General features: G+C 37.1%; 1 protein-coding gene across 1 annotated transcript; it reads right to left on the bottom strand.

Moving 5' to 3' along the window:
* Positions 1–3,535: 3,535 nt before the first annotated feature.
* Positions 3,536–31,225, bottom strand: LOC128220490 (bone morphogenetic protein 3-like). Its single transcript, XM_052928914.1, has 5 exons — positions 29,910–31,225; positions 17,600–17,748; positions 8,289–8,448; positions 7,330–7,494; positions 3,536–5,229 (listed from the first exon to the last, which is right to left on the bottom strand). Exons 1-5 carry the CDS (start codon positions 30,253–30,255, stop codon positions 4,619–4,621), a joined length of 1,431 nt encoding a protein of 476 aa, XP_052784874.1. The 5' UTR covers positions 30,256–31,225; the 3' UTR covers positions 3,536–4,618.
* Between the last annotated feature and the right edge of the window lie 26,197 nt (positions 31,226–57,422).

Below are 57,422 nucleotides of genomic sequence, written 5' to 3'. Positions count from 1 at the left end.
CCGTAGATTTTCATATTTCCGTTCGAAAATTAATGTTTTATGGGTTAAACCGTTACTAACGGTTTAAGAAAAACACATAAAACATCAATTTTTGAACTTAAATATAAAAATCTGCGATCTAATTTTTGTCAGCAGTCTTATATAACTGGTTTCAGTGGATTTTTGCAAAAATTGACTCGTTTCAAGACAAAAAAATTAAAAAAAGTTGTCAAAACGTTTAATCTGTGAGAGTGCAGCTTTTAAAAGAAAAAATCTCGTGAACACATTAGAATGCGTAACACATTGTTTAAATAGCATAGTGTTTTTCCCTCTGAAAATAGCTCTACAATGACTGCTTATATGTGGGTATAAAAGCAACAATTTCCATGTTGTAATAAAATTTTGACACTAACGCAAAGTATTCGTATATAGCCAATCGTTCACTATCAAAAATCTATCCGGAACAATCGGAACTCCTCGGCCATTTTCCAACTTCTTACGATTGGGTGGTTTAGTCATGTTAACATTCAAAACACTAGAAAAAGCACAAGTACCAAATACATCAAATATAGAAATCGTTGATCTTATAAACTTAACGACAAGTGGGCAATGTATAGACACATATGTCTTATTTCATTAAAACTCTATTTGGAAACAACATTCAGTTCCTACCACGGTGTTTTTATCCGTACCAAGGTGGCTAACTAAATATGTGTTTGTTCAGTGGCTTAAAAATAATGTTTGCTTCCACTAACCCGACCGACCCAATTTTTGCTTCCCGACCCTGAGTTATTTTGCGGAAGTGTGGATTTTTTTCGTAATTTCCTTAAAGATGTGCATTTATTTGGGAAAAAAACTGTTTAAAATTTTACCATTTTATACTCATTAATTTTCTTTAAAAATGATAAACCACATTGGTCAGTTTGGTACAGAATCCCAGTTCTCAAAAAAGAGACGTTATGCCTACCAAGGTGTATCTCTGTTTCCACTGACCGTGCCAATGTGGCTATCTGCCTATGTGTTTGTTTTATGAGTCATCGTATGTCTCTTGTTTCGTGTTTATTTGGGTCCTTGATATTTGTGCCTTAACATTTTCGAACGCAATTGGGTTTGTTTCTTTAATTCCAATTGTTTGATTCTTCAGACGAACCGTCATTTTCTTCAATGTGCCTTGACAGCTATTTATGGTCTGCAATAGGGCTATTTTTTGACAGACTGGCAACTACTCAAAAAGCAACTATGTTTCAGTAATCGTGTCATATTGTTCTTGATAAGATTATGACCATTATCCACACGTAATGCATTGTCTTACCGTCATTAAGTGACTTAGTCGTTAGATAAGATATGCTTTTGTATGAGAGGTTTGATGGCGTGGCCTTGGAACTTAGCAGTCTAGCATTCCTGGTAGTGTGATATTTTGGCATCGTGGATACAGCAGATTGCGTGAAAGAGCGGAATAGCATTCTGACAGCGTTAAGTAAGCGGAATAATAGACTGGCAGCGTGTAGTTAGCAGAATGCGTGAAGCTAGCGGGATAGCAATATGGTAGCGTTTAGTTTGCATAATGCGCGAAAATAGCGGAAAAGCAGTGTAGCAGCGTAAAGTTAGAGAAATAGCAGTCTCAAAGCGTGAAAGTAGCAGACTAGCAGTCTAGGTGCGTGAAGATAGGAGCCGTCTGGCCTTTAGGGGAATAGTAGTCTAGCAGCGATAATAGCGTTAGTGAAATCGTTGTCTGGCAGCTATAAGTCTGTGGATAAATAATGTATCGGCAGCTTAGTTAACGAAATAGCACCTGGCAGCGTTAAATAAGCAAAAGAATAGCTAGATATTGGAAACGCATTCAGCGCAGGATATATAAACGTATTCGAAAGTTATCACTGATTGTTTACTAAAACAGGGTGCCTTTGTATAGAGACAGATCATGACACGTTCGATTCGTGCTTATGCTTCAATGCATGCTTACGTGTGGAATCATGAAGTTACTCAATGTCCAATGGAGGAGAAGAAAATGTTTGTCTTCGTATAACATTGGTAAACTTTAAATATGGGTCATGGAAGGCAAGAAACAAGGCTTCCAGGTCAATTCATAGTGGAAACTTGTCACATCAATGAAAGGTAAAATGTCCATCTGAACATCATGGGATTTGTTTCGATAAATTGTCTCAATACAATCTATATCAAGATTGAAAATGTAATCTATCGGGTGAATAACTAGGTTACAAGTTTAAAACAAAGAAAACTTTTTAGAACACAAAAATAAGTTCAATATTTATCTTCAACCTTTTCAAACTTTTTCGCTCTATATGTATACACACATATATATACAGCCATTTCCATAATTTAAGTGATGAAAAGCATGCCTAAATCATATATGTTTGCTATGTTCTGCCAGTGTCATGTTTTCTATGAAGCCAAATGAGTTAGACAGAAGACAAATATTAAAACTAAGTGTAACCTATATTTTGAACCTTTAAGACTAAACAAACCAGTCTACTTCAAATGTGTTTGAAATGTATAAACGGGAACATAAATCACTTTGACATTGTAACACTGGCGTCTTTTCTTTATTCACATAATAACAGAATCTGTGTCATTGTTTTTTTCTCCACCTACTAACAACAATAATGCCATTGTGGTTTTATTCACCTAATAACCGTGAATATTAGTGCCATTGTGGTTTTATTCACCTAATAACAATATTAGTGTCATTGTTTCTTTATTCACCTAATAACAACATTAGTGTCATTGTTTCTTTATTCACCTAATTACAACATCTGTGTCAATTGTTCTTTGTTCACCTAATTACAATATCTGTGCCATTGTTTTCTTTATTCACCTAATAACACTATTAGTGTCATCGTGGGTTTTTTTCACCTAATAACAACATTAGTGTCAATGTTTCTTTATTCACCTCAAAACAACATATGTGCCATTGTTTTTATTCACCTAATAACAACATTTGTGTCAATTGTTCTTTATTCACCTTATAACAACATCTGTGCCAATTGTTCTTTGTTCACCTAATTACAACATCTGTGCCATTGTTTTCTTTATTCACCTTAAAACAATATTAGTGTCATCGTGTGTTTTTTTTCACCTAATAACAACATTTGTGTCAATTGTTCTTTATTTACCTAATAACAACATCTGTGTCAATTGTTCTTTGGTCACCTAAATTCAACATCTATGCTATTGTTTCTTTATTCACATAATAACAAAATCTGTGTCAATGGATCTTTATTTACCTAAAAACAACATCTGTGTCATTGTTTTTTATTCACCTTATAACAACATTAGTGTCAATGTTTCTTTATTCATCTTATAACAGAATCTGTGACATTGGTTTGTTTCGCACCTAATTACAAAATATGTGCTATTTATTCTTTAATCACCTAAAAACAGCATTAGTGTCACTGTTTCTTTATTCTCCTAATAGCAACATTTGTCTTCTAATAACAACATGTGTGTCAATGTTTCTGTATTGACCTGATAACAACATGTGCCACCTATTAACAACATAAGTGTTATTGTTTCTTTATTCTCCTAATAACAACATCTGTCACGTAATAACAACATGTTTGTCAATGTTTTCTTATTCTCCTAATAACAACATCTGTCACGTAATAACAACATGTTTGTCAATGTTTACTTATTCTCCTTATAATAACATCTGTCACGTAATAACAACATTTCTGTCATTGTTTCTTTATTCAGTTAATAACAACATCTGCACAGAACAAATAGCAATTTTCAAATGTCAAAACAAAACATAAATATGGCAAAGCAATGAAAACCTGTTTGGTTTACACATTCAAGTTTGGCCAATAAGTACTTGTCAAAAGTTACATAATATGGTCATATGACGGAAATGAATATATACAACAAGATGTGTCAAGTCACCTACTCGTACATAGATTTTGGTCTGATGAAAGCCTTACTATACTTTAACTAAATCTAGACGCGTTTTTCTATTGGGGAACTTTATTATTTGTATTTCAACTTATCAATAAAGCTTTATTAGACTACATGTATTACTAAATCTAGGCACATTTGTCTGTTGGCCAACTGTATTGTTGTGTCCTTTTATGCACACGTTATCTTTAAAAAACCCAAAATGCATTGTCATACTAAACAACACTACAATAACACTTCACTTAGTTTTCGTCATACCAGTAATTGACTTCAATATAGTCAACTTCACGGTCTTGTTCTTCATTTAAACCTTAAAACCCGTTTTTCTTGTTGGTCGTGAATACGGCATTGGACAGCCCTATGTAGCTACGTCCTTTACCATTGATGACAGTTTGCCTATGCTACGTCTCTGCTGCGGGCATATTTACGGCCACGAGTCGGTTTAAGTCATATGTAGAAGCGCCTCCGTTTAGGGCCATACTTTGATCAACTAAAATTTAGCATCACAAACTTTCAGATATAATTTGAACTGCCTCAAAATTATTTATGATGAATTTATCGACGCAAAACAAAAAAGCTGTCTTTCGGAAACAGCACAGCGCAACAATAACATTGCGCATCACATCACGAGTCCTGCGCATTCGCAATATGGCCCCTTTCGGTCACCATAAATACTGGCTTTATACAAACACTTTAACTTCATCTTCTTGACTCCCTTTGACAAATATCAGTGACACCCACAACTTGCCGCAACCATGTCATCATATTGTTTTAAAATCACATTTTCAGCATCATCAAAATATAATAAACTAATGGAATAAAGCTTATTGGGAACGCAACAAGGTGTTGTTACGCCTTTCCCAACGCGCAACGCGTGGACTATACTTTGAACTGTAGCATGATTTGTTGGTCTTTGACTCTGTCCTAACGGAAACTCACATGGCCCTTTACAATGATAAGCATTGTATCCTTTTGGGGATATTATCCAACCCGCCCATCCGATTTCGTCAAAATCGACGTACATTTGACGTCGATTACACGAACGTCGACGCCGACTATATCTGTTCGCGTCCCTTTTGTCTTTTTGATCTGACTTTCGATCGCGCTTTGGACGCTTTTTATTGGTTGAATTAGAAACACTCCTCTTATTTCTAGAATTATTCTCAGCATTTTCTGAGTCAGATTTAGGAGCAAAGAATGGATGACCGTACTCCTCGCGTTCCTTTTCGTTCAAGAATTTGATGGCATTCCGTAATCCTGCATTGTCATAATTGTATCCCATTTTGCGTTGGTATTTTTTCTCCAGTCGGCGAATGTCTCTTGTTATCTCTTTGTATTCTGAAATTAATCAAGAACCGCATTATGAACAACTCAATGGGCTGTAAACTTAAATTTAACTTAAATTTAGGAGTAGAATCTGAGTGTTTTGACTGGCCTGTAAAAACAAACTGGCCAATAAAATGACTGGAATCACTGAGGCATGACTATAAAGGATAAGGTTACAAATTATATTGAATTTTACCACATATAAGTATGTAAGACAATTTCAAGCCAAAATCGTTGGAGAGTTGGTAGTTTTGAATAATATTATTGTTTATGCTAAACAAATGTCTAGGAACAGTTCAGGTCTAAACACGTTCCCTCGAACCTTATAGTTTCGGCATGCGCACTTGGTTAGCCCTTTTGTGGAGAATTAGGACATTTTAATACATATACTTAGTAAGATCTTTTTACAACATTGAAACATCATCACCAGCTCAAAAGACAATTAACACATATTAGATTTATTCAATGTTGATGGTGTAAATTAAATCCGGGCTTACGGTAGTTAACTGTTCCCGAATATTCATTTGATTTGAAGATCAATTTAACAAGAGCTGAAGAAATAGTTTGTTTTATAACTGAAATTTATTACGCGAAAATAAGGAATGGATTTGTTTAAGTGCGTTTTGCGGTTGTTGTTTTTGAAAAAGAGCGTGTGTCTATAAACTATTCCTTTGATTTTCGAATACAATTGAAAATCGCGGATTGGTTGCATATGTTTTAGTGGTTTCTGCCGTCGTTGCTTTTGAAAAACAGCACGTGTCTATAAAACGGTTCTTTTTATTTCGAATTAATTTCATTTGCTTAAGTTATCTCCGACATGGTAATACTAGAAATGAGCCGAAAAGATTTACATTAGTTACCCTGTCTACGATTATCAAATAAGAACAGAAGTGCAGCGGTCTCCTACCACTGTATCAAATGGCGCATGAATGAATCGTTCAATTAACCATGAGACACGAGTCTTGGAAAAAACAAAGCATTTTCAAAACGATTGATTTATATATTATTTTGTTTATAATTTATACTGCATAATCCAGTCGGAATTATTTTCGAATTATTTCCTTCCACAAATGAACTTAAGACGCTGTTATCTTGAGTACGGTTCAAGCGCCAGTATTCCATTAAAATACGTTTCCACCGCTAAGAACAATTACTCAAATCCTTTTAATTTTATGCTATTAAGACATGAGAGAATATTGGTGGCACCCTACTAAGGGATACAATCAGTCGTAGATATAACATGAGCTTTACCAAATTCAAGCTAATAAGTTTTGAAGACCCACAAATCGTCCCGACTAGACCCCACCGTGGTGAAGACGCCATAACGTGAGATAATAGTGAATTATTTGTCTCCACAAAACGCATTATTCTTTCCGCACAACTGTGAAAGCAGGTTCCTGTACGAAACGCAATTCTTTCGGCACCGTCTCATCTAAGTTTTTTCTAAACAATAACGTCTTGTAATAATCCCACTGGAAATAATTTCTGACAAAAACAAGGGAATTTCAGAAAAACGCGTTTCGTCTCGCGATTGTTAATAGTCTGTAAATATTCTGCCAATACAGTTGTGTGTCTGAAGATATAATGATTAGTTTTATATCAGTTTTACGAGATGGAGGCAGAAGCCGAGATTATCCGATGATTTTGCTATCAGAGAAGAGACAGGCGCTGAAATGTTACCTCCTGAAAGTGAAATGCTGTCTGATAATGCTTTCAAGACTACCTGTTGGTTTTCATTACATGGAATAAGAAGAAATAAGTCGAGCATTATTACGCAGAGGTCATGATTTTGCCGATGAAACGCGAACATCGAAACTGACCCATCCTCTCCAATTCTCTAATTAAATTTTATCCGACTGCCGATATTATTTTTTTTGGAGAGACCGACATGATGCGTGCCAGTTGACTGTTGGCGACCGGTTACTTTTGAAAACTGATAAATATATTCTGGACGAAAGACACTCTGGATTATAAACAGCAATGAAGCAAAAAAAAATATTAATCAGTTATCATATGAACAACAGTGTCACAACGCCCCTAGCACCAACTGAAGTGGTATTCTGTTGTTGTTTTTAAATAACTAAGTCATATTGGACCCCCTCCCCAACCCACCTTGGTCCTGTGGCGAAATGTAGTGCGGCGTCCTTTGCCTCCCGTCGTCCGTGTATATAACCAGGATTGGCTGTTTTGTGTCATGGTGTGCTTTTCTTTGGGCAAACCGAACGTCCGCCTCACCCAGATCTTGTCCGTAAAGCGCCTTCGAGATCACAAGAAACCCTGAAAAATTAGTTGTTACAGTCCATAAAATCATTTGAATTCTTCATTAGAAATATTTTATGTAAAAACAAAAGATGAATCATTAGTTCAATGATGATCTCACTTATTTAGACAAAAAAACAAATTATTTATTTGTGCAACACTGGCGCTGAAGTACGTTCGAAAAAAAACGGCTTTTAAACTTTGAGAGATTCACACTTTGGAACAACTCAAATATCAAAGCCTTAACATTATTGTAACACGATGTTAAGACTTTTTTGCTGCCATTCTAATTCATATTCAATAACAATCATAACATATTCTAGTGATGCAACAAGACTGTTATAATATTTCTTTTTACAAATAGTTAGAATCAACAAGCACCTGTTTGCCCATGAAACACATCAAACTACCAAATATGTTTGAAAGAGAAATTCGAGACGCTACCAAATATACTGGTGTATATAAATGCAATTCTTTGATTGACAGACATGCTTCCTCTGCGTGTGGCAACATTTAGTGGTCCGCATGGATGCTAGTTTTGTCTGAGACTGACACTAAGGAAGGCAAGGTTTTTGTCAGATATTTTATTCATGATGAGTCAGTTTCTATAAACGGTTTAGCATAATAACAGTCCAGGGACCGTTTAAAATAAACGTAAACTGTCTGGACCTGTCATATACGTGTGATCAAGAAAGGTTACAAAAACGAAGTGGTGCCGTTATTTCGCTCAACCTTGGCGTTTAATGCATTTACATCTAAATCATTGGGTAAAGCCTATATAAGGAAACTTTAACAGAAACGTAAACAATTACCATGGTTAGGAGCCTTTTGAAACGCCCAGTCTCGCACTGCACGGGTCACGTTGAAGATAAACCAACCCCGCGCATGCGCACTGACCCGTTTCTGGTCGACCAAAGTGCGCCCGATATCCGAGTACATATTCTTTGGATCCAAGACTTGATATACTTTTACCTGAAAATTATAACGATGAAATACAATTAAATGTATTATAATGATAACGTTTTTTCATAGAAACTATGTCATGATTCACAGGGCCAGCAGTCTAAATTGACCATTACTTTCATTAATCAAAAGCAAGTCGAGGGGTGAAAGCGAAAAGGTTCCATCTGCTTCTTTATTTAATGTCATTTAGAACCTTTTCGCATTCAGCCCTCGAAGTGTAAACGTAAAATAAAAAGGCGTAATGTTACATTCAAAATATAATGTAGCCACCAAACGAACGTGTTCTTAAATCTAAATAGGGTCAAGCTTAGTCTCCAAAACGTGCATGCTCTAACTCTAACATGGTCATGCTTTCCTTACCGTCGTAATATGTAGTCTAAACACGCGCATTTTCATGCTATTGTCAAGTTTGCATGATGCAATGTAATCTATAAAAGCGTATGTTCTCAATGTGGTCCAGTTTGCCTGACGTTACGTAGCCTAAAAATCCGTATGTTCTTAATATGGTCTAGTGTGCTTGATGCAATTAGTCTAAAAATGCGTATGTTTTAAATATCGTCAGGTTTCCCTGATACACTTAGTCCATAAACGCACATGTTCTTAAAATGGTCTAGTTTGCTTAATGTGATGTAGTCTATGAACGCGTATGTTCTTAATATGTACAGGTTTGCTTGATGCGATGTAGTCTGTGATCGTGCATGTTCTTAATATGTACAGGTTTGCTTGATGCGATGTTGTCTATGAACGTGCATGTTCTTAATATGTACAGGTTTGCTTAATGCTATGTAGTCTATGAACGTGCATGTTCTTAATATGTACAGGTTTGCTTGATGCTATGTAGTCTATGAACGTGCATGTTCTTAATATGTACAGGTTTGCTTGATGCGATGTAGTCTATGAACATGCATGTTCTTAATATGTACAGGTTTGCTTAATGTGATGTAGTCTATGAACGTGCATGCTTTTAATATGGTCAAAATTTGCCTGATGCAAAGTAGTCTATGAACGTGCATGTTCTTAATATGTACAGGTTTGCTTGATGCGATGTAGTCTATGAACGTGCATGTTCTTAATATGGCCAAAGTTTGCCTGATGCAAAGTAGTCTATGAACGTGCATGTTCTTAATATGTACAGGTTTTCTTGATGCGATGTAGTCTATGAACGTGCATGTTCTTAATATGTACAGGTTTGCTTAATGCGATGTAGTCTATGAACGTGCATGTTCTTAATATGTACAGGTTTGCTTTATGTGATGTAGTCTATGAACGTGTATGTTCTTAATATGTACAGGTTTGCTTGAAGCGATGTAGTCTATGATCGTGCATGTTCTTTATATGTACAGGATTGGTTGATGCGATGTTGTCTATGATCGTGCATGTTCTTAATATGTACAGGTTTGCTTGATGCGATGTTGTCTATGATCGTGCATGTTCTTAATATGTACAGGTTTGCTTGATGCGATGTAGTCTATGAACGTGCATGTTCTTAATATGTACAGGTTTGCTTGATGCGATGTAGTCTATGAACATGCATGTTCTTAATATGTACAGATTTGCTTGATGCGATGTAGTCTTTGAACGGGCATGTTCTTAATATGGTCAAAATTTGCCTGATGCAAAGTAGTCTATGAACGTGCATGTTCTTAATATGTACAGGTTTGCTTGATGCGATGTAGTCTATGAACATGCATGTTCTTAATATGTACAGGTTTGCTTAATGTGATGTAGTCTATAAACGTGCATGCTCTTAATATGGTCAAAATTTGCCTGATGCAAAGTAGTCTATGAACGTGCATGTTCTTAATATGTACAGGTTTGCTTGATGCGATGTAGTCGATGAACGTGCATGTTCTTAATATGGTCAAAATTTGCCTGATGCAAAGTAGTCTATGAACGTGCATGTTCTTAATATGTACAGGTTTGCTTGATGCAAAGTAGTCTATGAACGTGCATGTTCTTAATATGTACAGGTTTGCTTGATGCGATGTAGTCTATGAACGTGTATGTTCTTAATATGTACAGGTTTGCTTGAAGCGATGTAGTCTATGATCGTGCATTTTCTTTATATGTACAGGTTTGCTTGATGCGATATAGTCTATGAACGTGCATGTTCTTAATATGTACAGGTTTGCTTGATGCGATGTTGTCTATGAATGTGCATGTTCTTAATATGTACAGGTTTGCTTGATGCGATATAGTCTATGAACGTGCATGTTCTTAATATGTACAGGTTTGCTTGATGCGATGTAGTCTATGAACGTGCATGTTCTTAATATGTACAGGTTTGCTTGATGCGATGTTGTCTATGAATGTGCATGTTCTTAATATGTACAGGTTTGCTTGATGCGATATAGTCTATGAACGTGCATGTTCTTAATATGTACAGGTTTGCTTGATGCGATGTAGTCTATGAACGTGCATGTTCTTAATATGTACAGGTTTGCTTGATGCGATGTAGTCTACGAACATGCATGTTCTTAATATGTACAGGTTTGCTTAATGTGATGTAGTCTATGAACGTGCATGCTCTTAATATGGTCAAAATTTGCCTGATGCAAAGTAGTCTATGAACGTGCATATCCTTAATATGTACAGGTTTGCTAGATGCGATGTAGTCTATGAACGTGCATGTTCTTAATATGGCCAAAGTTTGCCTGATGCAAAGTAGTCTATGAACGTGCATGTTCTTAATATGTACAGGTTTGCTTGATGCGATGCAGTCTATGAACGTGCATGTTCTTAATATGTACAGGTTTGCTTAATGCTATGTAGTCTATGAACGTGCATGTTCTTAATATGTACAGGTTTGCTTGATGCGATGTAGTCTATGAACATGCATGTTCTTAATATGTACAGGTTTGCTTAATGTGATGTAGTCTATGAACGTGCATGCTCTTAATATGGTCAAAATTTGCCTGATGCAAAGTAGTCTATGAACGTGCATGTTCTTAATATGTACAGGTTTGCTTGATGCGATGTAGTCTATGAACGTGCATGTTCTTAATATGGCCAAAGTTTGCCTGATGCAAAGTAGTCTATGAACGTGCATGTTCTTAATATGTACAGGTTTGCTTAATGCTATGTAGTCTATGAACGTGCATGTTCTTAATATGTACAGGTTTGCTTGATGCGATGTAGTCTACGAACATGCATGTTCTTAATATGTACAGGTTTGCTTAATGTGATGTAGTCTATGAACGTGCATGCTCTTAATATGGTCAAAATTTGCCTGATGCAAAGTAGTCTATGAACGTGCATGTTCTTAATATGTACAGGTTTGCTTGATGCGATGTAGTCTATGAACATGCATGTTCTTAATATGTACAGGTTTGCTTAATGTTATGTAGTCTATGAACGTGCATGCTCTTAATATGGTCAAAGTTTGCCTGATGCAAAGTAGTCTATGAACGTGCATGTTCTTAATATGTACAGGTTTGCTTGATGCGATGTAGTCTATGAACGTGTATGTTCTTAATATGGTCAAAGTTTGCTTGATGCAAAGTAGTCTATGAACGTGCATGTTATTAATATGTACAGGTTTGCTTGATGCGATGTAGTCTATGAACGTGTATATTCTTAATAAGTACAGGCTTGCTTAATGTGATGTAGTCTATGAACATGCATGTTCTTAATATGTACAGGTTTGCTTAATGCGATGTAGTCTATGAACGTGCATGTTCTTAATATGTACAGGTTTGCTTGATGCGATGTAGTCTATGAACGTGTATGTTCTTAATATGTACAGGTTTGCTTGATGCGATGTAGTCTATGAACATGCATGTTCTTAATATGTACATGTTTGCTTGATGCGATGTAGTCTATGAACGTGTATGTTCTTAATATGTACAGGTTTGCTTAATGCGATGTAGTCTATGAACGTGCATGCTCTTAATATGGTCAAAATTTGCCTGATGCAAAGTAGTGTATGAACGTGCATGTTCTTAATATGTACTGGTTTGCTTGATGCGATGTAGTCTATGAACGTGCATGTTTTCAATATGGCCAAAGTTTGCCTGATGCAAAGTAGTCTATGAACGTGCATGTTCTTAATATGTACAGGTTTGCTTAATGCTATGTAGTCTATGAACGTGCATGTTCTTAATATGTACAGGTTTGCTTGATGCGATGTAGTCTATGAACATGCATGTTCTTAATATGTACAGGTTTGCTTAATGTGATGTAGTCTATGAACGTGCATGCTCTTAATATGGTCAAAATTTGCCTGATGCAAAGTAGTCTATGAACGTGCATGTTCTTAATATGTACAGGTTTGCTTGATGCGATGTAGTCTATGAACATGCATGTTCTTAATATGTACAGGTTTGCTTAATGTGATGTAGTCTATGAACGTGCATGCTCTTAATATGGTCAAAGTTTGCCTGATGCAAAGTAGTCTATGAACGTGCATGTTCCTAATATGTACAGGTTTGCTTGATGCGATGTAGTCTATGAACGTGTATGTTCTTAATATGGTCAAAGTTTGCCTGATGCAAAGTAGTCTATGAACGTGCATGTTATTAATATGTACAGGTTTGCTTGATGCGATGTAGTCTATGAACGTGTATGTTCTAAATATGTACAGGTTTGCTTAATGCGATGTAGTCTATGAACGTGCATGTTCTTAATATGGTCAAAGTTTTCCTGATGCAAAGTAGTCTATGAACGTGCATGTTCTTAATATGTACAGGTTTGCTTAATGCTATGTAGTCTATGAACGTGCATGTTCTTAATATGTACAGGTTTGCTTTATGCGATGTAGTCTATGAACATGCATGTTCTTAATATGTACAGGTTTGCTTAATGTAATGTAGTCTATGAACGTGCATGCTCTTAATATGGTCAAAATTTGCCTGATGCAAAGTAGTCTATGAACGTGCATGTTCTTAATATGTACAGGTTTGCTTGATGCGATGTAGTCTATGAACATGCATGTTCTTAATATGTACAGGTTTGCTTAATGCGATGTAGTCTATGAACGTGCATGCTCTTAATATGGTCAAAATTTGCCTGATGCAAAGTAGTGTATGAACGTGCATGTTCTTAATATGTACTGGTTTGCTTGATGCGATGTAGTCTATGAACGTGCATGTTTTCAATATGGCCAAAGTTTGCCTGATGCAAAGTAGTCTATGAACGTGCATGTTCTTAATATGTACAGGTTTGCTTAATGCTATGTAGTCTATGAACGTGCATGTTCTTAATATGTACAGGTTTGCTTGATGCGATGTAGTCTATGAACATGCATGTTCTTAATATGTACAGGTTTGCTTAATGTGATGTAGTCTATGAACGTGCATGCTCTTAATATGGTCAAAATTTGCCTGATGCAAAGTAGTCTATGAACGTGCATGTTCTTAATATGTACAGGTTTGCTTGATGCGATGTAGTCTATGAACATGCATGTTCTTAATATGTACAGGTTTGCTTAATGTGATGTAGTCTATGAACGTGCATGCTCTTAATATGGTCAAAGTTTGCCTGATGCAAAGTAGTCTATGAACGTGCATGTTCCTAATATGTACAGGTTTGCTTGATGCGATGTAGTCTATGAACGTGTATGTTCTTAATATGGTCAAAGTTTGCCTGATGCAAAGTAGTCTATGAACGTGCATGTTATTAATATGTACAGGTTTGCTTGATGCGATGTAGTCTATGAACGTGTATGTTCTAAATATGTACAGGTTTGCTTAATGCGATGTAGTCTATGAACGTGCATGTTCTTAATATGGCCAAAGTTTTCCTGATGCAAAGTAGTCTATGAACGTGCATGTTCTTAATATGTACAGGTTTGCTTAATGCTATGTAGTCTATGAACGTGCATGTTCTTAATATGTACAGGTTTGCTTGATGCGATGTAGTCTATGAACATGCATGTTCTTAATATGTACAGGTTTGCTTAATGTAATGTAGTCTATGAACGTGCATGCTCTTAATATGGTCAAAATTTGCCTGATGCAAAGTAGTCTATGAACGTGCATGTTCTTAATATGTACAGGTTTGCTTGATGCGATGTAGTCTATGAACATGCATGTTCTTAATATGTACAGGTTTGCTTAATGTGATGTAGTCTATGAACGTGCATGCTCTTAATATGGTCAAAGTTTGCCTGATGCAAAGTAGTCTATGAACGTGCATGTTCTTAATATGTACAGGTTTGCTTGATGCGATGTAGTCTATGAACGTGTATGTTCTTAATATGGTCAAAGTTTGCCTGATGCAAAGTAGTCTATGAACGTGCATGTTATTAATATGTACAGGTTTGCTTGATGCGATGTAGTCTATGAACGTGTATATTCTTAATAAGTACAGGCATGCTAAATGTGATGTAGTCTATGAACGTGTATGTTCTAAATATGTACAGGTTTGCTTAATGCGATGTAGTCTATGAACGTGCATGTTCTTAATATGTACAGGTTTGCTTAATGCGATGTAGTCTATGAACGTGCATGTTCTTAATATGGTCAAAGTTTTCCTGATGCAAAGTAGTCTATGAACGTGCATGTTCTTAATATGTACAGGTTTGCTTAATGTGATGTAGTCTATGATCGTGTATGTTCTTAATATGTACAGGTTTGCTTGATGCGATGTAGTCTATGAACGTGCATGTTCTTAATATGGTCAAAGTTTGCCTGATGCAAAGAAGTCTATGCACGTGCTTGTTCTTAATGTACAGGTATGCCTAATGCATTGTAGTCTATGAACGCATATGCTCTTAATATGGTCATGTTTGCCTAATGCAATGTAGTATATGAACGCGTATGTTCTTAATATGGTCATGTTTGCCTAATGCAATGTAGTCTATGAACACGTATGTTCTTAATATGGTCAAGTTTGCCTGATGCAATGTAGTTTATGGACGCGCAAGTTCTTACTAGGGTCAAAATTTCCTGATGCAATGTAGTCTTTGAACGCGCATGTTCTTAATAGGGTCAAGATTTCCTGATGCAATGTAGTCTATGAACGCATATGTTCTTAATATGGCTAAGATTGCCTGATGCAATGTAGTCTTTGAACGCGTATGTTCTTAATTTGGTCAATATTGCCTGATGCAATGTAGTCTTTGAACGCGTATGTTCTTAATTTGGTCAAGATTGCCTGATGCAATGTAGTCTTTGAACGCGTATGTTCTTAATAGGGTCACGATTTTCTGATGAAATGTAGTCTATGAACGCGTATGTTCTTAGTAGGGTCACGATTTCCTGATGCAATGTAGTCTTTCAACGCGTATGTTCTTAATAGGGTCACGATTTCCTGATGCAATGTAGTCTTTGAACGCGTATGTTTTTAATAGGGTCACGATTTCCTGATGCAATGTAGTCTTTGAACGCGTATGTTCTTAATATGGTGATGTTTGCCTAATGCAATGTAGTCTATGAACGCGTATGTTCTTAACATGGTCAAGTTTGCGTGATGCGATGTAGTCTTTGAACGCGAATGTTCTCAATAGGGTCAAGTTTGTCTGATGCTATGAAGTTTATGGACGCGTATGTTCTTAATATGGTCACGTTTGCCTGATGCAATGTAGTTTATGGACGTGCATGTTCTTAATAGGGTCAAAATTTCCTGATGCAATGAAGTCTTTGAACGCGCATGTTCTTAATAGGGTCAAGATTTCCTGATGCAATGTAATCTATGAACACGCATGTTCTTAATATGGTCAAGATTTCCTGGTGCAATGTAGTCTTTGAACGCGTATGTTCTTAATATGGTCAAGATTTCCTGATGCAATGTAGTCTTTGAACGCGTATGTTCTTAATTTGGTCAAGATTGCCTGATGCAATGTAGTCTTTGAACGCGTATGTTCTTAATTTGGTCAAGATTGCCTGATGCAATGTAGTCTTTGAACGCGTATGTTCTTAATAGGGTCCAGATTGCCTGGTGCAATGTAGTCTTTGAACGCGTATGTTCTTAATAGGGTCACGATTTCCTGATGCAAAGAAATCTATGAACGCGTATGTTCTTAATAGTGTCACTATTTCCTGATGCAATGTAGTCTTTGAACGCATATGTTCTTAATAGGGTCACGATTTCCTGATGCAATGTAGTCTTTGAACGCGTATGTTCTTAATAGGGTCACGATTACCTGATGCAATGTAGTCTTTGAACGCATATGTTCTTAATAGGGTCACGATTTCCTGATGCATTGAGTCTTTGAACGCGTATGTTCTTAATAGGGTCACGATTTCCTGATACAATGTAGTCTTTGAACGCGTATGTTCTTAATAGGGTCACGATTTCCTGATGCAATGTAGTCTTTGAACGCGTATGTTCTTAAAATGGTCACGATTTCCTGATGCAATGTAGTCTATGAACGCGTATGTTCTTAATAGGTTCAAAATTTCCTGATGCAATGTAGTCTTTGAACGGGTATGTTTTTAAAATGGTCACGATTTCCTGATGCAATGTAGTCTATGAACGCGTATGTTCTTAATAGGGTCACGATTTCCTGATGCAATGTAGTCTTTGAACGCGTATGTTATTAATGGTCACGATTTCCTGATGCAATGTAGTCTATGAACGCGTATGTTCTTAATAGGGTCACGATTTCCTGATGCAATGTAGTCTTTAAACGCATATGTTCTTAATTGGGTCACGATTTCCTGATGCAATGTAGTCTTTGAACGCATATGTTCTTAATAGGGTCACGATTTCCTGATGCAATGTAGTCTTTGAACGCTTATGTTCTTAATAGGGTCACGATTTCCTGATGCAATGTAGTCTATGAACGCATATGTTCTTAATAGGGTCTAATTAGCCTGATGCAATGTAGTCAAGAACGCATATGTTCATACTATGGTCAAGTTTGCGTGATGCGATGTAGTCTACGTATGCCTATGTTCTTAATATGATTAAGTTTGCTACTGACACGTTTTCTCAGTATGGTCAAACGTCCTGATCCAATGCAATGTATAAACTATGGTCATTATTTTCCTTTAATACAAATCAGTCTTTGAACGCGCATTTTCTTAAAAAGTATTGTACACTGTTACAATATTGCCTAAAAATGTAAGTTCTAAACTTATCCTGTCAGTCTTTTAAAGCGTATGTTCTAGATATTGTTAATATCTCTGACATGTAATTAACGTGTTTGTTCTGCGTATGTTCTTAATATTGCAATGATAACCTACAGTTTAACTAATATTTCTCAAGCCCTACGTACCTCTATTAGATGTGACACGCGGCCTTGTGGGGCGTGTCTTGTTTCATTGGCAAGCGGTGTCATTCGGAACAAGTGAAACTCAGCCTCCAACAGTTGCTCGCTAGCGTGCATTGATACGTTATAGTAGAAATGCATCTCCTTGTTGTATGCTGAAACAGACAAATTAGCTTTGAGATAGTGGCACGAGTATAGACGTCCTGGTTCGTTATGCATCAATCAATTTAACCACGCCCCCACCCCCATGTGTCCGGGAGAATACCGGGGAAAGCCGGGGAAATGGGCCGTTTTTTACCCTCAGGTGGCCCCGCAGTGCCGGGTGAATGCGGTGGTTTTGTCTTCGCGCCAAAAATAGAGGGGAATGGGCCTTACCTGGGGTCCCTGCGATGTGGAGGCATTTGGCGGGGATTTTACCAGCAGTTCGTTTACCCGGACTTTGCAAAGTCTCCGCTATTCCCCGACCTTGTGTGTGTGGGGGGGGGGGGGTACAATTGACTGGTGCATTCGAGGTGTTATTTCCTTCAGTACATTTGTTTAGCTTTTCTTTTAACAGTTTATACATACATATAAAATCTATAAATTCTTCTTGTTACGTAGATGTTGCAGTGCTCCTGTCAGGGGTTGGGAAGGACAAGGTGCTAGATCAGAAAGGGCACATTTGATGCTCATTGAATGAGCTTTAATGGGGCACTTGCAATGGCCAATTTTTATTGTATGTGTTTCAGCTACTTTCAATACGAATATTTTGTAATGTACCTAAGCTGTTATATCTACTCTAGTGTCACAATTATGTTTTTTTTTATACTTATATCAAATAATTGAGTCTGTCAAACAAAAAGGCAGCGGGGTGCTGGAAAAGGGAAGGATTAAGATATAATGAAGGAAGCCGAGCAACTTCATTGCAACTTCTTAATATAAAGGTAACCGCATATTCTTTTTGCGTCCCTTTGACTCGACTAGTTCATAACAATGGGTCCTCAACAAACAAGAGCCGTCGTAAGACAGCGCGCTCGACTACGCCGCTTTGACTTAGAATACAATAACGATGTAATAATACCAAGTTTGGTCTCTTAATGTCAAACCTAACTAAAAAAATTCGATACATAAGGTGACTTTGATGCTGCCCTCCCACCAGCCCGCCCAAACAATGACGCAAGTCATTCAAATAACTTGATTTCCCGTTATGAAAATGTGGTTAAGAATAAACAAATATGCCTTTCAAAGGAAATTAAAAAAAAAATCAAAAAAATCAAGGGCCATAATTTGTATTTAGGCTTAAAACGGAGTTATATTTCTTGTTGTAAGATGGTCATAAATAATTTTGAATTTTATTAAGTGCATTTAATGAACGGTATGGAAGTTTTTTTTTATTAAAATCCCAACTTGCCCTTAACTTTTACTTGCCTAAAACTTTAACCTAAGTCAATCAAGGGCCGTAACTTGTATTAAGGATATGGAGTTATGTAACCTCATTGGGTGATGGTCCTGAACAATTGTGTGAAGTATTAAGTCAATTGAATGAAGGGTATAAAAGTTATTAAACCATATCCCAACCTGCCCTAAAACTTTAACCTAAGTTCCATAGTCAATCAGGGGCCATAATTTGTATAAAAGATAATATGGAGTTATCTAACCTCATTATGTGATGGCTCTGAACATCTGTGTGAAGTATTAAGTCAATTGAATGAATGGTATTGGAGTTTTAAGTGAAAATCCCAACTTGCCCTAAAACTTTAACCTGCCCTAAAACTTTAACCTAAGTAAATCAGGGGCCATAACTTGTATTTAGGATAATATGGAGTTATGTAACCTTATTGTGTGATGGTCCTGAACAACTGTGTGAAGTATTAAGTCAATTAAACAAAGGGTATAGAAGTTATTAATAAATATTCCAACTTGCCCTAAAACTTTAACCTAAGTTCCATAGTCAATCAGGGGCCATAATCTGTGTAAAGAATAATATGGAGTTATCTAACCTCACCATGTGATGGCTCTGAACAACTGTGTGAAGTATTAAGTCAATTGAAGGTAGGGTATTGGACTTATAAGTGAAAATCCCAACTTGCCCTAAAACTTTAACCGGACGCCGACGCTGGGGCGAGTAGTATAGCCCACCTATTCTTCGAATAGTCGAGCTAAAATGTAAGTGTCGAAGTACACGTACGCTTCTTAAGAAGTTGAAAATGCTGATACACATGTTTAAAGAATGTGTAGTCCTCAGCATTGGATAATGATGGCAAGATCTGAACAAAGGACAACTATCAATCAGGGGTTGTATTCAATATGCAACCCAAGTCAATTTAATTAATCATACGGCAAAGACTCTATTCACCGTTAAGGTGATTAATATAGAGCAATCCGATTAGCTATATCTTTCTTAGATCCAATTAAGATCAGTATCGAATAACACCCATTGTTTGATAAAAAAAGTTAAAGGGAGTATATATTTAAACCACCTTCTATTGTCATTGATGTATTTAAAGTTTTAAACCATTATCATTGTCATTGATATATTAACCACCTTCTATTGTCATTAATATATTTAAACCACCTTCTATTGTCATTAATATATTTAAGCCACATTCTATTGTCATCGATATATTTAAGCCACCTTCTATTGTCATTAATATGTTAAAGCCACCTTCTATTGTCATTAATATATTTAAGCCACCTTTTAGTGTCATTTTTTATTTAAGCCACCTTCTATTGTCATCAATATATATTAAAACCACCTTCTATTGTTATTGATAAATTTAAGCCATATTTTACTGACATTGATATATTTAAACCACCTCCTATTTTAAACGATCTTCTATTGTCATTGATATAATTAAGTCATCTTCTATTGACACTGATATATTTAAACCACCTTCGATTGTCATTGATATATTTAAACCACATTCGATTGTCATTGATATATTTAAACGACCCAAAATTGTCATTGATGGTCCTTTAATAAAACCATAAAAGAAGGAAGCCTCATTTCGGATAGAAAAAAAATACGTTTTTTTTTTTTACAAAACTTGACACTATTTAAAATCATTTCAGTTACAAATGTATACCATATTATGAGAAAATGTATTGATGAAGCAGGAGACAGAATTTCATGTTTTTCGTTATTGTTGATGTATTCGGACAAACTTGCTATTTTTGTAGAGACTTAAATAAACGTGAACAATGTAGAAAATTATTTTGGAACTTAAGAAAAATGTTCTAGAGGCAAAGCATATAGGGACCTACAATAAAACTATGCAGGCCCTTGGACCGCGAAATGTTTGATTTTGTTATTTCAAGGTAGGATTTTGGTAGTTGGCTTGTAATCGTTTTTACTCTACAATGCAGTTTCAACTTCAATACAACTACTTTTCCCCACTTGAAGGTACTTGAAAATGTTTTAATGAGAGGACGTTATGTAAATCGGCAAATAAATTTGATTATTTGCTTCACGCGCCGACCCATTGTCAAAGCGCCACTACATAGAAAAGCTACCACCTGGGTTCCTTGACGAAATGTTTTAATCGCTGGCTTCATGGGCTTAGATTAACTTGTTAATAGCTATCCAACAGATGCTACCTTCGAGTGTTCCACCAAAAGTTTACTTAAGATTCAAGTGGGGTTTATTGTTAAATTCAAATTAATGGGCTCTATTGCCCATAAGCGATTTCGTACTATCAATATCTTATTACAAGGATCATCCTATTGGCTTAGAAACTTTTTTGAGGTAGCGATAAACGGATGTTTATAGTTTTAAAACTAATCTTTTCAGTGCTTTATCAAGATTTCATGGCTCTATTTTGCTAATTTTCTGGAGATTTCTGAAACATTGTCACTAAGTCTTAAATATTTCACATGCTTTCGGTCGTTTCTCATGCCCAATCAATTGATTTATGGATCAGTTCCGAGTTTTTCAGACATGCATCAAACAGGTTGGGGGGACCCACCTCAGCTAACAGGTGTTCAACCATGCACACTTCTGAAAGACCTTGGCGTACAACTTCTGAGCAAAGAACATTTTTGAGTGTTCCATTTCAATACATGTTTGTCAAAAAGCAAACAGATGGTGACTTTGCATTTTTTTAATGTTTAGTGTTTGAAGTAAAGGATAGCTGCAATACAAAGGCGACTCGAGTATTTTCATGTGCTTGTGTGTGATTTTTAGTAATTACTTGCAAATAGAATAGTTGCATTAATATACCCGGCAAGTTGACTCTCCCAAATAAATACAACATTTTGATAGTATATTTAAGGTAAAATTTCACAATATAGCTTCAAAGGAGAATAGAAAAGCCTGCAGCTTAGCTGTCGTGAATAGTTGACAAAAATGACCGTTTCGGTACATATGAAAATAAGCAGGGGCGAAACGTATATTTTAACAGAGGAAGGCTTGATATTACATGTGTTCATTGTACATCATACTAGACGTTTGATATTTGTCCACATGGTTCAAAATACGCTCATTTGTTATCAGACTGAGTACTTTTTTGTACTGACTTTGGGTGTGTTCAAATCGTTTAACATAGCGACTGTGACACGCATTGTCCCGAGTTGAAAGAGAGAGGAGCAAAAACAATACTCCTAAGAGATCTACCAACTGATACTGACAAAACGCATGCATTTATATCACCTACAAAAGAAATGAATGAAATGAAACCGCATGGATTCAATGACCTTTCATACTACATAGTACTCAACTAGACATCGAAATTTGTCTATGGGCGTTCAAACGCCCAAATATGACTAAAACATTGTCTTATCGGTGTGTTTGGTCAAATAAGCCTAATATAGCTAATAATTCATAACAATACATACGTCATATGAAGTGAGTTTATCACCTTAACTGGGATTAAAAGTTCATTTCAAAATAAGGTCTATGGGAAAACGCACTTAAATTTCAATTGAGCTGGGGTGGACTATTTCAATTTACAAGCTATTTTGTGTCTCTCTGCATTCTAATGGATATGTTGATATCGTTGTATTACTAGAAATGAAGTGTAGTTAGTTACCTTTTTTGGAAAACCTGACACTTGTGCTTATAACATATTAGCAAAAGGTGTGTCTACGCAAAGTTCTCATTTTCGTTGCTAATTTATACCCCACCTATATTATATCTGCCCGTCAAAAGTTAAAATCCTTCTCATATTTCGAAACATATCTAAACTGTATGATTAAAAGGCCTAATAGTGCACTTAATTGCACTGGAGATTTTCTAAAAGTTGCTCCAAGAAATACGTCATTAATTAAAGGACATTTTTTTGCTCTAAAACGTAATACATTTAAATCCATAGTTTAGTCCATTAAATGCGTGGAAAACTGAGAACTGAAATGAATCTATATAATGGGTATTAAATATGAATTAAAGATGCAAGCGCATTTCATTTGAATACTTTTCACCACATATTTGTAGGTGGTTGCGGCAACCGTTTTGTTGACATCCAAACATACATAGACCCCATGGAGCGGCGACATCAAAGTGTTTATAATAAGCAAAAGAAGCCATGTCTCTAAACAAGGTATGGCAAATACACGTATACAGGTAGAGCAAGTCTCCATTGTAAGATCTAGATAGCCCAGATGTGTTACCTAATCTAGTCAACATGTCCCACGATCTCCTAAATGTATTACTAGTCATACCATCTGGGTACTCTCGCTTTCAGTAATTATTTACACTTCGTAATATGTAAACTAATAACATTGGACTTATGAGGAAATCTGGAAGGTTCATAGAAAAGTACAGATGTCAAAATGAAGTGACACTTTTGTTTGTGTATTTTATTAATCCCATCATTGCAAGACGAGGCATCTTGTTATATGAATGGGCAATGTTAAAATCCGTGGGATAGCATTTATTGAAGGAATCAATGGCAAGCTCTGTTTTACTATCATAGGAATAAATGATTTCTTTCAGAGTCAATTGAAGAGCTTCATTCTTGTGATCACGTCTTTGAGTTTATTTGAGTAAAAACAGTTGCAACTTTAGCGAAAGTCTTATGTAAATGAATCGCATAAATACAGCTTATATTGGCAAGGTGTTTGGTAAACAAAAAGAACCTCCCTCTGTAAGCAGCGCTCTTGACACTCGTGGCTGTTTCGCAGGTGTTAGTCAGGGCGACACTCTAGGACCATGTGTGTTTACGAACAAACCCAGATTATTTGCAAGATCCATCTAATCTTAAATATTGGACCCAATACACGTGCTTCAGTTTTCGATACAGCCGGGCAAGGAGTGTCATTTTAAAATCAAATTGCAAAAAATAAGCCATTCGGTATAAAACATAACAAATAAATCATGGTGCTAATGCCAGACTTTTAAACCAATAAAAGACGTAGTTTTGCTTGGTACCTTATGACATTAAAACCCAACGAAATGCTTCGGGGAAGGGCCTTTTTAACATATCCTAAGATAAGTAAGTTGTTGATTAACTGACTTCAAGTAAACATAATCAGAGCAACCAGAGAGTACCAACTTTATTTTATCCACTAAGAGTTGACAGTACAATGAAATGACTTGTTGGATGGAAGATTAGCGTAGAAAAGCAGTTGTGTATATGCAAGGTTACCATGACTTATTGCAGCTTAGACTTCTCAGAGTAGAGCGGACGTTTTGTGGCATCAAGGTTTCAATGGCTTTTGTATGGTGGGTTACTAAAAGTAGAATGGAAGTTTTGTTGCTGCTAGTTACTATAGCTTGTTGCATGGTAGGTTATTAAGAGTAGAATGGAAGTTTTGTTGCTTCTAGTTACTATGGCTTGTTGAATGGTAGATTACTAAGGATAGAATGGACGTTTTGTGTCTACAGGTTTTCCATCGCTTGTTACAGCTTAACTCACTAAACTATACTGACAAATTTGGATGTGTGTAATGTATTCAATATGTAGTGCAATATGGCCAGTTAATTAGATTGTATTGATGTAGGCCCACTGGATCTAGATTTCATACGACTACTTGTATAAAATACACATACAGTACAATCAAAATCTTTGTCTTTGTAAAATATTTCATCCAAAAATTATGTTTTCGTTGTCATTTTATAGCATCTTATTAATATTTTAGCTATCTAGATATTGTATCAATTTTGGGAATCAAACAGTTTCATTATTCCAAAATAACTTTAATTGCATTGAAACCCATGTCCTCTTTATTGCTTGCGTATGCAAAACATTCAGATGTTTCGGGAACAAGGCATTTCAAAGCCGCGGGGTGGAACCATCAAATTGTGCCCACTGTAATTTTCTTACCGGAGGCCAATAGAAAGGGGCAAAGGGGTTTGCCAGTGTAATCGATCTGATGTTAGTAAATTATAGTGTTCTCTGCGATATGAATAACTTATTTTGCAAAAAGCAATTATTCACATAACAGATGCATTTATAATGAGCACAAAATGGTTAGCATGCACCGGTGTTTTAAAAAGAACTCGGCTTTAGACACTTTGGGATAGTAGAACATTAAAGAGGCATGGACAAGGTTACAGATTTGGGTGTTTTGTTAAAAAATGTTTCTGAATGGTACACTCGACAATGGAGAACGTCAATCGGAACACCTCGGTCATTATCCAACAGAATTGAAGCTTGCCGGAGATTCGATCTCGAAGCTTGCCGGAGATGGCCGAGTTGTTACGATTGGGAGAACGTGTACAGTTGAAAGTTTGTATTTTCGTTCATTTAACACTGTTAAATATGCGGTAAATGCATGATCAAAATGCAGTAAATGCCTTAGTGGTCAATCGGAACACCTCTGCCATTGTCCAACAGAATTTACAATCTCGAAGTTTTGCCGGAGATGGCCGAGTTGTAACGATTTCCTAAATGGTATTATTTTCCGAGGTTATTATTTATTTATTGAGAATCAAATACTAATGGAACACTAACATGTAACATTTTAATGTTTATTTAATAATTTGCCATACAAATATTGAACAGCAGCTGGTCCATTATTTTACTGGCAAGTTAAAACCAATGGGGATCTTAAATCAAGCGTTTAACTTATTTGACTTTTCTCTGGTGCAAATAGGCGCTCTCTATGGGAGGGTGGGAGTTTTTGAGACCTATTTTTTACGCATATTATGTTAATAAAGCTTTTTATCCCATGATAGCTACACTTTATGGGAAAATTGTCCTTGTAAGAATAGTTGAAATATTTGAAGGTGAGTAATGATAAGAGGTGCTATTTATATGATAATTAATAACATTGTTTTATGACAATGGGTTACGTACTATCTTCTGTCAGATCGGAGATAAAATGTTATTAATTAAAAAAAAAAGATTGTAAGAATTGAAAAGAAATATATATTAAACATAATATCACATCACATTCACGTTTTAATAATCAAAACGTTAAAATGAAAGATATTTTTTACCATCAAACCCTAATTTTGGTTATATAAACGGTCTGTTTATTAAATGGTTATATGCATAGGTTATAGTATCTATCAGGAATGAAAAGTTATTTAAAAAGCACTGCTAAAAACGAACAACAACAACAGCAACAACAACAACAACAACAACAACAGCATCGAGGACAACAACTAATACTACTAACACCAAACACCACCAGTCATGTAGCTGTTGCTGGTCTGTCACTTACTGGTGATCTAGTATCAAGGTATTTCAACAATAAATTCGAAAGATTTGGTAATCAAAAAATGAAAAAAAAATCTATAAGTGTATGTCTGTTATAGCACAATGAAAAACGGTTCATAAAAGATTTGAAAGATATTTCAAGAGCATCTTTCATGAATGCAAGCACTGTCAATTATAATCCCATTATAATCAGAGATTTTTTTCAATTAAAAACCCATGCATAGCGCGGGAATGACACAGCTTCTAATTGAAAATTATATTTTAATGTCTTGGATTCAGAAACCACTTAGAAATGATATCAATCAGGCGTTACGCAGAGAAGATGATGGTAAATATAAGAAACTGGTGAAGCTGATTTCAATCGAATATTTCTAGCAATGATAAATTGGTGGAGTGGAGTGAATTATATGCATGGAATTTTGATATATAAGTATATTCGCAGTACTTGTATGAAAACTGGTTCAAAATGCGAAGAGGGGGGGGGGGGGGAGACGATGATGATGGTAAAGATGATGGTAGTGAATTGATGATGATGATGATGATGATGATGATGATGATGATGATGATGTCGATGACGATGACGAAGACGACGCGAAGAACGACGACTGATGATGATGATGATGATGATGATGATGATGATGATGATGATGATGATGATGATGATGATGATGATGATGATTATGATGATGATGTTGATAGTTATTGATGATGATGAGATGGAGGAGGAGGATGGTGATGATGATGATGATGATGATGGTGACAACGACGACGATGATGGTGGTAAATGGTGTATTGGTAACAGTGTATTGATGATAATTCCAACGACCAGTGGTGTTCTGTTCGACGTTATTTTTTGGTGGCCGACATAATTTTATTTTAATGTCACAACATGCAGCCAAGTGAATTTGGTGTTTAGTCCCCAAACCTTTAAATCAGTGGTCATTTGTCAAACGGAATGATTAAAGTGCAACATTTAGAGAAAAAATCTTTGTAAATAATCTATCACTAACAAATGGACGGGACCCAATCCTATAATTTGCGTCTACATAATTGGCCCTTTGGTTTCTCGCATTGTAAAGGCTTATCATTCAGTGTCACGGGATCTGATTTTGGAAACAAGAATTGAAAGGGGATATGAACATTTTAAGAACTGAAAGTTTTGCGGAGTTTTGTCCTTTTTTGTTGGTGACGTTTTGCGATAAAAATCTACTGAAGAGTTGAAAACAGCCATTTCATGTCTAATTTTTGTTTATGAGATTAAACTACGTGATTAGGTACCCAATGACTCGAAAATTGTCATTTAGGAAATATTTTGTTACCCTTTTTGTAAACGTTTTTAAAATGTACTGGAGAAATGTAAAGATAAAGAAAAGTGAGAGAAAACGTTTTGGGGCTCATACAGTTACTGCATGTATTGTTAAAGGAATGCATGTACACTCGAGTTTAACCTCGGTTAAACATTAATGTAGGTAATCCATCCATCGTTTAAACCAGAAATTGCTACTGATAAAGTTTCATTTGAAAGTAACAAAATGTTAAAAGTTTTAACCGAGAGCTTATTGGACGGATTGTTCAGAAAATTGTTAAAGTTAACAACATTGTTACCGGAATCGTTGTTAACTTTTAAAGGTGGACTAGTTTATGATTTGCTGATATATTTAAGTAAAACAAGCATAGGTGAATCAGTTGTCTTAATAATTGTGTAAAGCACCGCAAATCACATGTGTGTCCATAAAACCTTCAGAGAATTCAAGATTCGAAAGTTAACAACGATCCAGTTAACAACGACCCAGTTAACAACGACCCAGTTAACAACGACCCAGTTAACAACGACCCAGTTAATACCGTTGTTAACTTTAACGATCTTTTGAACAATCGGGTCATTGTGTATTTCAGAAACAAATTTATAAAATTGTTATATATGTTTTGTTTCCCCCCACCCCCACCCCCACCCCTTTATTATATCATATCGTTATAGTTTTATTTCAAAAATATAATCCATGCAGAACTAATATAATGGTTAATCAATAAAAATAAACATAGAAATATTATCCAGGTTTATATCTAAAATGCACTAACACATTTGTGAATCCTAATGATGGATAGCCTACCTTAAATGTATGTTGGAGAACACACCATAATAAGCAATATACCATATACAGCTTTGTGACAAATTATTTAAGTTATTTTTCCGTCAGTGATACATATTGTGCCGTCAATTTAATTTTGCGCCGGTTTGAGACCCATAAAAATAAAATTGCTTCAGACAATAATCCGGACAACCGTAATGTACGGACACAAAGACATATTAAAATTTTGTCATTTTGATAGGATAAAGTAACACTATATTCTTGCATGGTGTATTTCTCCTCAGATTTCATTGGGGTTTATTTGCTCAAAAGTTGATATAAGATGACACTATAACAGATAGGATCAAGAAGACATACGTGCAATCACATTGTGAAACCCCCACGTCGTCGCCTTTTCGGCATCCATAATTGGATAATTCGAATTTTATGGCTTAAATATGAGCGATATGTGACGCAAGGGAAATTTAAGTAAATGGAATCTTGTCAAATGTATATTAAAGTAAGTTAGATATATTTGGGAGGCAGACCGCTTCCCGTTGAAGTACATGTTAAGAGAATACAATGCTGTGGTTGTTGAGTTTATAAAGGTCTCCCCGCGCCCTATAATAGTTGCATTATGGCTTGACCGAGTCACATCAAACACAATTTTAAATCCAAAATGGGAGTTTTGTCCCAACCGGTTCACCAAAGGAGTCATTTTGTACCTAAAACGCGAGACCTGCAATGAATGACATCTAGAGTGGTCCTACAGCTCTAACTATTGCATATGGTTAAAAGAGAAAAAAAATTAATAAGGCCGGGCTTATAAACTGTTTAAACTTACGCATTTGGTAGACATTTTAGTGAAATTGTTGCTTTTTAATCTAGTATTCTTGGGTCCAGTTTTTTGAAAGGACTGCCCTCATACAACGACGTGTCGTATGTTGTTGTTTTCTTATATTGTCATTTCTGGGGAAAAGGGAAACCGGCCCATCATTTCTGGGGAAAGGTAACCGGCCAGGTGTTATCGGTGTATTCACATTTCCCGGTTACAACGTGATCGAAATAAGCACAAGCCCGTAGGCCCGACCCAGTCCCGGATTTGTAAAACTATGTTTGTATTATATGTTTTATAATTTCAGGCTTGTAACTTCACGAACATCTTAGATATATACGAACAAAATTATACTAGTAATCGGGCAGTTCAAGAATAAACTTCAATTTCGATGACTGGCAACTAAGCCAGTTCATCACATACAACGGACCAGAGATAATGCTAAAGCAGCACTCTCGCAGATTGACAGTATTGACTTATTTTATTTTTTGTCTCAGAATCAGCTGCTTTTGGCATCAATGCCTTTAATTCAGTCATATAGCCCAGAAAAGAACAGATCTCAATTGTTTGGAAAACTGATGAAAAACTCATTATCTCTTAAAGCATTTTTAACACATTTAGCCAAAAACATCATTTTTCGAACGTGAATATGAAAAACTGCGATCTGATCTTTTGTCAGCAGTCGTTGGTTTCCATACATTTACGCTAAAATTGGTTCATTCCAAGACAAGAAAAATAAAAATAAAAAGTGGTCAAACCGCTCAAACTGTGAGAGTGTAGCTTTAACCCCACTCCGAGCTACTATTATGATACCCGCGTCACCGGTCTCTTACCTCTATCTGGAAAGCTGACGACGGTGGAAGCGTTGTAGGGTCCCCCTTTTTTGATGAGGCCACCCGAGTCTGTAATATCGTTAAACAACTCCAGCATGAACTGGGGCGGGGTCGCTCCCACCATGTGCTGCGGCGCATGCTCGATGCCAAACACCTTCGACAGACGCTCAATGGCTTCCGTCTCTTCCGGTCCGTCGCCGCCGCCGGCGCTGCCGCCTTTCTTCCCCTTGTCTTTGTTTTTCTTGCCACAATCCACCCGGAGTATTAAAGTGAATACAATTAATAAACCGAACATAATCAACACTTGAATATTGTGGAATCCGAAGTTGGCCCGTACAATTCGCATGTTTATCTAAAATACACTAACAGACGGATTTTCGAGATTTAAAACTCACTGAAGAATTGTCAAAATTTCATCTAAACTGGTATCATTTTCTTTCACTTGATGACACTTTTCCAAAACAAATCGATTTGTAATATGGCTAAGATGAATTTGTATTAACATGTTATTCTGCTATTATTTTTTTTTTTTACAATTTTAAAACTCCGGCGAGAAAATTAAATCTATTCTCTGTATCTTATCAACAGCAATTCCAATTCTTCTGTTTTTATTTTATCATATGAAGCATATAAATTTCGAATCACACGGAGTTAATTTTCTTGACTTATATACCGGTGTGCGCTGTGAAATGAACAGCATTTTTGATATATTTTTTAAATAATTAGCACCTGGTGAATTCAATTGAAATATAAAATTATGCGTCAACACGTAAGTTTATTATAAATCCATTTCACAAGAACGCAAAATTCCAAAATGTGTTTGAGACGTTCGTATTGGTTTTTTTCTGCTTCACTCTTTGGGATGGTAAGCTATTTCTCGTAAATTCTATATTTATTTATCCAAGAATATTTATATCCAATGCAAAGAAATTCCAACTTTTGAACATGGCGTAATTGCGGCACGTCAGAGCCGATCGCAGATTGGAATAAATCGAGCAATAAATTCTGTAGCATTTATTATCTAATCTTTAGCTAAAATCCAGCGATCAATCTTTCATGATTGTAATCTAAAAATCTGACAAATGTGTATCTTCACAGCATTGCGCTAGAAAATTAGTTGAATAATATTCCGTATAGTACCCGTTCATGATTTTCTTTTAAACAAGCGCGTCATCTAATCGATTATTGACAAAATTTGACGAATGATATTGTTATCATCATCACATCACAGCGTTTAGCAGCGTTCTGACACAAGCCTATCTCAATTTGATTGTTTGTTCAAAACAAAGCTCCGCAAAGGTTGGAACGCGACTCAAACCCTGTAAGAAGGTGGTGATCAGTCCCATATAGCGAAAACAGCGACTCTAAGTCGCCCGATCTTGATTGTACCAGATAGTCATCTTGAGTTACGAATCGTCTTACAAATCATTCGTATTCCCATCCATAACTGCTCGAGTGTCTAATTTAACAAAAAGAGATATAATTTTATGGTATGATCATTAACTTTCCCACAAAAGAACAACTACTGAATGCACAGAGTCTCCTCTTTGCTGACAAATTCACTATGGGTCGAGTAAAACGTGATACTGCAAAGCGATAATTAGTTTACTATAATCAAAATAAATAGTTCATGCATTTCTGTATAATCATGCTCGTTACATGAGAATGCAAAATGAAAATGATTCCTCCAAAGCTTCATAAACATCGTTGCCGGTTTAACAGAGAAGAGAATAGTGGTATAAAACTCGAATCTGAATGTGAAAACAGTTAAAGCCGATAGGAGAAATGTGTGTCCTTTTGAATGAATTAAAGAATACCCCTTTATTAAATCTCCTCTCGCACACCTGTTAAAAATTAAATCCCACTTCTTGACTGTATGAGGCTTTCTTGTTTTCAAGTTCCCATCTAAATCCACGACGCGAGACACACATTTGGAGTCCAGGTGGGCTGGGGAGCTTCTAGTTTTAGAATCAACAAAGTTTTCCTAATATAGCCGCAAATTCACAACAATATCTTCCCATTGAATGAGCCTTAAAATGTTTGTTTTCAGCACAAAACAGTCAAATCTAGAACTGAATGAATAGTAATTGAAGACTCGTGAAGGGGCTTCAGTCACTCGAAAGCCGACTGAGATGATATGGGCTATCTCTCATTCAAGAACATTGTCATGAGGTTTTCATTGGAAAAGTAATGAATAACGATAATGTTTAGTTTTTTAAGGACCGTTTGATATTTAAAATCTAGGAAATGACGTATGCTTGAGTATTTAGACAGTATCACCCACGCTTCCAGCCTCAATTGATGTTTCTGAGGAAAAACTCTTGTAATATGTGTACGTTTTCATTGCATATTTTTTTGCCTCAATGCAACTAATGCACCAGTCAATTGAAACCACAGCCCCAGGTCCGGGGGATAGCGGGAGAAATGGGCCGTATTTTTACCTTCCATGTGGCCCCGAAGTACCGAGTGAATGCGGTGGTTTTGTTTTCGCGCCAAAAAATAGCGGGGAATAGGCCTTACCTAGGATGTCCCGGAATGGCGGGGATTTTACCAGCTGTTGGGTCTCCGTAGGATGGGGATTTCACCTGGGATTGACTTGACCGAAAGTCAAAGTCCCCGCTATTCCCCGGACCTTTGGGGCCGTGGACCGTCTCCACCAAACACAATCGTAACGAAGATATTTACGCAAAATCTGGCTAATACCAAGACAAAGAATAATAAAAAATGTCAAAACGGTAACTCTGTGAGAGTGCAGCCTTAAGGGGACTGTGTCACAGATTGGCACCAAAAAATGTTTTTTTCTGTAACGAATCTCAGGACAATTACCTAATAGAATGTGTTACGCTTTGATATCATAACTGTAAAAAAAAAGTACCAAAATGTAAAAAAAAAATTGTGTCGGAGACCGGGTTCGAACCCTCGTCGCCAAAATTGTAATCCAGCGCCTTACTCACTGCTCTATAAAGGCTTATTCTAATCGGGTGACATAATTAAGCTATACACCTACCTCGGTAATATCACGTGATAACACCGACTAGCCAATCACGCATAAGGAAAGTATTCTACTTGGTAGACATACCCAGTAATCTTTTTTAATGGAAAAATACGAAATAACTGCTGAGCTTAAATAAATTGTAAATTATGTGGTACTTCAGTTAGTAAGTTTCAATGCATTGTACACATCGATGCCAAGTTTATGTCAGTTTTCGAAAATTTTCTTTTTTTCCGCTATTTTATCATACGTGAGACAGTCCCTTTAAAGTGCGATCTGAGCCATCGTATCATGCGATCGAATTTTCAAATTGATATTTCTGAGTAGTTTAAGAAGAATATCTATTTCGAAATTAATAGCTTTATTGGCCAGATAAGCAAATGATTATTTGATTTTGCACGTAAAACTGTGACACTACACATTTAACTGAAGTTCTTGATCATACGATAATTTTTTTTCTCCTTAGAGCGTTGATTAGTTGGCATGTTTTTATTTCTAAGCCTTTGCATTTTGCCAAAACTGAAGTGTTGGATTTATTTTGTTGGAAACGATTAATACAAAAATCTGCCGTTTAGTAAATACTGCCTCAAGATGAAAATTTAAAGCTGCAATCTCACCGTTTTTACAACTTTTTTATCTCGGAAAGATCACATTTTTGCGTAAATATCTGCAAACCAATGAAAAACGATTGCTGACAAAAGATCAGATCGCAGATTTTCGTATTTCCGTCCGACAATTAATTTTTGATGGCTTAAACCGTTACTAATGGTTTGGGGGTATCCCCCATTAGAAAATTTTAACAATTTTATGTCCGAAAGGGTGCATTTTGGGCATATTTTTTTCTCTCTTTTTTTCCTATATTGAAATATTCATGAAAGGATTAAAATAATTAAATTTCAAAACTGTCACGGTCACCATCATCAAATCTGCGAGGAAGTCGCTTTAATGTCGCTAACATTCTTTGTAGCATTTACCGAAAGACAACAGTACGATGTTTGAAGTATTTACATCGTTCTCAAACCAGTACCATATCAAACTTTACATAACAGGGGCAGTACAGGACTTGTCGTTAGAGGAGGCGTACCTTCAGGTGCGAAACATTTTTACTAGCGTCCCTCCATCAGAACCGAACTTTATTTGACTTAGATAATCTGATTAATCTGATTACAGGCAGGGGTTTGGGGTACGCCCTCTTGAAATTTCTGGTCCGAAATGGTGCATTTTTGGTGTATTTAATTTCTCATTTTCTCCTATATTGAAATAAATAGTAAACTTGGACGATTTCAGGGGGGTTAGCGCCGGGTGTACACCCCCTGGATCCGCTAGTGCTTAAAGAGTCGCCGCCGGTCCAAGGCCTCGAAGACTTTCGTCGACGTAGTAATGGGTCACCCATTAAAATCTCGTTAGATGTCTCGCAATCAACGAGATCTTGCGAATAGTTATTTCCAGGCTTTCGATCCATGCTGGGCTGTAATTGATACAATCGGTGAGTTATCATCTATCCTTGTGTGCCTATGGTCTATTTTCGTTCTATTTTGTTTATAAAGGTACATTATTAATTAATATGTAAGCTTTATTTTACGTCAGATTTAAAAACAAGATATAAGTAAGGCTCGTAAGAGCTTTTACAGCGAAGAGCATAGTTTTAAAATCTGCTATGTACGAGTGGAACATTCACCATTCCTGTGTGATACCATAAATAATATTAATCGAACAAATCGTAAATCACGAAAAGATAACTCATACCTCGTAAAACGTAAATGAGTTCATTGAGGAAAAGTTGTCCCCCTTGCTCATGATTTTATCGTATTTAGTATTAAAATTATTATGTTGTTTTTTCTTCTAATTTCTAACTCTCTTTCTGTTTAAAAAAGAGTGGTATAATACTCCTTTTAAGCTTAGGCCTTTTCAAAACATCAATGCCCTATACAAAAGGACCATATACCAAAATGAAATTAATTTACACATAACTAAAACAAGAGGTTACACATAACCTATACTGTACAAGTGGTTACACATATAACCTTGCAAGTGGTTGCTCTCTGTTTTGCAACCAGACTGGCAACTGGCTTTGCTCAGGTTACCCACTTAATAAAAAGCATGCACGCAATAAGCCTGTGGGTAGGAAAGGAGATTTTCCATTTTTACAGTAATTCAAGCATGGAAAATGCCCCTTCCACTTTTAACGCCGAAAAACCTTGCGCGCTTCTTTAAAGTAACATTCAACCGTTCAGGTAGTGGTTTTTAGAAAGTAATAAATTCAAGAATTAGGTTATAGAAACAAGACGGCTCGGACTATAAACCCCGTGGAATATGTAAAGCTGGTTGGATTGTGTTAAATTAAATGTTAGAGTTATTGTTAGAGTTAATGTTAATGTTAAAGTTAATGTTGGAGTTAGAGTTAATGTTGGAGTAAAAGTTGATGTGGTGATGGTTGTGTCGGTGATGACAATGATAAAGCTGCTGTTGTTGCTGCTGGTGAAAACGACGGATGATGAATGAAAGCGGATAACTTGTGCTAGATGCATTTTATTCCATGGGGCTTAAGTTCGATAGTCCTATTATGTTGTTAATTCTCACAAAAATGTTAGGAAATTGAACCACTAACTTACGGATGTGTAAAGCTTTAAAGACAATTTTCATTTGACTTTTGTGCAAAAAATAAAACTGATTTTTCGAATATGTAGCTGCATACAAGCTCTGGAAATTTAAACAACGTTGGTTGTCAGAGCCTCTTAGAGGTATTCTAAAAGAAACAATAACTAGTCATAAGCACATCTAAGCGGTATTCTGTAAAGAAACAAAAACTAATCGGAGGCACCTTCTGGCGGTATTCTAAAAGAAACAATAACTAGTCATAAGCAGCTCCTGGCGGTATTCTAAAACAAACAATAACTAGTCATAAGCAGCTCCTAGCGGTATTCTTAAAGAAACAATAACTAGTCATAAGCAGCTCCTAGCGGTATTCTTAAAGAAACAATAACTAGTCATAAGCAGCTCCTAGCGGTATTCTAAAAGAAGCAATAAATAGTCATAAGCAGCTCCTAGCGGTATTCTTAAAGAAACTATAACTAGTCATTAGCAGCTCCTAGCGGTATTCTTAAAGAAACAATAACTAGTCATAAGCACCTCCTAGCGGTATTCTTAAAGAAACAATAACTAGTCATTAGCAGCTCCTAGCGGTATTCTTAAAGAAACAATAACTAGTCATAAGCCCCTCTTAGCGGTATTCTAAAAGAAAAAAATAACTAGTCATAAGCATCTCCTAGAGGTATTCTTAAAGAAATTATAACTAGTCATTAGCAGCTCCTGGCGGTATTCTTAAAGAAACAATAACTAGTCATAAGCACCTCCTAGCGGTATTCTTAAAGAAACAATAACTAGTCATTAGCAGCTCCTAGCGGTATTCTTAAAGAAACAATAACTAGTCATAAGCCCCTCCTAGCGGTATTCTAAAAGAAAAAAATAACTAGTCATAAGCATCTCCTAGAGGTATTCTAAAAGAAACAATAACTAGTCATAAGCAGCTCTTGGCGGTATTCTAACAGAAACAATAACTAGTCATAAGCACCTCCTAGCGGTATTCTTAAAGAAACAATAACTAGTCATAAGCACCTCCTAGCGGTATTCTTAAAGAAATAATAACTAGTCATAAGCTGTCTTAGTGGTATTCTGTAAAGAAACAAAAACTAATCGGAAGCACCTTCTGGCGGTATTCTATAACAAATAATAAAAAGTCATTAACGCCTCCTGGCGGTATTCTATAACAAACTAAATCTACCCATAAGCGAATTCTGGCGATATTCTATAAGAAACAATAAAAAAGTCATTAACGCCTCCTGGCGGTATTCTATAACAAACTAAATCTACCCATAAGCGAATTCTGGCGATATTCTATAAGAAACAATAACAAGTCATAAGCGCCTCCTAGCGGAATACATGTATATATTATAAAGAAAAAAACGAATCCTTGTGATGGTATTCTATGACAAACAAAATCTAGCCATAAGCGCCTTATAGCGATATTCTATAAGAGACCCAAAAACTAGTAATCAGCTCCTCCAGGCGGTATTCTATAAGAAACAAAAACTAGTCATAAGCGCCTCTTAGCGGTATTCTAAAAGAAACAATTACTAGTCATAAGCGCCTCTTAGCGGTATTCTAAAAGAAACAAAAACTAGTCATAAGCACCTCCCTGAAAAGGTCAAATTGCAAAAGCCTGACAATATGCGCTGTGTCACTATATAGTCATAAATGTAAGGAGTTGCGAAGAAAACAATTTTAAATGTAAAATAAAGAAAGGGCAATAACTCTTTCAAAAATGGTCGAATCGCGAAAGCCCGACAATATGCGCTGCCTCACTATATGATCATCAATCTGTGAAAGTTTGGTAGAAATTGCATGAAAAATGTAAGAGGAGTTGTGAAGAAACTAATTTCAAATGTAAACTAGAACTGTAAGCCAAAGGCTAACGAATACCCCCCAACCCTTCCCTGTCTAGGTTGTTTGCCCTGGCCTTAGTTATGGTATCATTAGAAAGCACAAGGCAATACATTTATTTAGTTTATTTAGAATACCTATTACTGAATCAGGGACTGCCATGGCACTGCAGCAGAGATCACAAAATGGTCACTATAGTATGAAGGTGGACGGGTGAATTTGACAGTCTGCCAACCCAATTTCTGTTTACCCACCCCCACCACCTCCCCCCCACACATGAGTACCAAGGAAATAATACAGGTGCACAAAATCACATATACAAAGGTTCACATCATGGTCATGGATAGCTGAAAGTTTGAGAAAAATATATTGAAAAATGACAAAGGAGTAGGCCACCAAAGCGAATATTGTAACAAATTTAAGGCCTGTATGCACCTAACTTCAGGACTTTTGATGGTCTTTTTAAGGACAAAATCAATTAAAGGTCTTTTTAAGGCCATGCAAACATTCTGATTAATACAGGTGCACCAAATCACATATTCAACAGTTCATATCATGGTCATTGACATCTGAAAGTTTGAAAAAGATTTATAGAAAAAATGAGAAAAAATGACCAAGGATTAGGCTAGACAAAGCTGTATAATTTTTGCCTATTTTAACTTATTCAGGGGCCATAATTGGAGACATGATCATGTGATTCCAACCACAATCACAGGGGCAAATGTTCTCACCATGGCTAAAAGTTTGAAAAAGATTCATTCAAAAATGACGAAGGAGTAGGACGAACAAAACTAATTTTACCCAATTTAACTCATTAAGGGGCCACAACTCCACTCAGGATCATGTGACTCCCACCAAATTCATGGAGGCAAAGGTTTACATCATGGCCATTAATATTTGAAAGTTTGAAAAAGATTTGCTCAATAGCTTCAAAGAAGAATCCTGGACAAAGCTAATTTTGCCCAATTTAACTCATTAAGGGGCCACAACTCCACTCAGGATCATGCGACTCTGACCAAATCCACGGAGGCACAGGTTTACATCATGGTCATTAATATTTGAAAGTTTGAAAAAGATTTGTTCAATAACGACAAAGATGAATCCCGGACAAAAAAAAACGGACGGACAGACGGACAGACAGACAGACAGACGGACAGACGGACAACCCGATTCCAGTATACCCCCCCCCAAACTTTGTTTTGGGGGGTATAAAAAAGGGCAATAAATCTTTCAAAAATGGCCGAATCGCGAAAGCCTGACAATATGCGCTGCGTCACTATATGCAACCTATCTCTTCAAAAATCGGAGCTGCAACCTATCATTTTCTTTTCGTTCTCATATCTTTTAAAATCATTAAAATATTCGTTGCCAAATGCATATGCCTGTTATGTTTAAACAAAACTTAAGTGTTTTTTGCGATTTTCCCAAATTACAACCTCATTTTCTGCTAAATCCGAGCCAAAATGATAAATGGAACTGTAACCTACCAGTCGGATTTCGTACATTTTGGAATCATTGCAGAAGTGTTCTCGAGAACGGTTAAAGTTTCAAGGAAAACATGGATGTGCTAATACACACTAGGTATGTGGGCATATGATAGGCTATGTTAAAAAATAAAGAAACTTTTTTAAAAAATAAAGAAACTTTTATAATTATATGTATTGCCTTGATTTTCGGCTCGAGTCGAGCGTTTTGGTGACGCCATCTTGCACTGAAACCTACCATTTGGTCACGTGGATTCCCCGCCGTGTATATAGTCATCAATCTGTGAAAGTTTGGTAGAAATCGCATGAATAACGTAAGAGGAGTTGCGAAGAAACCAATTTTAAATGTTAAATAAGTTAAATAAGCAAAGGGCAATAACTCTTTCAAAAATTGTCGAATCGGGAAAGCCCGTCAATATGGGCTGCGTCACTATATGATCATCAATATTTGAAAGTTTGGTAGAAATCGCATGAAAAACATAAGAGGAGTTGCGAAGAAACCAATTTTAAATGTAAAATAAGCAAAGGACAATATCTCTTTCAAAAATGGTCAAATCAGGAAAGCCCGACAATAAGCGCTGCTTCACTTTATGATCATCAATCTGTAAAAGTTTGGTAAAAATCGCATGAAAAATGTAAGAGGAGTTGCGAAGAAACCAATTTTAAATGTAAAATAAGCAAAGGGCAATAACTCTTTCAAAAATGGTCGAATCGGGAAAGCCCGTCAATATGGGCTGCTTCACTTTATGATCATCAATCTGTGAAAGTTTGGTAGAAATCACATGCGAAATGTAAGAGGAGAGGCAAAGAAATGAATGTGGGCCGGACGGACGCACACACGCACACACGCACACACACACACACATACACACACACACACACACACACGGAATCGCACCTTCCATTACTCTATCCTCTCGCCTTTTCAAGGCGGGGGATTACAATAACTAGTCTTAAGCGCCTTCTAGCGGTATTCTAAAAGAAACAACAACACTAGTCATAAGCGCCTCCATGTGGTATTCTAAAAGAAACAATAACTAGTCATAAGCGCCTAGCGGTACTCGCAGTCTCTCTTAATGGACACATTCCAGATGTAATTTTTGCAGCCTCTCCTTATAGACAATACACATGCATCATCTTATAATGGACACCGTACTGGCATCAGTACTCTCAGTCACACCTCATGTACACTACACTGGCTTCTGTACTCGCAGTTCCTCATAATGTAATGGACACTACCTTAGCTTCTATACCTGTAACCTCTAATAATGGACACTCATTAGGCGTCTATACTCGTAGCCGTTCATAAGCGACACCATACTGGCTTCTGTATTCTTAGCATCTCCCATTGAACACTACTCTGGCTTCTATATTCGCAGCCTCTCCCATTGAACACTACACTAACATTTTTAATAGCAGCCTCTATTAATAGACACTACATTGGCTTTTAACTCGCAGTCTTTTCTAACTGACCCTACACTAGCTTCGATACTCGCATCCTCTCGTTATGGACACTACACTGGCTTTAATACTCGCGGCCTCTCCAAGTTGACTTCAAAACTCGCAGCCATTCATAATGGCAGCCATTCATAATGGACACCATACTGGCTACTATACTCGTAGCCATTCATAATGGACACCATACTGGCTACTATACTCGCAGCCATTCATAATGGACACCATACTGGCTACTATACTCGCAGCCATTCATAATGGACACCATACTGGCTACTATACTCGCAGCCATTCATAATGGACACCATACTGGCTACTATACTCGTAGCCCGTTAGAATGGAATCCATCATGGCTTATATACTCTCAGCCTCTCTAATTCTACACTACACTGGCTTAAATATGCACAGTTTTTCTTAATTGTTTTCATTTATACACACCAGTTAACCTTTTTTTTTGCAAATAGCATACCTCTGATCCACCGTCATCAGCAAGTTCCCCGTCACAAACAACAGCAACAAGAAAAAAATCATAACACCACCAGGCGGAACATTCGGAACTCCTCGGCCATTTTTTCAAAAACAACCTCGGATGTATGCCGGTACATCTGTTGAAGTAGTCCGTATTTTTTTTAATAAAAGCATTAATTAAATGTAGTGTTTAAGAGTTGTATTCATTGCTCTCAGTTTAAATTGATTGCCAGTGAAGTGTATTATTGCAAACATAATTACGATTCCCAAGAGTTAAGTCATAAATTTTAACTACTAAATAAGATTACTACGCGATCTATTTGCAGCGGACTTAAACGTACCACTTTTTAAGTATGTAAACCGTCCATATACATCCGAGGTTGTTTTTGAAAAAATGGCCGAGGAGTTCCGAATGCAGGCGGAAGCGCCACCGTCGTTTGTATTTTTTATGTTTTATATTATTTCATTTCTTTTTATTGCGGCCTATTTGATTTTATTCTTAAGTTATTTTTACCCTATGTGTGCCTATTTGTGTTGTGATACTGTGTGTGATGTGCTTTCGCGATTCCGGACATAAAATTAAGCGTTATTCGCCGTGATGGTGATAGTGATATCGCGGGGAAAATCGCTGAAATACACGTTACATATATCCAAAGACAATGAATCTGACCACGCCCTTCATAAAAAAGACCACATCCAAATTCATAATTGTATATTTTGTGTTCGTCAAATCGGGGGACTGAAAGAATACCTAAGCTTATGCACTTGGGTATGGTCTTTTGACACACGTTTGACCCAACAGGTCGAAGTATATCCTAAATCTACAGCACGACTGGTTACGCCAATCAAACCTTTATAAACGCACCGCCCTTGCTGGAATTACCAATGGCACTTTAAAGTAACAGGACTCACAGTTTACTCTCTTGCCTTCTGTTCAAGTCGTCTAGCCTCTCTTCCAACTGTAAAACAAAGATTTAACGACTATATGTTACCATTTGCATCATTTCATAACACCCCCTCCCAAATAATTCGTAAACGTTCAAGTACAATTTTGTTTTGGAACCACCATTATTTCGTTATATTTGTGCTTAATAAGAACATGTGTATAGCAAGGATGAAATTTTTCTGCTAGTCGCTTTAACAAAGCCATCGAGGGAGTACCAAATGCGATGCGTCGATGTTTCATTCTTTAAAGTAATACAGATTGGCGCCTGAGAGCGAAAGTCAACTCCCGTCTGTTGTCGGAAAGGGGGATACCTAAACCATTATTATATCCAGAGCTATGGTTATTGCAACGCTGGCAAACACTGTCTTTCAGATCAGATTTCAACGTTGGTGAAGTTGGTTTTGTTAACAAGAGCGTTTCAGAGCGAGGACCATTGTAAGTCTGTTTTACATTGGTCAAAATATATGCACACAATTATTACAATCAGAGTTATTGGCCTTGCTTTGCATGTGCATATTGCTTCTAGTAAAATGTGTACCAAGTGAATATCTTGACCGGTGTTTAGTTTTAACAAAGGTGAGTTTCCCCACGACGGCGACGCCACCAAGGCCATGACAAGACCTGAACCTTTTCTTTTAGAAACAGACGAACTAAAATGCAAGATCCACATGACACAAACGTGATATATACCTGTAGCATCAGCATTTAACATTGGCGGTCGGACGTACGGATGAACGTGCGGACATAAACTCAGTGGATGGTCTTATAGACTGAAAGCAGGAAATGAGTACCTCGTTATATACCTGGCACAGGCAATTGGTTCATTCAATGTGTCAAAAATGTTGACTTAAACATCATTGTGGTGTCAGATCTTGAGATAAACAACACATCTGAGTAGATCGTCATTCTAACATTGTATGACAATAGACAGTGTCCTATATGACAAGGACTCGAGTTTATCCATACAGTAGCAATTTGAAACATGAAACTGTCTTTAATAGAATTGTGTCAAATTATTATCATTTGAGTCGGCAGCAGCAGCGGCAGCAGTAGTGTCAGTTCCATCACCAACAACAGACCATGCTTAGCGTTGGCATGAACATAAATTTATATTTTAATTATGATGCCAACGCTGATAATAATATGCCTTCATTTACAAAAAACCCAGCGATGTTCATTATTTAAAACCAACTTACCATAAGTGCATTCCATATCGGCGAGTTGACCGCCATTCACAGCACAGCCAAGATATGCGACCGCATTACCAGCCATCTTTTTCACATTGTCGAATGGAGGTCCTGGGTTCGATCCCGTGGAGAATTGAAGAGGTACCTTCTCGAAGCCTCTCTTAACGGACACCATACTGGCTTCTTTACTCACAGCTACATGTAACATATATCCACGACAAATCTGACCAGGTCAAGAGTTATATCGCTTGGGAGGTCAGATTTCTCGTATCGAAGGGCGAGCACAAAATTGGAAGTTCTTACTATTGCAGTTGGCCATATACATCAATTAACGCAGTGTGGAACTGAAAATACCAGATATAGAAGTCCAGTTCCACATCTGTGATAAAAGTATTGGTGAAACTCTAACAGTGAAAAGTACCAAAGTGTGCCACGCCCTTAATATGAAAGACAATATCCAAATTCATAAATTACAAAAAAATGTGTTCGTCAAAGTGGGGGCCTAAGTTTATGCATTTGGTTATGGTCTTCAGACATACATTTGACCAAAGAGGTCGAAGTATATCCTTACACTACAGCACGACTGGTTACGCCAGGTAAGGGCAACTTGACGTTTTTAAAGTTAACGTCAGAAAATATTCAGATAAAGGTTAAATAAAAACATCACCCTTGCTGGGAAAACTAGTGGCACTTTAAGTAACAGGACTCACAGTTTTCTCTCTTGCCTTCTGTTCTAGTCGTCATGATGGTATACAATCCACTGGCGTGAATCCTTGAACGTAACCACGTAGGTATGAGTAGATGGTCCTACTTTCAGCCTATAACAATAGATACCCTTTCTATGTACAACTCATGACAAGGACTTGATTCGATCAATACAGTAGCAATTTGAAACATGAAACTATCTTTGATATAGTTGTGTCAACTTATCATCAGTATATACAGCAGCAGCAGCAGCAGCAGTAGCAGCAGTAGCAGTATTATCAGTTACATCAAAACCAACAGTAAACAATATTCGGCGTTGGCATCATCATGAATTGATAATTATGTTATGATGCCAACTGTGAAAATAATATGCCATCATTTACAAAGAAACAGCGATTTTTATCATTTTAATCAACCTACCTTCAGTGCATTCCCTATCAGCGAGTTGGCCACCATACACAGCGCAGCCAAGGAGTCAGACCGCAATACCAGCCAATTTTCTCACATCGACGAATGGAGGTCCTTGGTTCGATCCCGGGAAGAATTGAAGAGGTACCTTCTTGATGCCTCTCTTAATTGACACCATACTGAATTCTTCACTCACAGCTACATGTTACATATACCAACGACAAATCTGACCAGGTCAAGAGTTATATCCCTTTAGGAGGTCAGATTTCTCGTATTGAAAAGGGCGAGCACAAAATTGGAATTTCTTACTATTGTAGTTGGCCATATACATCAATTAACGCAGTGTGGAACTGAAAATACTTGTGTTTCTAAAAGAAACAATAACACTAGTCATAAGCGCCTCCATGTGGTATTCTAAAAGAAACAATAACTAGTCATAAGCGCCTAGCGGTACTCGCAGTCTCTCTTAATGGACACATTCCGGATGTAATTTTTGCAGCCCCTCCTTATAGACAATACACATGCATCATCTTATAATGGACACCGTACTGGCATCAGTACTCTCAGTCACACCTCATGTACACAACACTGGCTTCTGTACTCGCAGTTCCTCATAATGTAATGGACACTACCTTAGCTTCTATACCTGTAACCTTTAATAATGGACACTCATTAGGCGTCTATACTCGTAGCCGTTCATAAGCGACACCATACTGGCTTCTGTATTCTTAGCATCTCCCATTGAACACTACACTGGCTTCTATATTCGCAGCCTCTCCCATTGAACACTACACTAACATTTTTAATAGCAGCCTCTATTAATAGACACTACATTGGCTTATAACTCGCAGTCTTTTCTAACTGACCCTACACTAGCTTCGATACTCGCATCCTCTCGTTATGGACACTACACTGGCTTTAATACTCGCGGCCTCTCCAAGTTGACTTCAAAACTCGCAGCCATTCATAATGGCAGCCATTCATAATGGACACCATACTGGCTACTATACTCTTAGCCATTCATAATGGACACCATACTGGCTACTATACTCGCAGCCATTCATAATGGACACCATACTGGCTACTATACTCGCAGCCATTCATAATGGACACCATACTGGCTACTATACCCGCAGCCATTCATAATGGACACCATACTGGCTACTATACTCGTAGCCCGTCAGAATGGAATCCATCATGGCTTATATACTCTCAGCCTGTCTAATTCTACACTGCACTGGCTTAAATATGCGCAGTTTTTCTTAATTGTTTTCATTTATACACACCAGTTTCCGTTTTTTTGCAAATAGCATACCTCTGATCCACCGTCATCAGCAAGTTCCCCGTCACAAACAACAGCAACAAGAAAACAATCATAGCACCACCAGGCGGAAGCGCCACCGTCGTTTGTATTTTTTTATGTTTTATATTATTTCATTTCTTTTTATTGCGGCCTATTTGATTTTATTCTTAAGTTATTTTTACCCTATGTGTGCCTATTTGTGTTGTGATACTGTGTGTGATGTGCTTTCGCGATTCCGGACATAAAATTAAGCGTTATTCGCCGTGATGGTGATAGTGATATCGCGGGGAAAATCTCTGAAATACACGTTACATATATCCAAGGACAGTGAATCTGACCACGCCCTTCATAAAAAAGACCACATCCAAATTCATAATTGTATATTTTGTGTTCGTCAAATCGGGAGACTGAAAGAATACCTAAGCTTATGCACTTGGGTATGGTCTTTTGACACACGTTTGACCCAACAGGTCGAAGTATATCCTAAATCTACAGCACGACTGGTGGTTACGCCAGGTGAGGAATATTTATTTTTCATTTCAACTTCAGTAAATATTCAAATCAAACCTTTATAAACGCACCGCCCTTGCTGGAATAACCAATGGCACTTTAAAGTAACAGGACTCACAGTTTACTCTCTTGCCTTCTGTTCAAGTCGTCTGGCCTCTCTTCCAACTGTAAAACAAAGATTGAACGACTATATGTTACCATTTGCATCATTTCATAACACCCCCCCCCCCCAAATAATTCGTAAACGTTCAAGTACAATTTTGTTTTGGAACCACTTCATTATTTCGTTATATTTGTGCTTAATAAGAACATGTGTGTAGCAAGGATGGAATTTTTCTGCTAGTCGCTTTAACAAAGCCATCGAGGGAGTACCAAATGCGATGCGTCGATGTTTCATTCTTTAAAGTAATACAGATTGGCGCCTGAGAGCGAAAGTCAACTCCCGTCTGTTGTCGGAAAGGGGGATACCTTAACCATTATTATATCCAGAGCTATGGTTATTGCAACGCTGGCAAACACTGTCTTTCGGATCAGATTTCAACGTTGGTGAAGTTGGTTTTGTTAACAAAAGCGTTTCAGAGCGAGGGCCATTGTAAGTCTGTTTTACATTGGTCAAAACATATGCACACAATTATTACAAGCAGAGTTATTGGCCTTGCTTTGCATGTGCATATTGCTTCTAGTAAAATGTGTACCAAGTGAATATCTTGACCGGTGTTTAGTTTTAACAAAGGTGAGTTTCCCCACGACGGCGACGCCACCAAGGCCATGACAAGACCTGAACCTTTTCTTTTAGAAACAGACGAACTAAAATGCATGATCCACATGACACAAACGTGATATATACCTGAAGCATCAGCATTTAACATTGGCGGTCGGACGTACGGATGAACGTGCGGACATAAACTCAGTGGATGGTCTTATAGACTGAAAGCAGGAAATGAGTACCTCGTTATATACCTGGCACAGGCAATTGGCTCATTCAATGTGTCAAAAATGTTGACTTAAATATCATTGTGGTGTCAGATCTTGAGATAAACAACACATCTGAGTAGATCGTCATTCTAACATTGTATGACAATAGACAATGTCCTATATGACAAGGACTCGAGTTGATCCATACAGTTTGAAACATGAAACTGTCTTTAATAGAATTGTGTCAAATTATTATCATTTGAGTCGGCAGCAGCAGGGGCAGCAGTAGTGTCAGTTCCATCACCAACAACAGACCATGCTTAGCGTTGGCATGAGCATAAATTTATATTTTAATTATGATGCCAACGCTGATAATAATATGCCTTCATTTACAAAAAACCCACCGATGTTCATTATTTAAAACCAACTTACCATAAGTGAATTCTATATCGGCGAGTTGGCCGCCATTCACAGCACAGCCAAGATATGCGACCGCATTACCAGCCATCTTTTTCACATCGTCGAATGGAGGTCCTGGGTTCGATCCCGTGGAGAATTGAAGAGGTACCTTCTCGAAGCCTCTCTTAACGTACACCATACTGGCTTCTTTCCTCACAGCTACATGTAACATATATCCACGACAAATCTGACCAGGTCAAGAGTTATATCGCTTGGGAGGTCAGATTTCTCGTATTGAAGGGCGAGCACAAAATTGGAAGTTCTTACTATTGTAGTTGGCCATATACATCAATTAACGCAGTGTGGAACTGAAAATACCAGATATAGAAGTCCAGCTCCACATCTGTGATAAAAGTATTGGTGAAACTCCAACAGTGAAAAGTACCAAAGTGTGCCACGCCCTTAATATGAAAGACCATATCCAAATTCATAAATTACAAAAAAATGTGTTCGTCAAAGTGGGGGCCTAAGTTTATGCATTTGGTTATGGCCTTTAGACATACATATGACCAAAGAGGTCGAAGTATATCCTTAAACTACAGCACGACTGGTTACGCCAGGTAAGGGCATTTTGACGTTTTTAATGTCAACGTCAGAAAATATTCAGATAAAGGTTAAATAAAAAACATCGCCCTTGTTGGGAAAACCAGTGGCACTTTAAGTAACAGGACTCACAGTTTTCTCTCTTGCCTTTTGTTCTAGTCGTCATGATGGTATACAATCCCCTGGCATGAATCCTTGAACGTGACCACGTAGGTATGAGTAGATGGTCCTTCCAACAGTCGATAACAATAGATACCCGGTCTGTGTACAACTCATGACAAGGACTCGAGTCGATCAATACAGTTGCAATTTGAAACATGAAACCGTCTTTTAATAATTTAAATGTGTCGACTTATTAGCATAAGAGGCGGCGGCAACAGCAGCAGTAGTATCAGTTTTATCAACACCAACAGCAGACAATGTTCAACGTTGGCATCAGAATTAACTGCTGATTTTATTATGATGCCAACTGTGAAAACAGTATGCCATCATTAACAAAGAAACAGCGATGCTCATCATTTTTAATCACCCTACCTTCAGTGCATTTCATATCACCGAGTTGGCCGTCATACACCGCGCAGCCAAGGAAATCGACCGCATCACCAGCCACTTTTCTCAAATCGTCGAACGGAGGTCCTGTGTTTGATCACGTGTAGAATTGAAGAGGTACCTTCTTGAAGCCTCTCTTAACGTACACCATACTGGCTTCTTTCCTCACAGCTACATGTAACATTTTTGAACGACAAATCTGACCAGGTCAAGAGTTATATCCCTTTGGGAGGTCAGCTTTTTCGTATTGAAAAGGGCGAGCACAAAATTGGAAGTTCTTACTATTGCAGCTGGCCATGTACATCAATTAACGCAGTGTGGAACTGAAAAACAAGATATAGAAGTCCAGTTCCACATCTGTGTAATTAGTATTGGCGAAACTCCTACAGTGAAAAGTACCAAAGTGTGCCTCGCCCTTAATATGAAAGGCTATATCAAAATTCATAACTTAGACAAAATGTGTTCGTCGAAGTGGGGGCCTAAGTTTATGCATTTGGTTATGGCCTTTAGACATACATATGACCAAAGAGGTCGAAGTATATCCTTAAACTACAGCACGACTGGTTACGCCAGGTAAGGGCATTTTGACGTTTTTAATGTCAACGTCAGAAAATATTCAGATAAAGGTTAAATAAAAACATCACCCTTGCTGGGAAAACCAGTGGCACTTATAAGTAACAGGACTCACAGTTTTCTCTCTTGCCTTCTGTTCTAGTCGTCACGATGGTATACAATCCACTGGCATGAATCCTTGAACGTGACCACGTAGGTATGAGTAGATGGTCCTACTCTCAGCCTATAACAATAGATACCCTTTCTATGTACAACTCTTGACAAGGACTTGATTCGATCAATACAGTAGCAATTTGAAACATGAAACTATCTTTGATATAGTTGTGTCAACTTATCATCAGTATATACAGCAGCAGCAGCAGCAGCAGTAGCAGCAGTAGCAGTATTATCAGTTCCATCAAAACCAGCAGTAAACAATATTCGGCGTTGGCATCAACATGAATTGATAATTATATTATGATGCCAACTGTGAAAATAATATGCCATCATTAACAAAGAAACAGCGATTTTTATCATTTTAATCAACCTACCTTCAGTGCATTCCCTATCAGCGAGTTGGTCACCATACACAGCGCAGCCAAGGAGTCCGACCGCAATACCAGCCAATTTTCTCACATCGACGAATGGAGGTCCTTGGTTCGATCCCGGGAAGAATTGAAGAGGTACCTTCTTGATGCCTCTCTTAATTGACACCATACTGAATTCTTCACTCACAGCTACATGTTACATATACCAACGACAAATCTGACCAGGTCAAGAGTTATATCCCTTTAGGAGGTCAGATTTCTCGTATTGAAAAGGGCAAGCACAAATTGGAAGTTCTTACTATTGCAGTTGGTCATATACATCAATTAACGCAGTGTGGAACTGAAAATACCAGAAATAGAAGTCAAGTTCCACATCTGTAAAAATAGTATTGATGAAACTTTTACTACTGCAGTGAAAAGTACCAAAGTGTGCCATGCCCTTAATATGAAAGACCATATCCAAATGCATACGATATAATTTGTGTTCGTCAAATCGGGGGACTGCGAGACTTCCTAAGAGTATGCTTTTGAATACGGTCTTTAGACATACGTTTGATCCAAAAGGTCGAAGTATATCCTAAAACTACAGCACGACTGGTTACGCCAGAAGAAGCCCATTTGACGCTAAATTTAATGTCAGATTTTTTTTAAATCAATGTGATATTGAAACACCGCCCTTGCTGGGAAAACCAGTGGCACTTATAAGTAACAAGACTCACAGTTTTCTCTCTTGCCTTCTGTTCTTGTCGTCATGATGGTATACAATCCACTGGCATGAATCCTTGAACGTGACCACGTAGGTATGAGTAGATGGTCCTACTCTCAGCCTATAACAATAGATACCCTTTCTATGTACAACTCTTGACAAGGACTTGATTCGATCAATACAGTAGCAATTTGAAACATGAAACTATCTTTGATATAGTTGTGTCAACTTATCATCAGTATATACAGCAGCAGCAGCAGCAGCAGCAGCAGCAGCAGTAGCAGCAGTAGCAGTATTATCAGTTCCATCAAAACCAGCAGTAAACAATATTCGGCGTTGGCATCAACATGAATTGATAATTATATTATGATGCCAACTGTGAAAATAATATGCCATCATTAACAAAGAAACAGCGATTTTTATCATTTTAATCAACCTACCTTCAGTGCATTCCCTATCAGCGAGTTGGTCACCATACACAGCGCAGCCAAGGAGTCCGACCGCAATACCAGCCAATTTTCTCACATCGACGAATGGAGGTCCTTGGTTCGATCCCGGGAAGAATTGAAGAGGTACCTTCTTGATGCCTCTCTTAATTGACACCATACTGAATTCTTCACTCACAGCTACATGTTACATATACCAACGACAAATCTGACCAGGTCAAGAGTTATATCCCTTTAGGAGGTCAGATTTCTCGTATTGAAAAGGGCAAGCACAAATTGGAAGTTCTTACTATTGCAGTTGGTCATATACATCAATTAACGCAGTGTGGAACTGAAAATACCAGAAATAGAAGTCAAGTTCCACATCTGTAAAAATAGTATTGATGAAACTTTTACTACTGCAGTGAAAAGTACCAAAGTGTGCCATGCCCTTAATATGAAAGACCATATCCAAATGCATACGATATAATTTGTGTTCGTCAAATCGGGGGACTGCGAGACTTCCTAAGAGTATGCTTTTGAATACGGTCTTTAGACATACGTTTGATCCAAAAGGTCGAAGTATATCCTAAAACTACAGCACGACTGGTTACGCCAGAAGAAGCCAATTTGACGCTAAATTAAATGTCAGATTTTTTTTAAATCAATGTGATATTGAAACACCGCCCTTGCTGGGAAAACCAGTGGCACTTATAAGTAACAGGACTCACAGTTTTCTCTCTTGCCTTCTGTTCTAGTCGCCATGGTGTCCAATCCCCTAGCGTGAATCCTTGAACGTGATCACGTCAACGCCCACGTGTTCAGATTACTTACGGCAGCCTGTTCTTCTGTTTTAGTATGAAGGAGTATCGCCAACTGAAAAACAAAGATTGAACGGCTTTATTTTACTATTTGTATTTCATGTTCTTTATTAAATTGAAAAAGATGATGTATATCTTCGCAGGTGAATCGCTGGAATATACAAATCATCTAATATCTGCCAACATAAACTGTTCTAAGCTTATACTGAGAGATGTTCTCCCGTTTTATAGTGTTGGACATTAAAGAGGTTTCGAAACACCCATTGCACGGATATGTGAACGTGTAGGGCCAAAAAAGTTCTTTGTTTCCACTTCTCAAAAGAATAGGGTAGGTTTTATTGATTGTGTGTGTTGTGGGGGACCCATTATTTTACGCCTATCCTCCTTTTTTCGTTCTACATCATACGGGTATATACGATCTGTACGTTGATCATATATTTTTACTTTGTGCGTATTAAGAAAAAAATACAGCAAAAATGACTGCTTACGGCCGAATGCTTCACTCTCACAGATATACCATTTTTACTGCTTTTTTATTTTTTTTTTGTCTCGGAAAGAGCAAATTTTTGCATAAATATCTGCCAACCAATGGTATAAGTTTGCTGACAAAAAATCAGATCGCAGATTTTAATATTTCCGTTCGAAAATTAATGTTTTATGGCTTAAACCGGTTTAAGAAAAATGCATAAAACATCAATTTTTAACTTTAATATAAGAATCTGCGATCTGATTTTTTGTCAGCTGTCTTATATAACTGGTTACCATGAAATCTCACAAAAATTGTCTCGTTCCAAGACAAAAAATAAAAAAAGTTGTCAAAACGTTCAATCTGTGAGAGTGCAGCTTTAAAGAAAACCATCGCGGGATCGTCAACGCTTCAAACATGCGTCGACGTTTTCTTCTTTAGAATACAACCTGCATTCCCTGCCAATGAAAATGCAGATAGACAATCATGTACTAGGCCTAATCATTAAGATTTGTTTTTACTTTTCGCGCGTGTTTGATGGTCCGCCTATTGCCATTCTTCAGATACACACTCCCTGCGTCAGACAGGGCGTTGACAATGTGTCAGCCAATGAGTTTGTATTAGATGACCTGAAGTAAAATATTGATGAGTAAGAAGGACTCGTTCGCTAAGCTCACTCCGCCCATCCTTAAACATTTCTTAAAATGCAACATTTTTACACACATTTAATATACCTGATATATCAGCACTAAACACGGGCGGTGAGCCGGTCGGTCGGACGAACGCATGGATGGTTGGTTTAATAAATGAATATGGTCGGGCGAACGAAGGAATGTCCGGACTGACGGATGGATTGATGAATTGATGGTCGGGCCCAAACTCCGTGTATGTTTCTGATAGGCTGAAAGAAAAACATTATTCTCATTATAAACTTAGTAGCGCGTGTATACAATTGATTACAACCACTGGATTTAATATGTACAGCCGAACCCCGTTGGCTCGAACTCGCTTGGTTCGAATTCCTTGTTTGCTCGAACTGAATGTAAAGGACCAATTTTTATACTGAATGTAAGCATTTGCGCTGTAATGAACAACAACTATTGTTTTACTTGTTGTGTTGACAAGTCTTATTATTATTATTGACTAATAGAAGCAAATATAAATGTAAATTTATCATCACGGGGAATCAAGGGAAAAAATCGTGAAATAAGAAGTACAGAAAGCACTCCACATTGATCAGTGATGTCTCGATCGTCTTTCAGAAAATCGAAAGAATTTATCGGACTTTTTTTCAGAAAATGCAAGCACATGAATTAATATACAGATACATTAAAACAAACACGAAAAAAAACTTACTGTTGTGGAATCCATCCGAGCAAAGAATATTATTTAAAGATCTATTTCTTATGATTCTGGTTTTTCTTCTTTATTAGTTTAGATGGTAATTCTTTTGCTTGTAAAAACACTGTCACGGTTGTTTTTCTGACAATTGCCATGAGGCCCGTCATTTAAATGATTTGCCAATGTTTTAGTAACCAGAATAATTGGTTTTGGACTAGGACACCATTGATATGTTTCATGTCTTATGTCTTTTGTTGATTTTTTAAAAAATTAAAACTTTTTTCGAGGAGTATTGTGAATAAAATACACATATATTAATAAAATACACATATATTAATAAAATACACATATATTGATATCATACACATATATTAACAAGATACACATATATTGATATCATACACATATATTAACAAGATACACATATATTGATATCATACACATATATTAATAAAACACACATATATTGATATCATACACATATGTTAATAAGATACACATATATTGTTCAACTTGAATTAAAAATTATTAACTGTTTATTTCATTACGATATAGAATAGTAATACACATAATGTACTAGTTTAGAGCAGTTTTCGGTAGTTTTGAAAGTTTTTTGAAGATTTAAGATGAAGTTTAATTTAGTTTCTTTTAATTGATTTATTTTACAATGATTGCGAGTTAATATATGACAACATTATATTAATCACTCTCGTTGGCACGATGCTAGACGAGAGTGTTGTCTTGCGTTGTGAAGGAAATCCACTTGTCCGACTTGGTGACCACAAACCAAACTCACATTCGCCCAGGCCTGGAATCGAACTCGGGTCGCCTAGGTGAGAAGCCAGTACTCTAACCACTTCGCTTACCGGACAATCCGAAGATTGACAAATTCGGTGTTTTGACGGGAATAATACTTACACGCTGTAAATGTCGTATGACTGTCTATGTTTTATACATTGAGCTTGAAACAGGCTGAACACTTAACATTTTAGTTTAAAAACGGTGCTTTAAGTCTGAAATTTCATATTATTTGCTCTTTTAAACAGTTTTAAAACATGAAATTTGAATGCTCCGTTCACAACAAGTCTTTGTTTCCGTATATAATAAATAAGGGCCTCTTACTCTGACTGATGAGCACGAGATCTCCCGATGGCCAAAGTTGGTCAGACAAGGACTATAACGTAATACACAGCGATAATTGAAATCTCATTCAAGAAGGAGGGAAACGATATTCTCGTGCAATGCGTCATTGTCAACCTTCATATCGTTCAGTTGTTTTGACAAGTTGGAGTATTATATTAAATAGGGGAAATACCCCGGAACGTCTTCTTACGCAGAATTCATAAACGCGGTGCACATTTTCATAGTATTTTCTTTCTTCTTTTTTTTTAATTAGTTTGAACTAATAAATACCTCTGGCATTATGATTTTAACCTTAAAAATCAAAGCACTAAAAGGACTGATAGGATGGTGTCTCCATGGATAAGTTATTTCCCCTTGACTTACGCAGTGTTTGGAACGTATTCAATTAACAAAGGCAGATTGCTTACTAATGATTTTAAACAATTGAGCAATACTAGTCCGTAATATCAATTAACCAAGGCAAATAACTCATCAATGACTTTAAACAATTAAGCAATAAATTAGTCATTAATATTAATACACCAAGACTGAAAACTCATCAATGACTTTAAAAAATGAGCAATACTATTCAGATTTATCCATCGGCCACTAAAGTATTTGAAACACTTGCAGTCTCCACGTTGGACAGACGAACTACGTTGACGTAAGACCTTTTATTACTTGTAGATTTTCAAGATTTAAATTTGCTGTGGTTTCTGTATATTTATTAATAGTTTGTTTAGTTCATGCACAATTTTTTATCTCGATTGTGAAGAGCTGAGATGAATCACTATCGAGTCTGTTTCAGGGGTAAAACTAGTTGTGTGCCAGTGTTGAGAGGATAAGGGAAAGTACCTCTGGTGGGGATCGAAGCCACAACCTCTTGAGGCGGACACATATTAAAAGACTACTCTCATCTTATTAGAACAAATTTGTGAAACAAGTGCTATTATTTTTATGGATAGAAACAAAGAGTGTTTGTCCCTAGCTGCACCCGACTGGAGTAAGTGTGTTGCAAAATGTTTATTTTTATTCACGACACATATTATACATATGAAATGCTATTTGATACACAAAAAATCAAAACACGTGACAATGTCGTTTATCATTATAGTTTAAGTTTCCAACATGTTTTTAAATGGTATGGTCATGAAAATCCCATTGTAATGTGAACGGTAGGAAGGTTAAAACAAAGTTCACATATATATGTATGTAAATAAAGGATAATTAAATTATATAGAATTATTATATTGATAATAATGTCTAATTAACGTTAAGGTCGTGTAATAACACAAACTTGATAAAACGACATGTATGGCATTTGTTGCCGTATGTTTTACTCATTTCAACATTTTTCTTCGATATTTCTACCGAACGTTCATCCGGCGACAAAGGGCATGCATACACAGGGTCACTCCGAACTCTGGTCTGTTTGGTAAATAATGAAGCTGTTTGCCGGAAGTGACCATTGGCAATTAGTTCGCCAAATTATGGGACTATTGTGTTGGTCTTTGGTCTAAGATTTACGAATTTTCCATGGGATAGTTGCTGAACGCGTATAGCAGATGGCAAGATCATGCGCTTGATCCATGTTGAATCACCATGTTGTCGTGCGAAGCTGCCATGGCAACGACGCGTCCACCTAACCAAGTGATATCTGGTTAGATAATATAAGCTAAGCGGGAATTGATAAGTAAATTAAGTTGCTTGAAGCCATAGCGATTGTACTCGTGTTCCCAAATGGTCAGCAGAACCTTTGATCCCCTGAGGTTTTCGCGAACCTTTTTGTATCCTTCATAGTCGTCGGGCGGTAAGAATTCCTCCATCCACTTAAGGCCGAGTGGTTCTAGCTGTTTGGCCAGTCAGGTGGCGTAGGGGACGGTCAGCGCCATGTAATAGTCCGGACTCAGGGATTGGAGGAGAGGGAGGAATCGTCCCCAACTTTCTCCCCGCCAATCGTGACGCCTGCAACGGTAGTTCCGTCCTCCGCTTCTATCTCGGCCCCGAGCGTTCCGAGAACATTAATAGACCGATACTTCTTGTACTTTGGGTTTAGCTCGTATCCAGACAGCGGGTTCGGCTACAGGAAAGGGAACTCGTTTGACGAAATGGTCACCGTCAACGTCATGGCAATCAGCCCCCTTGCCGCATTCCGTGGCTGGGGGCTGATTGCGCAGATCTCTTTATTGCGGAGGAAATCTCTTGCATACACTTTCTTCTGTTTCGTGCAGACCTTGTCGAATGTTTAAAGATGCATTCTTATTTCCAAATAAGATTTACCACAAGTAATAATATTGTTTATATTTCTGAAAGGATGAATCAATGTCGAAAACAATGGATCTTATGAAGGATACCGAGTTGAATTTGAAAGAAATGTGCAGAAAACACGGTATTTCTACGTTTTAAAAGTATAGAAGACCACAGTAAATCTTTTTAGCATTCACCAATCATTTATTATGTTTGCGCTTTCTGCTATTAACTACACGGTTGCAATCTTGTTATCAGTAATTAATAGTTTCCATAAATGCATTATTTATTAAGTCGTTAAAGGTTTATCACTCAAAATGTTTATTTGTTATATATGTGTATGTATTGATTTTGAATAAGAGGGTCACTTTAATGCTATACAAAGTATTAGTATTTATATACTTCATATTCAGTGATAACCTTTATACATTAGCACTTCTCACGTATAACATTTATATACTTCACTGATAACCTTGCGTAGATATTTAAATGAGGTATCTGCAGCCCCAACGACCAAAGTGAAAGATATCCCGATACAAAGATTTAAAACTTAAAGCAGGCATTCATGGTCACGAAATAGGCCAAGAAAATCACCGATTTACAAAATTTTGGCGAAACGTAGCAAATCACGGTGGGGAGATACGTGGCGTCTTCCGCCAGCAAATTTTGGGCAATATATATAAAGGCGTATTAACATTCACCATCTCGACACCAAATTTTGCATGTACAAGGTTTTCTCGTTTTATCCTGCTATCATTACCTGTTACCCAACAGGCAGTCATTGGGGGTAATAGTGGAATTGTTTGTGGTTGTGGTTTAAGGATGTGCTGCTCGTCGTCGTCCTCGTCCACCTCCTCACCATCCTCCTCGTCCCCCTCCTCACCATCCTCCTCGTCATCCTCCTCGTCCTCCTCCTCACCA

Source organism: Mya arenaria, chromosome 2, assembly GCF_026914265.1.
Source record: "Mya arenaria isolate MELC-2E11 chromosome 2, ASM2691426v1".
Lineage (NCBI taxonomy): Eukaryota > Metazoa > Mollusca > Bivalvia > Myida > Myidae > Mya > Mya arenaria.
The sequence above is the reverse complement of the archived record's forward strand: the minus strand, read 5'-3'. Positions and strand labels throughout refer to the sequence as shown.

Bases quoted from the DNA above. Each gene is read 5' to 3' on its own strand.
- LOC128220490 (XM_052928914.1), bottom strand. From the start codon at position 30,255: ATGCGAATTGTACGGGCCAACTTCGGATTCCACAATATTCAAGTGTTG. The intron at 17,749-29,909 runs GTAAGAGACCGG...TGTCTGTTTCAG, and splicing joins CGTCAGCTTTCCAGATAGAG to CATACAACAAGGAGATGCAT. The intron at 8,449-17,599 runs GTACGTAGGGCT...TATAATTTTCAG, and splicing joins GCGTGTCACATCTAATAGAG to GTAAAAGTATATCAAGTCTT.